This window comes from Rosa rugosa, chromosome 5 (assembly GCF_958449725.1).
Source record: "Rosa rugosa chromosome 5, drRosRugo1.1, whole genome shotgun sequence".
Taxonomy (NCBI): Eukaryota; Viridiplantae; Streptophyta; class Magnoliopsida; order Rosales; family Rosaceae; genus Rosa; species Rosa rugosa.
In genome coordinates, this window is record NC_084824.1 from 40,967,258 (window position 1) to 41,038,734 (window position 71,477).

Consider the following 71,477-nt stretch of genomic DNA (forward strand, 5'->3'; position numbering starts at 1 on the left):
CTGCTCCGGGGAGACTTGGGCAATCGTGGAGATTGGTTGAAGAGTTGTTCGTCCCTGTATCGCCTTTAGCCTCTATATATAGGCTGCTGCAGATTTACTTCCTAATAGGAATGAAATACTATATTTTAGGCCACAGTTATTGGCCTTGAATCAAATCAAAACTCTTAATAGTTTTGATATCTATCGTAAGCAATAAGAGATTGACTCTGTCATAGCAATCTTCTAGGCAAGGTTAATTACCTTTTGAAGTCCTGGACGTAATCTTCCTCTTCAGCGAACTGTAGGATATACACGTCGCGATCATTCTGGAGCTCAGTAGCACACTACTGTAAGCATGCAATCATGCATGTATAATAAGATCATGTATATATTCCTTGCAATTAAAGATGATTGCTTCCTTCCATACATTCCACGTCCAGCAATAATTGCATGGGACACCTTAATCGCTTGCATATATAAAACAATGGAGGACATCCTTACTGAATTGGTCTATGTCCACCGTCTTAATTGCCATATGAGTGTAGCTTGATAATTAACTTACATAGCCCAACGTCCAATATTCCTTCCTTAATTGGCCCCCCTGTAAGTAATTATATAAATGTATACAATCTCACGCCAACGTGTGCAGTACTCATAAGCAAACCAACCATTATTAATTATCAAATATTTGATAACTAATAATGATTCGATAAATACCGATATCTGCTTTTAGATTACTTGGCCTCCAAGTAGGCTTTATTTAGCCTCCAAACAATATATTCCGAGTTTATCGAAAATAAATCGCTTGGGCCACGGATATTGGCCCGGATTTCTTCGAGTCCCCCTTATCGGGAAAAAATGTGTTATTTTGGGTTCAAACAAACAGCTTCAAGACACCTAGTAGATTTAGTTGAGAAAGAAGTTGTTATGTATTTCAAACTTAATTTGTCTGTGATAGTACATCAATATCTTTGTGGGGATTAAACTTTTTATGATGCCGGTCGAATTGTATATTGTATAAGTGTATAACCAAGGATAGTATACCTTCTCATAATTATGGTGTCTATGACGCCGAAATCCAATAAATTTAATTTCAATCTTACATCATAGATGCTAAGAATCACCCACTCTTTGAGTTGTACCACCATTTCAAGCAAGCCTGGTTGTTGTCTAACACTACTCTACATACATAATGTATGACAAATGGGGATAATATTTTAAAGAAGAAGTGTGTGTCATGTTTAAGGATTCATGAAAGAGAGTCGTCAATTCCACTCAGCTAGACCAGCTTATTATATTGCTGTGGGTTTTGAGTTGTGCAAATGACATAATAGTTGAGTTCTGTACTTCCAAGTAATGTCATGGAGTTAATTCTGAATTTGTGAATGTAATGACTACAGGATTTTGCAGCCTTACAGTATAAATTCAAGGGTGTTTCCTCATAAATTTAATCCCAGAGGACTATATAGCAAGAATCAAGTTTTTACTAAGAAGTAAGAACAAAAGGAATCAAGTACCTGTGTTATATGACAAGCCAACAAACAGCACATTTTACTTGAACAATTGTACAGTTTCATAAAAAAATGCAATGCAGTAATCATTCTATACTGAACCAGATAGTTCACATTGTGACACTTTCAAGAAATTCCAACATCATTTGATGGAATGCGAGAGGGGATGCATACATACTCTCACTGTTCTATATAATTAATAGGGGAACAGGTCATGAGTCATGACTGCTGACCAGCACAGTTTGAGGAGTTGTACAATCAAAACCACATGTCTATTTTGCCTATAATATACATAATTGAGAGACGTGACATTTTGCAAGAAAATGAAAGAGAATCAGGAAAGTCGACTTACTTCAGCCTACTTAAGTAGACGCTATTTCAATCTCGTATTTTTTCATGATGGGAGTCTCACGAACAATGTTATATCCAGTTATTGTTTGAGAGGAATCCGTGTCGGAGGCACTAGTGCTATATGCTGCCATGATAGGATTGTCTGGCATCAAGTGCTGAAATGGATTAATTGAAGGTCTAGGAATCTCAAATTCTCCTTCCAACATTTTCACCACAACACTCATTAAGGGCCTCAACTCGGACCTATACTGAACACACCAGATAGCTACCTTTAACATTCTCTCTGCTGCCTCTCTATCTTTTTCCTCTATACCACACACTGCCATTAGTTCTCCTAGTTCACCAGCTTCAAACTTCTTCCATCCCCACCTTAGAAACCAGTCTTGGCTCTCTGGAAGATTAAGGTCATGGTTCCTTCTTCTACCTATGATCTCAAATAACAGCATTCCAAAGCTGTACACATCACATTTGTGGGTTATAGCAAACCGTAGCCAAAGTTCTGGTGCAGCATAACCCGGAGTTCCCCTCCCACCTGTCATTGTTATATGAGTATTGTCCCTGTTGATCAGCTTGGCCAAACCGAAGTCAGCAACTTTGGGGAGGAAATTCACATCCAAAAGAATATTTTCAGGTTTTATATCATAGTGGACTATTCGTTGCTGGCATTCTTCGTGCAAGTAAGCAATCCCTCTAGCCGTCCCAACCGCAATGTCATGAAGCTTTTCAAATCCTACAATCCTGTTTCCGTCGAAAAGAAACTTATCAAGCGAACCATTTGACATATACTCATAAACCAGTGCTCTAAGCTCTCTCTCAAAGCAGAAACCACGAAGACGAACCAAGTTGACATGATGAATCCTGCCAAGTGTACTAACTTCCGCCCTGAATTGCTCATCAATTGTCTTGTCCGAGGTATCCTTTAGAACCTTCACTGCCACAAGCGTTCCATTACTAAATATTCCTTTATAAACTGAACCAAACCCTCCTTTTCCCAACAAGTAGGTGAAGTTATCAGTTGCAATCCGAAGTTGTTGAGAAGTAAACCTGATGGGCTTCTCTCTTTCCATATCATTTAGAAAATTGTCCATTGTGAGTGTCGGAAATTTGGTCTGAGTGTAGATTGGATCATCTTCTCCCAACAAGTTGGTGAAGTTATCAGTTGCAATCCGAAGTTGTTGAGAAGTAAACCTGATGGGCTTCTCTCTTTCCATATCATTTAGAAAATTGTCCATTGTGAGTGTCGGAAATTTGGTCTGAGTGTAGATTGGATCATCAGAGCTGCTACCTTTCTGATTACGTTTCCTGCATGCTGCAACTAACATAGCAGTGTCCACAGAGACGACTACTGCAAAATGTAACAAAACAATGAAAACCTTGTATATCTTTTAAATAACGTACGATTAATTAACAAGCAACTATATATTAAAAGGCAGAAAGAGAAAAGGACAGCACACCTAACATAAATACAAAAACGACGGGGCCAGCGGCGGCAAGTCCAGTAACGGCAACGGCAACGCCAACGCCAACGACAGTGGCAACGGCAAGGCCAACGATAACGAGAGTATAAGTTCTCGACATTAATCAGGAGATAGATAACCAGTATAAATAGTATTCAACAAACTTGCAGATATACAAAGAGTTGCAGACTTTAGATTTAAGATTTAGATTACAGAAGACATGGATATGATGAAAAGCAAGGTATGAGGAGTACTATTAGAGAGCTAGATGAAGAGTGGACTATACGTTTATTTGACCACTGGAAAGTCAGGTTTTTTTTTTTATTTGTCAATCACACGGTGTCCTCAAAGGCTTCCTAGGCCCAGAGACTAATCCGTGTTCGGGAGATTTTGTCAGAACGCTTCCTCCCCCCTGGCCACCAAGAATATATTGGGATTTAACTCCAATAAGCGTCGGCGGGATTCGAACCCGGGTGTGGGGGTTCCACACCTGGAGGCTCTTACCAACTCGACCACCTGTGGTGGTTACTGGAAAGTCAGGTTAATTAGTCAAATACTTTTTGGTTACGATGATTCCACGAAAAGCGGCCAGCTATATTACAAACTAGAAGTCTCTAACTTATAATCTAAGTTAGAGCATTAAGACAAATATGTTAAGCGTCAGTTTCAAACTTTTATTAGCCATAAGGTGACTTGATTTGTTTTGTCAGGCCACTTTAGGGCTAAAAACATCAGCTTAATTTTATCCTATGCCCATTTTGCCCTCAGCATAAAATCTGATCAATCCCTCCCTCTCTCTCTCTCTCTCTCTCTCTGTCCGGCGATTCAGCATCAGATCCGAATCCCGAATCCCTCAAAATCATTCTCCAGCAAAGCCTTCAAGCTCTTAAACGACTAGGCAATCTCTTCCACCCACGGCGTCACATAGCCTCCCCAATCCTCCGGGATCAGATTAAACGTCGCCTCCCTCATCTTCCCCTTCAGCTCCTGCGACTTGAGCTGCTGGAACCGGCTCCTAAGCCGCTCAGGGCTCGTCGTCTAGTAGACCGCGATGGTCACCGACGGCGACAAAGGCGTCGAGGCGCGAAGCGAGGTAGAGGCAGTTCATTTGCTCGGCGTGCTTCCAGATTGCTTTGCACCGGTGTTTTGGGATGATTCGTCGTCGTCACGGTCTGATCTGGCCGTGGCAGATGGGTTAGATGATGCAGAGAGAGAGAAGGTGCCTATGAGATTGGCTTTGGTCTGCTGATTCGGTACCGTTTTGTTCTCAATGATTGATGCATAAAATTGGATCAGAATTTGGGTTTAATTTCTCTTTTTGTTTGGGTATTCATTTGATGCTCAATTTGTATATATTGGTATTCCGAATAGATCATTTTAGTAATGCATTCTGGTTTCGATCACTTGTATATCTTGAATTGATGATTGTGTAAGGATGAGCTAATGCCATTACAGAATTACAAATTGACACATTGAAGTTATTCTGGTGGTTTTAGTAATAGCTTTGGGTAGAAAGAAACTTGTTATGATAATACTTCTTGGTCTTCTCTATGTTAAATATATGCTCAGTGGATTTATTTGGTTGAAACCAAAGTGTTTTGATTCAAGCATTTTGATATTATAAATTTACTGTTTTTTGATGTTTGAGAGTAGTTTCTATATGGGAAAATTTCACAAACAGTACATCAAGTAAATGCCACTAATAATTTCCATACATAAAATTTCAAACCGAGCATTTTGGTACACGGACTCTCTAGCCCGACCCACTATATAAACACGACGTCAATGACGCCGTTAACTCTAATGTCATTATTCATTTTTCAAAGGGTAATTTAGTACTCTCACACTCCTGCTCATTTTTTTGGTTAAAAAAAAAAGAGAAACGATCTCCTCTGACTCTCTCCCTCTCCCTCCCCCCCCCCCCTCCTCGTCTCTCTCTCTCTCTATCTCTCTTCCCCCACGTACCCAAACCCAGAAAACCCGACCCCTGCGACCACCGCATCTCCTCCACCTTCCAAATCCTCACCCACCAAACTCAACCCCTCTTCTAATCCACCAAAACCCTAATTCTAATTCTAATCTAATTCTAATCTCAGCCCCATCTCCACCACCGATCACCACCACAATCCCTACGCCCATCTCTAGATACCCTTTCGGGTGCACAACCCCGACGTCGCCGGTGTAAAACCACCCATTCTGTTTCAGGTTTTTTTTCGTCGTTTCTGGATGCTCTCTTCCCACACTCTCATCACAACCTCTTAGGATTTTCTAGCAAATTGAGACTAGAGAGAGAAAGAACCGCAGAGACAAAGGTGAGGAGAGAAAAATTGGGTCTGAGAAGATGGGTGCCCATAGCGAGAGAGAGGGTTTGGGTTGGTCCCTCTTCTAGGAGAGGTTTCCGTTGATGAGAGTCTGAAATTACAGAGAGATGAGTGAGGAGAAAATAAGAGGAAGAAGAAGAAGAAGAAGGAGAAGAGAGAGCGATTGATGAGATGAGATGCCTTGTTGTTACCTTGTGCTGCTTTGGTTTGGTGAGAAATGTTATTGAACGCCGGGATTGGGATTAGATGGTTTCGGCGGAGAAGCTTGAGGATGGTAATGGTTGGAATTGCAGAGGTGATTGGGATTGGGATGGGAGAACTGAGGAGAGAGATGGGTGCCCATAGTGTGATTGAGAGAGAGAGATAGAGCTGGGTGCCTAGAGTAAGAAAGGAAAAGCCGGGTGCTCAGAGTGAAAACCTGAAGAGACCAAATTATCCCTCAAATTAAGCTGAAACTAACGGCGTCATTGACGTCGTGTCTACATAATGGGTTGAGCTCGAGAGTCTGTGTATCAAAATGCTCGGTTTGAAACTTTATGTATAGAAATTATTAGTGGTCTTTACTTGGTGTACTGTTTGCAAAATTTTCCCTTTCTATATTGGTTGGTAATAGCTTCCTCAGTCGTTGAGGGTAGCTTTGTTAATCTCTGAGAATAGCTTTCTCATTCGTTGGGAGCAAGGATTCAAATTTCGGTTTCGGTTTTGATTTCGGTACTTCAAATTTAAGGAAATTTCGGAGAAAGTTTCGATTTCGGTGGAAATTTCGGTTAAAATAAAGAAATCACATTAATTGCATTTATAAAATGATATTTTTGAATGAAACTTTTACATAGACTAAACTAATCTATAATAAACCTATTTACAATGTAACCTCTCTAAAATTATACATTATAATAGAATTGTGATATTTAATATGGACGAGTAATTAACTAGTATTGTAGTATGTTGCTAAACTAGTGTTTTTATCTATGTGTGATTATAAATGTGATGTATATTGATAATGTGAATGTGATTTACTTTTTTTTTTTTTATGGTTGGAATCCAGTGGGAGGCTTGGTCATCACCTCTTTTTCACTAACAATTTGAAAACGGGACGAAGCTCCCGGGGGGGGGGGGGGGGGGGGGACGTAATACCAAAACTTCGTAAATGAAAATAAACAAGTACAACAAAAAGAATATCAAAACTACTACAATGTGGTTCGATCTAGCTGGTTGAACATTTAGTATCATTCAATACTGCTCCCAAATTTCGACTTGATTTTTCTTTAAGTCTCAGGATCTAACTTAATTGTTCAAAAAATTATTTATTTTCTTTTTTATTTAATAGTTTATTTTACTATTTACCATACTGCCACTCAATTATTAAAAATTAACATAAGATCTAAGACTTTTACTGTCTTTTCACAATCAAAGTGGGTTCTCTTAAATATAATATAGAGATATAGATAAGTATTGGTTGGTTCACTAGGTTGGTTGTTGTTACATCTACATTAAAAAGGAGTATCAAAATGGGTTCTCTTAAATATAACTAGACTCCAAACACACCCTATGGGTGTGGACAATTACATGGGAAGTTATTCCACAGAATGTGGAAAAAATTGCTGCACATATTTTGTTTTTGATTTTTAATTTTTTTTTTGTTAAATTTCTTTTTTTTTTCTTTTATTTGTGAATTGACCATTTTGTCTCTCTCAAATATTTCAGTTCATATGTTTTTTATTATTTGAGGGATATTTTGGTAAAATTTTTCTGTTTTGACTGACAAACTCTCTTCTCTTTATAATAGTATAGATATAGATGAGTGTTGGTTTGTTGCTGTTACGTCTACATTAAAATGAAGTATGATGTTTTAATCATAGTTAATAATTTTTCGTATTATACGCAAATAAAACATGTTTTTACGTTTTTTTTGTTGATAAAATTGAGTAATTCAATGAACTATTTGATAAAATATCCGAATAATACAAGTACGTATTTTTCGCATACTATAAACAGGAATAAACGTCCTGTTTATTACTAACTATGGTTTTAATCAACTATATCATGTATCTAATCGAAAAACTATATCATGTATATAATCGAAAAAATCATATTAGTAATGTATTCAAATATCTTAATCTGTAGACTATTCAAAGAAAATGAGTGTAGCCTATTATTTTTAAGGAAGTCCATCGAAAGAAAATTCGCACACAATAGTCCACCATCTTAATTTGGACGTAAATAACTGGGCAATTGTAGAACAAATCCTCCACAAGATATTGATTAATTCTTGGTCAGAAAATGCTGATCGAGACACTTGGCAATAATACAATTTTAATTTTTACAATTAAGCTTCTTAACACACTCTCGTTCCACCATTTTTTCTGTATACTTTCCTCAGTGTTAGGGGCCGCACTTGTAATGCCGCAAGCAACCTTGTCCAGGGTCATTAGTTAAGCCTTTGGTTGGTTTGCTTGCGTGCTAGGGATGTTTTGGTAATTTACAAATTATGTAATTTATTTTATTTAGCAATTAGTCTCCTCGGCCTTTTTCATGTTTCCTCTTGCCAGGTTCATGTAAGGCCGATATGCTCTATAGGGAGGGGTTCCTAGTCGGCATAGTTTGGACTACAGAACTAGTATAGGTAAGCATATGTACTTTTGCCTCCCTTACCGTCTTACCATCAATAAAAGAGGAATTATTCAATCATCTGTGCCCCGTGAGATTGCTCTCTGATCTTTCCTTTCGATTATTCATTGTTCTTCGTGGTTGCCCCAACATTCATATAATTGTGTTCTTGCTTGTCACTAGCACTATTTTAATATCGTGTGGCTTTCATTGTTCCTTGCAAGGTACTCACTTGGCTGACTTGCTTGCTAGCAAGTGTCGCACGGTCCGCTTTGCGCATTGCAAAGTTCGGCCCGTGACAGTTGGTATCAGAGCCAACTCGGCGCAAGAAGCTCACTACGATGACAGGGAAGATGACAAACCAACAAAGATTCGATTGGTATGACCAACAACTCGGAGAACTTGCGGGAGTGCCTGATAGGTTGATTGATATCACTAATGTGTTGGACCGCGTCGACCTAGATGAGTTGGCGGCGCGGATGATAGAGGTGGATATCCTGAAGGACTGAGTTGTGGCCCTTGAAAAATGTAAAGCTCGAGGTAGCGGAAGGGAGAGAAATGAGGAAGAAGCTCCTGTTCCGAACGAGCAAATGGGGGCGATGAGTGATGCCCTTGACACACTCCAGGTGAAAGTGGACAATATGGCAGAAGATGTCCGAGCCACCATTGATGCTTTCAGAAACGAGCTGGTGGAGATGAATACCAAGCTCAACCTGACCATCCGTACGATGGGAAACCAACCTGTGACGGACTACAAGAAGGTAAAGATACCGGAACCTCAAGCTTTTGGAGGGGCGCGAGATGCCAAGGAGCTTGAGAATTACTTATTTGATATGGAGCAATACTTCCGAGCAGTGAAGCCAGACTCGAAAGAGGTGAAGGTGAACATGGCAACAATGTATTTGTCAGGAGATGCTAAACTATGGTGGAGGCTAGGACCAAGTATATTGACATACAAAGAGGGGTATGCACCATTGACACCTGGGAGGATCTTAAGAAGGAGCTCAAAGCTCAATTCTTCCCCGAGAATGTAGAGTACATTGCTAGGAGGCAACTAAGGGAGCTCAAGCACACCAACAACATCCGAGACTTTGTAAACAAGTTCTCGGTGCTCATGCTTGACATCCCGGACATGTCAGAGAAGGATCGGCTGTTTTATTTCTTGGAAGGCTTAAAGCCATGGGCGAGGACGGAACTTCAGCGGCAAAGGGTCCAAGATTTGGCCTCCAAACAGGCTGCTGCTGAAAGGTTGACGGACTACACATTCGAAGAGAACTCTACTAAGAAGACTCAGCCGTTTTCGAATGTGAATGTCAACAGAAATGTAAGGCCTGGACCGAGTAGAAGTGGGGGAGCGGAGTCCAAGTTTTCCAACTCAGGAGGAGGGGATAGGAGAGCAGTGAATGCGAGGGACACGGCAACGTCCAAGCCTGTTGCCTCGACAGGGATCTTCACCCCTCGACCCTTTAATCCCTCAGGCTATGCTCCAAAGCCACTAGCATGCTTCTTATGCAGAGGATCGCATAGAGTGAATGAGTGCCCTCATAAGACTGCCCTCTCTGCCCTACATGCTCATATTCACTCGAAAGAAATGGAGGATCAGCAAGAGCCAGAGGAGGAACCTGGTCACATGGGAGCTCTGAGATTCTTGGGTGCGATGGAGAAGCGACCACAATCACCTAAGAAGTCCCAGGCTAAAGGCTTGATGTTCATAGATGGTAGTGTTAATGGAAAGGTAGCCAAGAGCGTGATGGTTGACACAGGGGCCACTCACAACTTTGTGTCAGAACCTGAAGCACGGAGGTTGGGGCTGAAGTTGGACAAGGATGTTGGCCGCATGAAAGCTGTGAACTCTAAGGTCTCACCTACAACTGGACTATCTCGAGGGGTATCACTCAAGTTGGGTCACTGGCAAGGGAAGACCGACCTCGTAGTTGTCCAGATGGACGACTTTGATGTCATATTGGGGATGGAGTTCTTGTTGGCGAACAAAGCTATTCCCATTCCTAGTGCCCAACACTTACTTATTATGGGAGAAAGGCCGTGTGTGGTTCTGGCAAGAATCGAGCAACCAAGTGAACCCCGTCTCTTGTCCGCCCTCCAGTTCAAGAAAGGCGTGAAGCGTCATGAGCCTACCTATGTAGCAGTTCCCCTGATAAGGGATGAGACTAAAGGAGAAGTGATTCCGAAGGAGATTGAAGGGGTAATGGAGAGCTATGTAGATGTGTTGCCTCCTGAACTTCCCAAAGAATTACCTCCAAGGAGGAGTGTGGACCATGAGATCGAACTGCTTCCGGGGGCCAAACCACCTGCAAAGGCACCTTACAGAATGGCGCCCCCAGAACTGGTGGAACTTCGAAAGCAGCTCGAAGACCTGCTCAAGGCGGGATTCATTAGGCCATCTAAAGCCCCCTTTGGTGCGCCTGTGCTGTTTCAAAGGAAGCATGATGGAAGTTGGAGACTGTGTGTGGACTATCGGGCTCTCAACAAAGTCACGGTGCGCAACAAGTACCCGATCCCTCTGATTGAAGATCTGTTTGACCAACTCAGTGGTGCCAAGTATTTCACAAAGCTAGACCTCCGCTCGGGGTACTATCAAGTTCGCATTGCAGAAGGAGATGAACCCAAGACAACGTGCGTCACCCGTTATGCCGCCTTTGAGTTCCTGGTGATGCCGTTCGGGTTGACCAATGCGCCAGCCACATTCTGCACTTTGATGAACCAAGTCTTCCACGAGTACTTAGATAAGTTCATGGTAGTTTATCTGGATGACATAGTGGTGTACAGCTCTACCCTAGAAGAACACGTAGAGCACCTAAAGTTGGTGTTCCAACGGTTGCGGGACAATCAGTTGTATGTCAAGCGCGAAAAGTGCTCCTTCGCTCAAGTGACCATCAAGTTTCTAGGTCACATTATTGAAAGGGGTCAAATCAGGATGGATATGGAGAAAGTAGAAGCCATAAAGGAGTGGAGAAACCCCAAGAATGTGAAAGAGCTACGTTCTTTTCTTGGGCTGGCTAATTACTACCGACGTTTCATTGAGAACTACTCAAAGAAGACGACCCCCTTAACTGAACTCTTGAAGAAGGGAGTGACATGGGACTGGAGTAGTAATTGTGAGAAGGCCTTTCAAGATTTGAAGAAGGCCGTGATGGAAGATCCGGTCCTTGCCTTACCCGACCTGAACCAGCCATTTGAAGTCCAGACAGATGCTTCTGACTTCGCCTTAGGGGGAGTCTTGCTGCAACAGGGGCATCTTGTTTCGTATGAAAGTCATAAACTCTCGGCTCAGGAGAAGGAGTTGCTAGCCATAATTCACTGTTTGAGGACGTGGCGACACTATTTGCTGGGGTCAAAGTTCCTTGTGAAGACAGACAATTCAGCCGTCAGCCACTTTCTGACCCAGCCGAAGTTAACTCCAAAGCAAGCTCGATGGCAAGAGTTTCTCGCTGAGTTCGACTTCCATTTCGAACACAAGGCTGGGCACACAAACCAAGTTGCTGATGCTCTAAGTCGCAAGGCTGACCTTGCAACCCTCAAGGTGTTGGCCGCTTTGTCGAGCAGCATCATTGCCACAGACATCAAGCAACGTATCAAGGAGAGTCTGGAGAAGGATTCCATGGCGCAATCCCTCATGAAAATGGTGAAGGAAGGGAAGAGCCGTCAGTTTTGGATGGAGGATGGCATATTGATGGCCAAAGGAGGACGAGTGTTTGTTTCGCGAGCTGACGGACTGCGAAGAATGCTCATGAGGGAGTGTCACGACACCCTGTGGGCAGGTCACCCTGGATGGCAAAGGACCCACGCACTCCTCAAGCAGGGTTACTACTGGCCCCAGATGCGAGACGATGTCACGGAATACACCAAGACTCGCCTAACATGCCAGCAAGACAAGATTGAGCGCCAAAAGACTCCAGGGCTGTTGGAACCACTGTCTATTCCGACTCGCCCGTGGGAGAGTGTCTCCCTTGAATTTATTACTAACCTCCCGAAGGTGGGAGACTTATCAGGCATCCTGGTTGTGGTTGACAGGTTTTCAAAGTATGCCACCTTTGTGCCAACCCCAAAGTATTGTTCGGCGGAAGACACAGCAAGCCTCTTCTTCAAGCATGTTGTAAAGTATTGGGGTGTGCCTCAGAACATAGTCAGCGATCGAGACACTAGGTTCACGGGAACATTCTGGACTGAGCTATTCAAGTTGCTCGGGTCTGAGCTCAACATATCTTCAAGTTATCACCCACAGACTGATGGGCAAACAGAAAGGTTCAACGGGATGTTGGAGGAGTACTTGCGCCATTTCGTTCATGTCAACCAACAGAATTGGGCACAATTGATCGATGTTGCATAATTTTGTTTCAACTCGAAGAACAGCTCATCCACCAACAAGAGTGCTTTTGAAATTGTCACTGGCCAACAACCTCTCTTGCCTCATACTGTGCAAGAAGTCTACAAAGGGGCGAATCCGCGTGCTTTCAACTTCACAAAAGAGTGGAAGACTAATGCCGAGATCGCTCAAGCCTACCTAGAGAAAGCGGCGGGGAGAATGAAGAAGTGGGCAGATCAAGGCCGCAAGCCCAGGGAGTTTCAAGCAGGGGACATGGTCCTTGTCAAGCTGCTCCCGGAACAACTCAGGTTCCTGCGCTCTAGAGACAAGCGACTATTCAGGAAGTATGAAGGACCGCTCCCCATCATTTCTAAAGTGGGGAAGTGCTCCTACAAAGTCGATATTCCCGCCTGGATGAGAGTTCACCCTGTCTTCCATGTCAGCAACCTCAAGCCGCACCAGCCAGACTGTGAAGATCAAGCACGCAACCAGCCTGTTCGGGAGCACGTTGACATCAGACCACCAAAGACGAAAGAAGTGGAGGAGATCCTAGCAGAGAGAGTGATCCGAGTGTCAAGGCGCCCATGCCAGCAGTTCCTGGTCAAGTGGAAGGGTCTTGGAGATGAATAAACCAGTTGGGAGAATGCTGAAGTCCTGAAGAAGAAGTTCCAGCAGAAGATTGAAGACTTCAAGATCAAGGCAGTCGTCGAGAGCGCCGACAGCTTAAGTGGGGGAGGATGTTAGGGACCGCACTTGTAATGCCGCAAGCAACCTTGTCCAGGGTCATTAGTTAAGCCTTTGGTTGGTTTGCTTGCGTGCTAGGGATGTTTTGGTAATTTACAAATTATGTAATTTATTTTATTTAGCAATTAGTCTCCTCGGCCTTTTTCATGTTTCCTCTTGCCAGGTTCATGTAAGGCTGATATGCTCTATAGGGAGGGGTTCCTAGTCGGCATAGTTTGGACTACGGAACTAGTATAGGTAAGCACATGTACTTTTTCCTCCATTACCGTCTTACCATCAATAAAAGAGGAATTATTCAATCATCTGTGCCCCGTGAGATTGCTCTCTGATCTTTCCTTTCGATTATTCATTGTTCTTCGTGGTTGCCCCAACATTCATATAATTGTGTTCTTGCTTGTCACTAGCACTATTTTAATATCGTGTGGCTTTCATTGTTCCTTGCAAGGTACTCACTTGGCTGACTTGCTTGCTAGCAAGTGCCGCACGGTCCGCTTTGCGCATTGCAAAGTTCGGCCCGTGACACTCATCAAGTGGGGGACCGTTTTGGCTCTTATAAATGCAGCCGAGAGGCTTTATAGTCTTCACAAGCATTTCAAGTTCTTTCATTATTCTCAACTGTGCTGAAAGGTGAGTACTCTAATTTTCTCCAAATTTGGTTGGAGATAAATGATATAGATAAGTGTTGGTTGGTTGCAGTTACGTCTACATTAAACAGGAGTATGACGTAATACCAAAACCACATAAATGAAAATGAACAAGTACAACAAAAAATATAAAAGCTACTACAATGTGGTTCGATCTAGCTGGTTGAATTGTTTCCATTTAGTATCATACAATACTGCTCCTAATTAAATACATGAATTTTGGAAATGATTTTGGTACTTCATCACATGGGTATTGTATGTATGTTGATCTCTTTCCACATGCAATCCATATATCGGATATTGTGAAATTACTCAATATGGTGTTTCATTTTATGAAGCATACGACATTTGAGACGAAGCAAAAAAAGGAATTATGTTGTTGTTGGAGCATTCAACTTTGTAGCAGATAAAAGCAAAAAGGTTTTGGTTGTATTCAATTTTTTTTTGGACATTTTGTATTCAACTTGATTGCAAAAAAAAAATCAAAATTTCATATTTCTTCATGAACGTATGAAGTAAAAAAATCATTGTTGGTGATATACGAATTTCACATAAATTTTGGACAAAATTTCGGTGTAAATTTTTAAATATATTTTTTATGTGTAGATATTTCGGAAATTAAGAATTTCGCGGAAATGTACCGAAAATTTCGGGAAACTCCTGACGGAAATGATATAGCATATAGATTTCGTTTCGGTACTTCAAAATTACAAAAATTTCGATGGAAATTTCGGCAGTTTCGGAGAAATTTGAAACCTTGGTTGGGAGTAACTTTGTTTGTATTAAAAATAGCTTTCTCAGTATCTGTGAGTAGCTTTTGTTATGCTTGACAGTAGCTTTTAATGTTGGTGAGAGTAGCTTTGGTGAAATGAGAGTAACTTTTGTTGTTGGTTAGAGTAGTTTTTAGTGTTGGTTGCAAAATAGTATTTGTTGTTCAAGAGAGTAGCTTTTGTTATGTTTTATAGTAGGTTTTGGTCTTGGTGAGAGTAACTTTTGTTGTTGGTAAGAGTAACTTTTAGTGTTGGTCAGAATAGCTTTTGGTATTGGTGAGAGTAGCTTTTTGTTACTGGTGAGAGTAGCTTTCTGATGTTGGTAAAAGTAGTGTTTGTTATTTGTGAGAGTAGTTTTTGGTGCTGGTGATATTAGCTTTTGTGACCTCGCCAGAGGTATCAAGAAATCTCAACAGAGTACTTTTGTTGCTGGTGACAATAGCTTATGTGACCTCGCCGGAGGTCACCGAAAATCTCACCAAATTAGCATTTGTTGCTGGTGACAGTAGCATATGGTGTTGGTGACAGTAGTTTTTGTGGTCGCCAGAGGTCGCCGGAAATCTCACCAGAGTAGTTTTTGTTGTTGGTGACAGTAGTTTTTATGAAGTAGCCGGAGGTCGCCGAAGTAGTTTTAGTTACTGGTTACTGTAGTTTTTGTGACCTCGTTGAAGATCGCCGGAAATCTTGCCAGAGTAGCTTTAGTTGCTGGTTACAGTAGTTTTTGTGACCTAATTGGAGATTTCCGGAGTATATTTTGTTGCTAGTGACAGTAGTTTTTGTGGTCACCCGATTTGGTCGGAGACCTCGCTGGAGGGGGGGGGGGGGGGGAGAGAGAGAGACTTTACTCAAGTGGCATTTACGTAAATATGTTAATTTTTATATCCAAAATTTAACACAATTTTTAATAGTGGACTTATGAGGTTTGTGGCCCTATGGTAATAAAACATTCAAAAATGGCCTTAAATGTAATTTGCCAAAATAGATTAAATTTCCAGCAATCTTCCTTTAAAGTATCAGGAATTCTTTGATTTGTTTTTATCCTAGTTTGACTTCGTCAACTGACGCGTTTTCTAATTATTAATCAGCGGAAGACTAGAAAACCTTAGACTCAAAGTCTAAAAAAATCTGTTTTTTCCTTCTCTTATAAAATATAAATGCTTTAATATAGGAATATGTTAAGGTCCCCCAGATTGTAGTTGTGAAACGACATCGTTGCAAAAGAGAGAAGAAAAACAAAGAAAAACTAAGCAATGAAAACCTCAATATTCTTCAATGATGGTCTTGCAGTACATCTCAGTAGCTATTTAACATGGTCATAAAGTCTAATAAGCCCACAGTACAATAATGACCCATAAAACATGTAATAGTCTAGCCCATAAGACAAACGGATCCTAACAAAATATCAAATGATAGCCAAGGAAAATGCCTGAGACTACTTCTCATCAAAAGTGTACTTGCTCGTCCTAAAGTCTCATCATGTGGGTTGATAGTTGATACGGCATTTGAAGTAAATTTATTTCGAAGGAAATCTGATGACCTTACCTGTCTGAACTAGGAACTTGATGCTAGCTAGCTGTAAACTCTTGAAAAACCTTTTGTATTATTCAATCTATGGGACAAACTTACCCTTACAAGCTTGAAGACCAATTTAACTCCACAAAATATACTTTGGAATTAATTGAACCATTCAATCTTACAAAAAAACATGTTATCCTATCTATCTGCACACCGATTTTGTCTGTTGCAACAAATGCGACTCCCCACTGGTTTCTATGGTTCCAAGAACTGCCTGCCTAAAGATCAAGACAGACTAGCATCTCTTGATGACTTTGATTTAATGAAAGTCAAAAGGTCCCAAATAGTTGCTGAAAGCTACATTTTTAGGGCTATCTCAACTATGCAGTGACAAAAACATGCAATGAGCGACAACATAAACATGCAATTGCCAAGAGTACTAAAAAATGATCTCTCACAATTCCAAGTAGTGAATCATGGATTGCACAGAAAACACCATTACACCAGCAATACCAAGGTACGGAAACCACAACTCAAATCAACCGTGTAGCTGCTTAAGGAGTACTATAACAGAAGTTTGGCTGAAAACTAAAGATTAAATGGGATTTCGTTGCCCACAAACTGTTAGACATCCAAATTGAGCTGTTGCATGCAGAGATTTGCATTACTCAGAAGCTCAGATGTTGTTGTACTATATACAATATAGAAACAATAGACTCAAAAGAAGTCTGCAGCATGGCCGGGCATTGTATTGCAATTGCATGCGCAAGCAACAAAATATTTCTCAGTTCAAATGGAAAATATTTTCAGTATAACGTAAAATGGAATTTAAACATCATGTTACCTGTCCAGCAAGTATGTTATACAGTGCATTTTTCTAGGTATTTTTTTCCTTTTGCATCACCCTTCATGTAAAAGGGTTATGTCGTTGGTTTTAAATAACAGCACCAGCAGTCAATTAAGTAAGCTGCATTTTGAGATAAATCATAGAGAAACCTGCACTTCAGGCAATCTTCAGACCCCACACCTATTACATGTGGATTCTAACCAGCAGTTCATCATGTACAGAAAAGTGAGAGGAGTCAAATCTAGAAAGAAGAACATGCCCATGTTCAGCTACTCAACATCAAGAAGTTGCTTACAAAAATCAGCTTCAACATTTCACAGGAATTTGGCATATGCTGCTATTGTCAACTCCACTCAGCCAATATTCTTCTTTTATTTTAATTCATAGAGCAAAATGCAAAACTACTTTCCAATTGATATGCCAGTAACTAGTGATCAAAATTCTTTAGTTGACATCTCCAACTGCACATATCAGTCCTCATATAATTCAGCAGCCAATTGATGAAATGACAAATTATCTTGTAAAGTTGAAAACGGCTGTACACTAGCTATATAACAAAACAAATTGTTTTGGTCCAATAAAAACAGCAAAAACCATTTGAAAAGATGGTGTATGATCTTTTTATGTAATAGACATTGACTGGCTTTTCCATAAACTTAATCACAGGACTCTATGTAGCAAAAATCAATAAGCTTTATGATATGAAATACCAAAAGTAGCACACCTGGGCATTATCTGAACTATCTGTCATATATAAGTTATAATCAAATCCATGCCGTAAATAAAGCCATTGAGTAATCAGTAGTTACCAAAATTACTGGTACGGTGTAACAATAACATTCGGAATAGAGAGAATCTTAATTTATATAAAATGGGCTAGCTTCTCTGTTTCCATATCAGTCTAAAACTTGTCCATAGCTGTTTATCTTTCCCTGTTATTTTCTTGCTATCAAATCAGATGCTTAGCTTCAACCTTGCACAATTTTTTTTGAGAACCAGGCTTGTGAAATGCCTCAAAAATCTCTTTTGTGGTATTTCATCAAACAGCTTGCCCGCTTAGTTTCTTAAAGACAACGAAGAGAATTAAGGGGAGAGATGTACCTCAAAATTAGAGGAGAAACAAAAAGGTTGGAGTTAAGTGTCCCAGCTTTTCTGTTGGTCTTTCTTAGTAGCAAGGAAAAATGGGTCATGTGGTTTGGGGTGGGTTAACTTCAAGTGGCTTTCTTGCTCTGGAAGCATATAGGTACCCTTCCAAGTGGCTGCAACAGAATTTGGCACTGCACTTCCTCCTTAATCTTCTAACGGGGTCTCCAGTGTCTTTTCTTTTGCTTCTAATTTCTCTTCTCTTGTTTTGTTTGCTTTCTTTGGCTTTCCATTGGAACCTTGATGCCATGCATTATTTCTTAAACCCCATTAAAACCCTCGCATTGTATGTTATCTCTCTCTTTTTGTTTTTTTGTTTTTGTCTTTTTTCTTGTTTGTTCCTTACAATGCATGTACTCTTAAACGTAGATACCCCTAGGCCAACTCCCACTTACGCCAGCTAATGTTGCTGTGGGTTTGAACTTTGAACTTCTATCACAGAATCTAATGACCATAATACCGACGATTAATGACGAGTTATTCTCACAAATCCCTTGCAGTAATTATTAGATACATAGAATTTACATTGTGGCGTACTTTCTGGCTATTCCAATATTAGTACCATTTGAGAAATGTCATGGAACATATAAAATAGTAGACTGAATGTTTTACATAGCTACAGATTAGCATAGTTTGAGAAGCAGTACGTACATCAATAAACCTCTGCCTAACTGCCTGTACTTAATGTACATTATTGAAAGATTTGACATTTTGCAACAGAAAGAAAGAGAATGAGGGAGGCAGTTACTTCAGCATACTAGATGCTATTTCAATTTCGTATCTCCTCATGATAGGAGAACCACGCAAGAAGCTATGTCCAGTTATCTTTTGAGAGAAATCAGTGTCGAATGCACTAGTGCTATATGCGGGTAATGCGGCCACGATTGGAGTACCTGGCATCAAGTACTGAAATGGGTTAATTGAAGGCTTAGGAATTTCAAGTGCTCCTTCCAGCATTTTCACCACTACACTCATCAAAGGCCTCAACTCAGAGCTATACTGAACACACCATATAGCTACTTTTACCATTCTCTCTGCTGCCTCTTTATCTTTTTCATCTATACCACATACTACCATTAGTTCTTCTAGTTCACCAGCTTCAAACTTCTTCCATCCCAACATCGGAAACCAGTCTTGACTCTCCGGCAGATTCAGGTCTAGGTTCCTTCTTCTACCTATGATCTCAAATAATAGCATTCCAAAGCTGTACACATCACACTTGTGGGTTATAGGACACCGCAGGCAAACTTCTGGTGCAGCATAACCACGAGTTCCCCTCCACCCTGTCATTGTTATATGAGTCTTGTCTCTGTTGGACAGCTTGGCCAAACCAAAATCAGCTACTTTAGGAAGGAAGTTCACATCCAAAAGAATATTTTCAGGTTTTATATCGTAGTGGACTATCAGCTGCTGGCATTCTTCGTGCAAGTAAGCAATCCCTCTAGCTGTCCCAACTGCAATTTCATGAAGCTTTTCGAATCCTAAAATCTTGTTTCCATGGAAAAGAAACTTGTCAAGCGAACCATTTGGCATATACTCATAAACAAGTGCTCTGAGGTGTCTCTCAAAGCAGAAACCATGAAGACGAACCAAGTTGATATGATGAATCCTGCCAAGGGTACTAACTTCCGCCATGAATTGTTCTTCAATTCCCTTGTCCGAGGTACCATTTAGAACCTTCACTGCCACAAAGGTTCCGTTACTAAATATTCCTTTATAAACTGCACCAAACCCTCCTGAACCCAGCAAGTTGGTGAAGTTATCAGTTGCAATCTGAAGTTGTTGAGAAGTAAATCTGATGGGCTTCTCTGTTTCCATATCATTCAGAAATTTGTTCATTGTGAGAGTCAGAAAACTTGGGTTATCAGAGATCCTACTCTGATTCCTTCTTTTGCATTCTGCAACCAATATTATGATCTTCACAAAAAAGAGTACTGCAAAATACAACAACGAAAACCCATTAGCCACCTGAAAGTTATTTTAAAGTACAAGTTTTACAACTAACTAGTAACTATAAAAGGAAGGCAGAAAAATAAGAAAAAGAAAACACACCAACTCCTACAAGAATGGCTATTTGTCCGATGTTTGACTGTGCACTCGGGTAACTCAACATTATAGATTACAGCAGAATAAATAGTATTCAACAAACCTGCAGATATGAAAGAGTTTAAGAGATTAGATTACATGCAATGTAGACATGATATTCTCAAGAAGAGGAAGGAAAATGCATAAGGATTTTGTTTGAGAGCTGAATATATATAATGATTAGACATTCCATCCATTCTTAGACCAATGAGACTATTTTAATGCTATCATTTCCCTATCCCATGAATATCCTTGAATCAAATTAAGTGGATTTTCCATGATGATTCTGAAGAAACAAGGCCGGCTGTGAGACAGACAAAGAAGCAGGAAGCTTGATCTGTTTCTCCTAGTTTGACTTCTTAAGGAAAAGCAAACGATAACCAGCCTTCTCTGGCTAGCTAAGAATATTATAATCGGCCAGCAGAAACAAAAGCAAATTATACCCTTAATATATTTAGAGAAATCCTAATAGACGTACTTGTAGAGGTACAATTGAAAGGAACATGTACCTATGGACATGGGTCATTATGGGCCGGGTTAGGGCTAGCCCCACCCTAAATTTTAGGATTTAGGTCAGGTCGGGTCAGGTCTAGTCAAAATCAACAAAATTTAGGGCCGGAGCTTAAATATGCTAACCCTTACCCGCCTGAAAGGCCAAAGCCGCTAGGGCCGGGTCGGGCTTGTTAAAAAACGGAAGACTTTTATTGAATGTCTCACACTTTTTACAATCAGTCATTTACAAGAATATATAACGTCTAGTTGCTTGGTGAGCAAGACTAGATTAGGGCTGTCAATTCTGACACGACCCGATAACACGACTCGAAACCCGCACGAAATAAAGTGGGTTGAACCCGCACGATTAAAAGGCGGGTCAGTCATGGGTCAACCCGTCATGACCCATTTAATAAATGGGTCGGCCACGGGTCAACCTGCCAACACGAAGTGAACCCGTATAACCCGATTATGCTATACTTCTTCTTAAAATTTTGGGCGTTGGGAGTATTTGATCATAGAATTAGACAATTTGAAATATTTTGCTTTATAATTATTGGATTTAATTATTTATAAATATATATATATATATAATTATTTATATTCTTAGTCTTGTGGAGTTTTTAGTGAATTGTTTGCCTCAAAATCGTCTCAGCCAAAATTAGAGGCCGAGAGACTTGTGGTCCAATTGTCCTTCTTGATACGCAGGCGTGCCAACTCGCGGCCAATTGGCCAAGCGAGGTTTTGATAAGATTTGCGCTTGATCTGACTTCTTTCAAGTGACTGTGGGCCGAGGAAGGAACCGTCTCGGCCGTTGGGTTCTCTTGCCTTTGTTGCAAGGACTTTCGGCGTCTTCACCGATGTTGCTTCTAAAAAGATATTTTTGATATAGGTTGCAGAAAGTAAAGTGTGAAAAGTGAAAGAACAAGAATCTAAATGCAAATTAATTAAATTGCATAAAATTTAAAGAGACTGAAGAGTAAATTGCAGGAAAGATAAAGTGCGGAAGGTAAAGAAAGCGATAAAAATTAAAGTAGGCTAGAGAAAGAATGAAAAGATTGATATTGTAGAGAATTTGATGTATTGATCTTGAGTTGTGTTGGTCGGGGACCTTTTACAATGACCTAGGAGGGTCGTATTTATGCAGTCACATACATAAGGTTTAGGAAATAAATTACAATTAAATTAAATGAATTTCGATCTTAATGACCGAAATTAAGATATGCTCCATATTACTTCAATCCTTAACCGCACTATTACTACTTCCTTCTTACGGCGCCATTATATTGATTTGTTTTAATTTCTGCAATATTGTCTTCAATGCCTTCAAACTCAATAACATCTCGGCATTAATTATATCAAAGAATAATTATTGCCGTTATTTCCTTCCCTTCTCATTTCTTCTTCAAAAGTTAATATCTAATAAAATCTCATAAATATGAAATTTATCGAGTATCAACAAGAAAAGCACTATATTTTCCTTATCTATCGGCCAATTGATTTACGGGCCGGTTTACCAAAAATAGGTACAAACATAGCCCCCCCCCCAGTTCCTTGAGCCTCGGTTTGAGCCGAGTGGTTAAGGAACTAGTGAATAATGTCGGCCTCGTTGTCGAGTGAACTCTTGGGCAAGAGAAGAAAATTACTCTTGGCCTAACATCAAAAAAATTTTCCAGCCATAATCATAGAGAACCATGGCCTTTTATGGCTGCCGAATCACAAGACAGCTGCCGACAAACAATTCTTTCTCCTCTTGGTGGTATGCTTATAAATGTTTAGCTCCAAAACTTTCAAATTTACAAATGCTTGCTGCATGATAGCACTTTTGCAATTGAAAATTAAAATGAGATTCATACCTATATTGGCTACACGTCTCCATTCCACAATTAATAAGCCATCAAGGTCACCATTCACCTTTAAATATCGGCTCTAGTTTTGCAACAGCATGCTTACTGTTTTTGCAACCATGCATCACCAACTTCTCCTTTTTATAAAAGCTCTCGGCCACTTTACTTTCTTTTGGCCGTAAAAAATCGCTTGTATTTTTTTTTTTTTTTTGGAAACGAAGGCAAGAAAACAGAACGTAAAAATTATCGTAGCCAATTTGGAGGAGGCCAACGATGTTTTACTGCAAACTTGGAATTTCTTTTGTTTGTGGCCTTTGATTCAAGTAAATGGAGGCACTGTAACATTGAATTTGAATAACTTATAGCTTCTTGACCTTCAACCACTAAGTAGGCTGAACGTTGAAGCTCACCAAGTGTATTTAAATGACCCACTTCGGCTTTCATTTCAAACTTGGGCGATTTTGATTTTTCTAGGTCGGTTTTATCTCCGACAATCATGTCAAAGTGTACAAGTTCCTCACTTAAATAATCAACTTCTTGATGGTGCATTAGCCCTCCGAGTGGATCAAAGCTATGAATTCCGTCATCTTCATATGTCTCATAAATAGGCTCAATGTCGAAATTAAATTTGGGCTCACCATCTGGAGGAAAATCAACCTCCTTGTCAAAAATGGAACAATATTGAGGTTGCGTTTTGGGTGTTTGTAAATTCCATGCGGCGTGGCTATTGAAATCAACAAAACTTTTGCACGCAGCATAACTGTACCTCCCATTGACACCATATATTGAACTTGAGCCGTTTGAATTCGGCTCAGAGAAACTCATTGTGAATACGCCTAAAACATTAGTATCCCACCGGGCGTGCCAAAAGATGTTTGCCTCAAAATCGTCTCAGCCAAAATTAGAGGCCGAGAGACTTGTGGTCCAATTGTCCTTCTTGATACGCAGGCGTGCCAACTCGCGGCCAATTGGCCAAGCGAGGTTTTGATAAGATTTGCGCTTGATCTGACTTCTTTCAAGTGACTGTGGGCCGAGGAAGGAACCGTCTCGGCCGCTGGGTTCTCTTGCCTTTGTTGCAAGGACTTTCGGCGTCTTCACCGATGTTACTTCTAAAAAGATATTTTTGATATAGGTTGCAGAAAGTAAAGTGTGAAAAGTGAAAGAACAAGAATCTAAATGCAAATTAATTAAATTGCATAAAATTTAAAGAGACTGAAGAGTAAATTGCAGGAAAGATAAAGTGCGGAAGGTAAAGAAAGCGATAAAAATTAAAGTAGGCTAGAGAAAGAATGAAAAGATTGATATTGTAGAGAATTTGATGTATTGATCTTGAGTTGTGTTGGTCGGGGACCTTTTACAATGACCTAGGAGGGTCGTATTTATGCAGTCACATACATAAGGTTTAGGAAATAAATTACAATTAAATTAAATGAATTTCGATCTTAATGACCGAAATTAAGATATGCTCCATATTACTTCAATCCTTAACCGCACTATTACTACTTCCTTCTTACGGCGCCATTATATTGATTTGTTTTAATTTCTGCAATATTGTCTTCAATGCCTTCAAACTCAATAACATCTCGGCATTAATTATATCACAGAATAATTATTGCCGTTATTTCCTTCCCTTCTCATTTCTTCTCCAAAAGTTAATATCTAATAAAATCTCATAAATATGAAATTTATCGAGTATCAACAAGAAAAGCACTATATTTTCCTTATCTATCGGCCAATTGATTTACGGGCCGGTTTACCAAAAATAGGTACAAACATGAATTTAATAAATTTATGCATTTTTTAGTTAAATGGGTTGCATTGTTAACCCTTAAATGGGTCATTTTGTCTAACACGACACGACTTATTTGGTAAATGGGTTAAGCGGGTTGGAAATGGGTAACCCGTTTAATAAATAGGTTGGGTTTGGGTTTAAATTTTTGACACGATTATTAAATGGGTTGGGTTTGGGTTTGTATATTGCGACACGACAAATACCTTGACCCGACACGAACTCAACCCGACACAACCCATTGACAGCCCTAGACTAGATCTTACAGTCAAGGAATTAACATACAATTAAAGGAAACAGATAATATACAATTGAAAGGAAAGAACTGTGATTGTGGATCCTAATCAATATGCAAGATTCTGATCTCAATACTCCCCCTGAAGTTGGAGAGTGGATGTTGCAAACTCCCAAATTGCCCAAAATAGACTCAAATGAAGCTCTTCCCAAGGGCTTTGTAAAAATGTGATGAAGTAGGAGTGTAAGTTGTTTCAATGAGCCCCAATTTAATGTAATGTCGAACCACATGACAATCAAGATCAATGTGTTTAGTGCGCTCATGAAACACTGGGTTCGCTGCTATATGAAGAGCCAGTTGGTTATCACAATAAAGGATAGCAGGATTTGGATGATTCACACCAAGATCTTGCAAGATGAATTTTAACCAAGCAACTTCATAACTAACATCCGCCATGGCTCTATATTTTGTCTCCGCAGTTGAACGAGCAAGAACTTCTTGCTTCTTGCTTTTCCATGCAATTAAGGAATTACCAAGAAAGGTGCAATATCCAGTAACAGATCTCCTTGTAGTGGGACAAATAGCCCAATCTGAGTGGCCGAAGGCTTTCAAATTCAACTTGTTCTGAGCTGAAAGAGAAGACCTTGACCTAGTGAACTTTTGAGATAGCGTATCACCCGTAAGGCTACTTCTAGATGCGGCTTTCGTGTTTGATGCATAAACCGGCTAAGCATATGGACTGAAAACTTTATGTATGGTCTAGAGACTATTAAGTAGATAAGTCGTCCAACCAATCTTCTAAACCTTGTAGGATCCTTCAGTATTTCTCTTTCTGTTGGAATCAATTTTAGGTGTTGCTCCATAGGAAAATTGGTGGGTCTTGCACCAAGGAGTCCTGCATCATCTAATATAAGGCTGGGCTCGGTTCGGTACCGGAGCTTACGGGCCGATATCATGTACCGTACCAACTTATACTGGTATGCAAAAAACCATACCACTACCGGCCACAAAATCCGGTATACCGATTTAATCGGTCGGTTCGGTACGGTCGGGCTTGTAACCGAGTTTGACATTGGGCCGCAAACTAGTCACCAGTACATCACCGATCCCTTCTTCTGTTTTCTCCTTCTAAGAACTCTTCGACCCACATAGTTATGGATCTCTCCAGTCTCCATACCACACAGTGATGGAAGAGTGATTGTGGTGAAGGAAGAAGCAACCTCAGAACTGCAACCTCTGCTAAAATCAAACAAAAAATTCAAACCTTATTCATCTATAAAGCATGATTCTCCGAATTTCTAACAACACCTCATCTGTGTGTTCACCAAATTTCACAACTAACAAAACCCGAGATGCAAAGAAACAAAAGACCAAAACTTTACTCAACACCAACTAAACCCAAAACCAGATTTTTCCTCCCAGTAAAGAAAATCAACATAAGCAAGAAAAGAAACTTACTTGAAGTAAAAGAGAGATCCAGGGCCGAGTTTGAATCAGATTCCGGGAAGAGAGCAGAGTCTGAGAGAAGCACTTTACAGGTTGCTATTTTTCAAGAAGAAGAAGATAAGAAACAGAAGAGACGGGAAAGAAGAAGAAGAAGAAGAGAGACAGGAGACGGGGAAAGAAAGAAAAAGAAGTAAGAAGAAAGAAGAAAGAGAAGAGAGAAAAGAAAAAAAAAACTAAAAAGAAGAAGACAAGAAGAGAGACAGAAATAGACGGCAAAAGAAAGAAAAAGAAGAAAGAAGAAAGAGAAGAGAGAAGAAGCGTCCAGAAAGAAGAGAAGAATAAAAAATTAAAAAAATATGAGTATTATACATGAGTTCGGTACGGTACGGTATACCGTGTATATATGAAAATTAAAAGCATTACCGTATCGTGTATGTGGAGTCGGTACGGTTGTACCGTACCAAGACTTCGGTTACCGACAGTGTCGGTTACCAACTTCTTTGGTTCGGCTCGGATTCGGTTGGTTGGTTTGTCTCGGCTGAAAATGCCAGCCCTAATCTAATATATCCAAAGTGTATTTCCGTTGTGAAATAAAAATTCCTTGCTTTGAACGAGCCACCTCGATGCCCAAAAAATATTTGAGAAGGCCAAGATCTTTTTTTCGAAATCGGTCATGAAGAAAAGTTTAACTGTGACGACAATATCATCCATATAAATCAGCATAACTGTGAAGGAAGAGCCACAAGACCTGGTAAAAAGTGAATAGTCTGCCATTGATTGCTTGAAACCCCATCATGAAGAGCATGGGTAAACTTGGCAAACCAATTTCTCGAAGCTTGCTTCAAACCGTATAGAGATTTGTTTAGTCGACATACAAGATTCTCCCCTTGTCTACTAAACCCCGGTGGAGGAGACATGTAGACCTCTTCATGCAAGTCATCGTGAAGAAAAGCATTTTGAACGTCGAGTTGATGGAGAGGCCAATGGTCGGACTGAAGCAATAGCAAGGAAACAACGAAAAGTGACCAACTTTGCCGTTGGAGAAAAGGTTTCCTTGTAATCTAGGCCTTCTTTTTTGTTGTACCCTTTGGCCACAAGACGAGCCTTGTACCGTTCAATGAAAACGTCTGACTTATATTTGATTTTAAACGCCCATTTGCAACCAATTGGTTGTTTGCCTGCAGGTAAAGGAGTGAGGGTCTATGTATTATTCAACTCAAGGGCTTCTAACTCTTTATCCATAACCTCGCGCCATCTTGGGTCTGGTTGTACCTGCACAAAAGTAGTAGGTTCTACACTACTAGAAATGGATGCTACAAAAGAATGGTGACCAGAAGAGAGATTATGGTAGGAAAGAAAACTATGAAGAGGATATTTGGTACCTTTGCGTTGTTCATAGGTTGGAAGCGAAGAAGATGTTGGAGCAAGTGCAAGCGTCATGGTGTTGTAAACATGAAAATCGCGCAGCAAAACTGATGGCTAGCTGACGGGAACAATCTAAACGACGTGTGGGTAGAGGAGGCGGAGGTAAGCGGCTTTTTTAGGACGATGAACTATTTGAAGGTGAGGGGCTGGTTGGTGATGAAGAGGTTTGTAGTGGGGTATTTTGTGGGGAAGGGTTAGTTTGTGGTGAAATGGTGTTGGATGGGTCTAGAATTGGTTCTGGAGTTGAATTAATTGGTGGGGATGGACAACTTTGTGGAGGAGGTGGGGTATTGTTTGATCAACATGTTCGCTGGTGTGAGATTTGTGGCAAAACATAAACAACCAAAAACACGTAAATGTGAATAAGATGGTGGTTTGTGATTGCATTTCATATGGTGATTTACCAAATAAAAGAGATGTGGGTAACCGATTAATTAAATATGCTGCAGTAAGAATGCATTCTCCCCAAAATTCAAGAGGTAAGTGAGCGTGAAAATGAAGAGCACGTGCCACCTCGAGGAGATGACGATGTTTTCGCTCAACAACCCCATTTTGTTGGGGAGTATAAGCACAAGTATGTTAATAAATCACACCATTTGATGCAAAGAAATCTCTTAAAGAGTTTTAGTAAAACTCACCACTGTTATCCACACGCACATTCTGAATTTTTTGATTGAATTGATTGGCAACGAAAGCAAAAAAAGATTTAAGTAGACCTGCAGTTTCAGTATTAAAGCTCATCAAATAAATCCAAGTGCAACGGGTAAAGTCATCGACAATACTCAAAAAATAACGAGCTCCAGAATGTGTAGAGATTCTATAAGGACCCTAAATGTCACAATGTATTAACTCAAAAGGATGACTACTTGAAATAGAACTTAACTTAAATGGCAGTTTTGTTTGTCTAGCTAAGGGACAAATATCACACTACTTATTGGAATCAAAAGAAATATATGAAAAAATTTTAGATAAAATTTAAGTCTAGCAGCAGAAGGGTGTCGAAGTCGCAAGTGCCATAGATCTTGAGGAGAGGTGATGTGATGTATAATTGGATGAGAAGGTAAAGGTTTGGTTGCGGGCATGTCGCCTACCCCAGCCAATCATCTTCTTCGTTTCCAAGTCCTGTAAAATACAAAAGGTGGGGAAAAATATGGCACAATGGAGGGACTGAGTTAGTTAGGAACAGATAACAAATTGGTATTCAAAGAAGGTACATAAAGAACATCTTGGAGTTTTAAATTTGAATCTAAAGAAGCTGTTCCTACTAAATATATTTTTGCCTTTTGTCCATTAGGTAAATGAACATATGTAACTAGAGTGGATGAGGTATTAGTGAAAAGGTGTGGGGACTTGGTTATATGATATGTGGCACCACTATCAATTATCCAGGCATCAGACAATTTGGATGAAAGTCGAGACAATAGATAAGTAGAAAAAGGCAGACCTTCTGAGGGATTAATGCACTCGTTGTTCACTACACCCATAATTTGATCATGTTGCTCTGCCGTTAAGCCTAGTGCAATGGTTTGGAGCTGCTGTACTATAGGTGTTGTGGTTTGGACATTATGAGAACTAGGTTGTTGCTTGCTCCTTCGTGGTTGCTTGGGGGTCTGTGTAGGCTTGGAGCTTTCTCCTTCCTTGTGCAATCGATGTCCAGGTGGAAATCCAATGATCCAATAACATCTTTCATGGAATGACCTTCATTTTTACAGTTAGTGCAATACAATGATTCCCTCTTTCCCTTGTAGTTGTTCCTCATGTTCTCCTTTGATGAACCTGGTTGGTTTCTTGTTTTATTGATGGCTAACATAGCCATACTATCATTGGGGTGAGCAACTGTGAGTTCCCTCTGCTTTTCTTCTTGTGAAATCATAGAATATGCTTTCTTTACAGAGGGAAGAGGCTGCATCAACAGAATTTGTCCATGAGTCGCGGAATAGGACTCATTAAGTCCCATCAAGAATTGCATCAACTTTTGTCTTTCTTCACAAACTTTCAATGATTTCTTAGCTCCACAAGTACATGGTTCGATATCATTACTATATGATGCCAATTCATCCCAATAACTTTTCAACTTTGTATAATATGCTGCAAGAGGTAAATGGTCTTGTGTGTGCAAAGCAATGTTCCTTTGAATTTAAAAGATACGGGGTGCATTACTTTGTGAAAATCTATCTTTTAGATCATTCCATACCTCATGTGCAGTATCAGTGTTAATCACGTTGTTGGCAAGGTCCTCTCTAAGAGAGTTAAAGATCCATGATAGGATCATATCGTTCCATCTTTTCCAGGACTGGTATTCGGATGGCACCTTCAATGGTGAAGGCTTCTCAATTGTTCCATCAATGAAGCCAGTTTTGTTCTTTGCACTAAAAGCAATACTCATGGAACGGCTCCAAGTACCATAATTTTCTCCAATTAATGGTTTTGAAATCAAAATCATTCCTGGGTGATCGGAATAATCAATGTAATAAGAGCTTGAAGGATCATTTGTCCAGTCAAGGCTCTTGCTGGTCTCTGTGATCTCCTACTTCTTGGCTTCTACTTATTTTGAGATCGCCATAAGGTTGTCCAAAGCGCCAAGAGAGAAATAAACAATCAGGAACCCTAGGAGGGCTCTGATACCATGTCAAAAAGGGAAAGAGATAATAATCATAATATACAATTGAAAGGAAAGAACTCTGATTGTGGATCCTAATCAATATGCAAGATTCTGATCTCAATAGGGTCGGCCTTCCGAATAGGGCCGAAATGGGTCTTATTTTGTTTAACAAAAAGAAATACATTATTTTTATTTTATTTTCCTCAAAATATGGCTCAATAGTTATATAGGTAATATAAGACTCATTGTTTCATATTTAATACACACAAACACACATTTATACAGATATTGGAATTAACTTATAACATTTATAAATATTAGTTAAATATTCAATTAAGTATCTCTCTAAATCTCCCGAAATTAATTGTTTAACAAAGGAAACAAAAATTAAAGAAAATACAGCTTAGGAAATCAATTACAAAGAAAGAGATAAGTTGTATGTTAATTGGGTGGGGTTCGGCCCGGCCCGGGCTTCATTTGCATGGCTCAAAAGAGAAACATATTTAAAAAACAGAAAAAATAAAAAATTATTAGGGCTTAATTGGGTGGGGTTCGGCCCGGGCCGGGCTTCATTTGCATGGCTCAAACCCTACCCTATTTGAGAAAGGGTCGGGCTTGAGGCGGGCTTAGGGCCGAAGGGCCAAATGATGACCCCTATATGGACACATCACCAATGATCTATGGCCTAGTCCATCACAGGTAATTCCTAGAAAAGCTAAGGATATATCTTCAAAAACTGCAAACTTTTTAATTCATCACTATGGAAAATGACCGGGAATCCATGTCATCGTGCTATTTACTAAACCTAGCTCATCCTTTTTTCTTTCTTTTTTTAGTAGAAACAATATATTATTTATCAATGGTATCATTACAAAGAGACTTGTCATAGTGGCCCGTAAAAATAAGCCTCACACATAAACTTACACTTACATATGCATGTTCGCTCATACACACAGAAAACTTACAGAGCTCAGAGCAAAATAAAATCAGAATCCACATACCCCAATTTAACTGTGTAGTAATCATAACTATGTCAAAACAACTTAATGAGTTTCCCCATTAAGTTTAACTCGAACCTGCCACCAGGTAGCATATTCAGCCCCCTAATTGTTGATTATGTGCCTTTAGAAAATGAATGTTTCCCAACAGAAGGGGTCCATACAGTAAAATAAAAGAAAGCTATAACGGCTTTCCAACTATGTTGCCACCGAAGAATGAATACGATGATGCGTTTGTAGGTAAGTATTGAAAGCAATAAACAACTAAAAACTAAGCAAGCAAAACGAACTGATTAAATAAAAAATAAAAATAAAAAAAAGAACCATCAATCCGACCAAAGCCCAATGATTGGATCCTGGCCCAATATGAGTGAGGTCATCCAATCGAAGTCCGAGGCAGCCAGTGAGTCACCATCCTTATTGCACTGCCACTATCGTTGGGTAGGCGCAATAGTCGCACAACCACTAAAGCCACAGTCGAACCCGTCGCCACCTTTTTTCGCAGGATCTGATCTTTGTGTGGGAGATAGTGGTGTCATGCGAATACCAATCATCTCAAACAAGGTCACAGCCCCCGTTGACCCCAAGCCGCTTTCATCCCTTCCCTGCAAAAATTTTGATCTCCGCATCAGAGATCCATCCTCTTTTGATCTCTCCCCCTCCGCCAAGCCACCACCACATAACCATCGCTCACAGACCCAACCCATAAGGCAAATGATCCATCTTCGATCATGGTGCTGCCATCTCCCTCTTTTGGACCAAGCCCATCCAAATCAATCCAAGCCATTGAGCATATGACAAACATGAGTCATGACCGGTTACACTCGTCGCACGCCAATAAAGCCAGAGGTCCAACACTGGCATGGAGGCCCAGCCAGACGAGAAAGAACACAAAAGAGAAAGGGAGTAGATTTAGGTCGTTCGGCTACACTCGTCCCACGCCGATGACGCCAGAAGCCTGCACCACTGTATTTTTAAATCATGAATGATCATCTTTGAACAATGTGCTTAAATAAAAACCTTAAATACCTTGAAACAATTTATTAATGTGAATTATCATAATCACTAGCAATCCAAGAACTAGAGGCACAGATAGTGTTGGCCAGAAGGGTTTGGAAATATTATTGGGTTAGTTTTGTTATTGGTTGACAACTCAATATATAACTGATGAAGTTTAACATTGACCTCCGACATTTTGTACACTTCAGATTTACTTGAATACATGTATAGTAAAACCTCGTTAAATGATTGAGTCGATAAATTAATAATACCGAGTAAATAATAAATTTCTCTAGTCCCAACTCAGGCGAGTGTACTAAAATAATAACCTAGCTAAATGCATAAGAGCATCTTTAGCAATGCTAGCTATTTTTTAGTCAAATTTTAACCAAAATAGCTAAAAAATCATTTTAGCTAGCCACTTTAGAAATATGTATGCGTCAATGCTCTCTATTTTAGCTAGTTTTGAATTTATATTATTTTCTAAATAAAGCTTAAATAGTTTAAATGTATTCATAAATTACATAAAATAACTTAAAAGGAATGTTTTAAATTATACAGAGGCTCATCTCGCTCTCTATATTTAGGAGCGAGATAGCTCAAAGTTATAATAGAGAGCCACTTAGGATTCTGATGCAGCTGCTAAAATAGATAAAAAGCTAAACATGCTCTCCAAAATAGCTAATGAGCCAACATTGTAATTATAATTCCAACATTGTAAAGTTCATGAGTTCGATTCTCACTGACATCTGTAAGGGTGGGGTGGGCTAAGGGTTTTTTTTAAAAAAAAAAAGAAAAAAAAAAGCCAAAATAGAGAGTCTGCTAAAGATGCTCTAAGATAATAAATTTTATAGACATCATTTATGACCCAGAAAATATATAAATTAATAATTCATGAAATATATAAAATAAACATCATCTAAAAATATTAATAATCGACGAAATATATAAAAGAAAAGGTATATAGAAATTCATAATACATATTAAGAAACTTTTAACCATTTTCATTTTCTCAGTTTAGCTATTTCTAAAAATTAATATGCTTTTATAGTCCTTTGTCTTTTCCTTGTATGTAAACCGAATTAAACATCAGACTTAATTTTTTGGAATGCATGCATCATATTTGGTATATATATATTTTTTTTGTTCATTTTGTAATAAGTAGTTATTCAAGGTTATTTTTGCTTAAAATGCCTCTTTTAGAGAAACAATTGGTAGAGCACAACTATCATCTGAATCATGATCGTCTTTGTTAGACGTATTCATTACCTCTTCAATAATTTCTTCATCAGTAGGCGATTCTTTTTTTTTTTTTTTTTTTTTTTTAATAAATGACTAGTACGGCTACCCTCAAGCCTTGATTAATGAAACTATCAAATACAAGGGGGGACATTGAGCCTAAACCCCTGATTACAATAAGCATCTAGAGAACGTCCTCAAATGATATCAAGAGTCACTACCAAATAACAACCAGGCACCAACTAGCAAAGAGTCCTCTACTGGTTACTCTATTTGCTTTGACATAACGGAAAGATAAAGGCCTAGGCCGCAGGGGACTCGTATCCTTCCCTCTCATCCCAAGATAGCATATGCATCCACGCGCCAACCAACCACCATATCCATTGCCCCACCCTCGTTGTCATGCCTCCACCACCAGTGCGCCTTCATCGGTGTCAGACCAGCGGTAGGTCATCTTGTTCCCCACCTCATACCAGTCAAAAAAAGGTAGATCTGTATCAGGATTCAATGCAGTACGTCATACCTACACCGCCGACAACCATCCCTTGAAATCGCCCGAAGTAGGTGATTCTATCAATGTTGAAAATAATTAGAATAGATGTAAACTAATTAAACTAGACTAAGTTGTGTAATTTTGTATTTTTGTCTTTATAAGTGAGCTATTCAATTGAACTAGGAAAAACATAGATATCTTTCTAAATTAATAAATATTCATTTATTGATAAATTAATCGACGAGACCTGCTCCGGATTTCACCATGAAATTCAAAGTGGCCCTGCGGGGCCCATCTTATGAGAAATTATACCGAAAATTAGGTAGAATTACCCCTAAAAATGGACTATCTAAACCTGCAAATCAAACTCAAGACTTCTAATATTCAACCCAGCCCCAAATCTTTCGAAGCCTACCTGCTACCTATAATAACAATCAATCTCTAACTAATTTACATTGGGTCACAGCCCCTCAAATCTCAATCATAAAAATACATATTGTTTGGCTCCAAAACCGGTCTGGGAAGCAAACTGTCTCTTTTGAGTGCGCGAGCGTGCCAACACCTTGCGGTGTAGTCGTCGGGGTGTCCCTTGACCTGACTTCTTAATCAAACGTTGTGGACGAGGATGTCACGCCCCGAATTTTAAATACAATTAAAAATCCGAAACATGAATTAATACAACTCACATAAATACAACCTGAATTTTTTTCTCAAAACAACCACACCTCACATCGCTCGATATTACATAAACCAAATCTCAAATTTGTTTATTACAGCACACTCTCACCAAATTATATTGTAAGGCTCAAATGAGCATAACTCACCTCACAATTACAATTGCTGTAAAACTAAAACAAATTCTCTAACCCGCACGATCACCGTCCTGATTCTCCTGACCTGCAGGATTACCCGCTACACCGTTTGAATAGTGTACCGGGATTGCAACAATACAAACCCGGTAAGCTTTTTGCAAAGCTCGTATGAGTAAATGAAAGGATTGCACGATTTAAAGTAACACAATCAACTCAAGCACATTTTAATTTTGTTTTGCATAAGAATTGAAGTGTACAACATCACTTCAAGCATCAATCAACTCACATCTCATCATGACTACTCAATAATAAACAACTTCTTACTCAATATATACTCACAGGCTTATGATTTATTTATATAAATCATCCCATGCAGTATATTATACTTACAGGCTTATGATTAATTATATTAATCACCCCATTCAGTATATCATACTTACAGGCTTATGATTAATTATATTAATCACCCCATTCAGTATGTCATGTCATACCCAAGGGCATATGATAACTCGTTTATCCCCCAAGCAGTATGACGGCAGACAGACTAGAGCTCTAACTGTATCGTAAAGTGTCACCTGGGCCAAGGTTCACCTTACGAATGACTGCTTTTCTCAATTCACTCGACTCCTCATTTAATTCATCTCAACGACTCAACTATCGCACTTTACTCAATTACCCATTATCATAGACAACACAACATCTAAGATAAATCACATATTCCAAGGGTAATGCTCAAAATATAACTCAGTAAATCACACCATCCAATATATATTCCACGTAAATATATATATACGTAGTCACCCACACAAGAGTGACCACTAATACCAACTATAGTTCACATGCAATAAAATCTAGAAATTCATTTTTATAGTTTAAATACATTTTACTTACCTATGGACCGTAGTCGATCAAGTCCATATAATTTAAAACAAATATTTATTTTAGTAAAACAATTTCCACAATTTCTCAATTAAATAAAATCACCGAATTTCGGTTCGTGAATGAACCATGTGCGATTTACTCACCTCGATATTCCCGCTGCGTCTTCAATTCAACACAATACACACCGAAATCGTTCACCCAAGGGAGACCGTCAATCACCTAATCACACATGACCTTAACTTAGCCAATAGCTCAAAAACATACTCAAATGACAATCCAACGGTCGGATCGAAATTAAATGATGATCCAACGGTCGGATCCTCACGGATCGCCTTTAGGATCACCCCCCAAAAATCATCGCGAAGATCCAACGGTCAGATCTTCCTGAATCGTCCTTACTAACATCTTCACAAATTTATACAAAAATCCGACGGACGGATTCTCACGAATCGCCTCCCTAATCACCGTTTTGCATTTATACGAAGATCCAACGGTCGGATCTTCGCCCATGACCACACAAAGCCACTGGGACAGTCATAAGATCATCGTATCAAAACTACAAGTCCATCTGACGGTCCTAACTTCACATATCACAAATCTAACGATCGAAATCGATCGAAACTTAAAAATTCATAACTTCATCATACGATATCCAAAAATTATGAATTATATATGCAAACGATCGTATCGACACGTAGAACACAAAAATGGACAGAAACTGTCCTTGGGGTGTCCGGAGGTCGCCGGAAACCACCATCACAGTGGCGGCACCGCCACCCATCCAAAGTCAAAATTAGACAAAACTCCCAACATCAAAGTCCTTCAACTCAACTCCAATTTCACTTTTCATAACTACACCAAAGTCAGATTATAAGCCAAAAAGTAGAATTTTACCTCGCAAGTTTTGAAACCCGAAGAACCCTAGTTTCCCAATCTTCAAAATTCGATCACCCCGGATCAAATAGCTGCAAGCCTTCTTGGGGATAGCTTCTACTTCCTCTGGGCTAGAAAAGCCCTCAAAGAACTCGAGCTATAGTGGCCGGAGCTGGGAGAACCAAGGTGGCGAAGGAAGACGATTTCCAGCTCGGCTGTGCGGCTTCTCGGTCTTCTAGCGGCCACCACGATGGTTATCTCAAGTCGATGTCTTCTGGAAAGTTGTAGAAAACTTCACGGTGAGAAAAATTGCTTTTGGAATCAGGTCGATCGGAGGCCTGTAGAGGAAGATATGGCCAGACAAAGTAGAGCCCAGAAAAAGTGGGGAAGAGCGATTTCGTCTCCGACGATGCTCTCTTCTCGACCTTGTAGAGCCTCATACAGCTCGTATTTCACTTCGATTTCTTCTACAAACTCGTAAAGGGGGTCGAGACCAGAAAAACCCACTTTGTTTCACATCAATCGGTGGCCGGATGAGGAAGAACGAAGGTGACGAAGGGAGGGGGTCGCGGCTGGGCTCGGGAGAGAAATGGGGAGAAATTTCTGGAGTTCCAGAAATTCTGTCCTCATTTGCAATATTCGGATTTTTTTTCATATTTATAGAAAATCCCAATTTTCAAATATTCGTAACTTATTCATACGAACTCCGAATATTACGTTCCATATGTCCACGAACTCGTATCGACGCGCTCTACAACTTTCATGAAGGAAGTTTTCCCAATTTCCCAATGTATAAAAAGTCAACTCCTTTGACCCCCCTAAAACGTTCAATTTTCAAAATAAAATCGTTCGAACTAATTCCACACTCCTCTAAGCTTCGTACTCGTGTCCACGACCACGAAATCATTTCCAAAACGTCATCGGAAATTAACTTGAATTTTTCGGGTATTACAATCCACCCTCCTTAAAGAAATTTCGTCCCGAAATTTAAGCGCAAGTTAATTGCTCTCGATTACGGTTAACCTAACCATCGAATCTCCATCCTTTCCAAAGCTGTAGTAATCTACAAAGCCACAGCCCTTTGTATAAAAATACATTCCTAAGGCCACAAATTCTTTCATCACAAAAGTAAACTCACACAAAATCACCACATGGATCCTCACATAGATCTTCACATAGATCATCTCATAGATCATCACATAGATCTTCACATAGATCATCATCCTGTACTGGCATACAAGCACAGTAAACATTCTCACAAAGCGTTTCGCTACTCAATTAGCATCACGGTAAATCTCTATAGTAAAACTTAAGCATGCACTATTCTACACAACAATAGAGATACATCACTCAAAACAAATCATCCCCAAAAGCATGCCAATAAAATCTGACACCCAGTGATGATGACTTGGGCTTGCTCAATCCTTGGGCTAAGCATCAGGACTGGCCAATTGGGCCGAAGAAACCGAACCATCCACATTTTGAACCGGCCCGAACCAATTTGGGTTTAACATTTGGGCCTACCATTTGGCCGAACAATTGGGCTTAACTATTTGGGCCTACAAATCGGCCGAACAATTGGGCTTACTATTTGGGCCTACTATTCGGCCCACAACTTTTTAGCTCGGCTACGGTATGAAATTGTACATACCGTATATACGTATACATACCGTACAGACCGTATATACGTATACATACCATACAACTGTATATACTTATGCATACCGTACAGACCGTATATACTTATGTATACCGTACATACCGTATATACGTCCGTATATCAAGCATATACGAGATCCAAAAATATTTGTAAGAGGTAAGGTTCGAACTCCCGACCTCGAACACGAAGGTTTTGCTCCCAACCACTGAAGCAAGAGCTGCCTTCATTAATATATGCTCACGTGTTATATTTATTATGTCATAAGTGACATAAATAAAATAACGGGGAAGACAAGGTTCGAAACCTCAACCTGCCGCACGAAACCTTTGTCCCCCAACCACTGGAGCACAAGCTGTGCTTAATATAATGTGTACAAATGTTATACTTATTATGTCATAAGCGAACATAATAAAAATAAACGAGAGGCAAGGTTCGAACCTCTGACCTCTTGTACAAGAGCCTTGCTCTTCAACCACTAGAGCACCAGCTGCTCTCGTTACTATCCATGCAACTTCTTTCATTTATTCTATCATAAGCGATAGAATAACAACAAACTGTCGGTACACTCCACGTGCCACGACACGTCTCTTCCGTGATTTACGGAAAGCAAATCACTTTCTGCTAAAGCTGTCTGCCACAGCGTCTCGAGGTTCGGCCTGTCCCCTTACACGCTCAACACGCGCCAACAGCTTTTCCGGGTTTCGGGGCGACTTTAATCCAACGCGTAGAATGAATCACAGGAATCGTCCATCCAACGGTGGAGATCTGCTCACCTCGCTCTATAAATAGGTGCATTCTGGAGAAAAACTGTTCACACCAAAGAAAAGAAATTTTCCCCAGCCATTCTCTCTCAAACTCTTCAGCCTTCCTCTCGAAACTCAAATCCTTTCTTCATCAATTTCAATCCTTCTCCTCCCGATCTTCTCTTCCATCTGGTAGATTCAATCTCTTCTTTTCTCTGAACTTTCAGATCTCCAACCCACCATCATCATCCTTAATCCCTTTAACAACAACTCCTTCAAACACCCGACAACTTTACTCTTCGATCTTCACATCCCCTCAACCCATCACCATGGAACCACGAACTCTGCAACTGATGGAGCTACAAACCCAGCAACAAATCGAGGATGGAGGAAACAACCAAGCAGCCGGGAGTAGTGCCAACACAGATTTCTGGCGAAGCCGTGCCAGGTGGGTTCCTACTCCAGATCAAATAAGGATCCTCAGGGATCTTTACTACGACAAGGGAGTTAAGACCCCAACTACAGAGCAGATTCACGAGATCTGTCTCCAGCTGCAACAGTATGGACAAGTTGAGGGCAAGAACATTTATTTTTGGTTCCAGAATGTCAGGGCTCGAGAGAAGCAGATGAAGAGGTGCAGTCAGGCTGCTCAAGTGCCCATGGGAACTAGTTCTCCTGGTACTGGTGGATCCATTGATCTCAATTTTGGGTCCACTGGTTCTACTGGTGCTGGTGGATCCATCGACATCAATTTTGGGCCAGCTGGTGGATCCATTGACATCAATTTTGGGTCCACTAGTTCTACTGGTGCTGGTGGATCCATTGATCTCAATTTTGGTTCCACTGCTTCTACTGGTAATGAAGGATTTATTTACTTAAATTTTGTTTCATAATCTTCCTCACCCTTCAATACTAATACCAGTACAACTCTTTTGGCACAACAGGAGGACAATCTTCCATGGAACAACGAGGAGGAGTTCGCCAGGAGTTTGAAACTCTTCCTCTGTTCCCCGTGCACGGCGAGGACGTCTATGGTAACCCGAAGACTACTTCCGAGGAAGGTAGCGCATATGATTACTATTTCGGTGGCGCAGGCGGTTACAACCGTGGATCTCCAGTTTCTCTTGAGCTCAGCCTCAACCCATCCGGAGCTACTGATTAGGCTTAGTATAGCGTAGTTCCAATTTCCTTTTTGTAATATTAAATCAATAAGATGGTGTGCATGTTCTCTTTTCTTTTTGTTTAACCAACAACAACACCAAGGATCGAACCTTGGTCACCCAATACTATTTTCAAAACCATAAACAACTCTACTGCACACATCTTTCATAATGATGCAATAAAAACAATCACTCAAAAAGAATCCAACAATCAATTAAGTCGCATCGAGGTCTAGCTAGTATCCTCTGAGTCAAACCAAACACAAACAATTTCATCGATAGGATTAGGGATTTATAAAGCTAAACACATCCTGAGTTAGCTAGGAAAAACCCACGTCTTTAGAGTTACTCTTACAAATCTTATAAAATCTCAACCATTTCCTCTATTAATTGCTCCATTAAACTTACCACAATTCATACCCTATGAATTTACGATTTAGAAACCGAATCAAACTCCATATCGCATAGTAATTCACTTGAACCACTATGGATACCCAACAATGTCACTACAATCAATACCCAAAATTGCACTTAACCATTTCTCCTAAAATCCATCACCACAGAAACACACCCTCATCTAATAACATTTACAGAGAGTTGACTCTAAATCTCCCCATTATTTACCGACCAAGATCAAACTCCATTTCAGAACTTTAAGTGTCCCGCCTACTTAAACTTAAAACACAAACAACCTCAAATTCACTTCAGTCCAACTCCATACTACGATCCAAAACTTAAGAAAACTAGTTCACAAAATCAATTTCCTTCACTTAAATAAAACTATGTCCACAAGTCATAGTCAGGTCAACAGACCAAGGTGTCCAAACGGAGAATTTCCAATCCAGTTGTCTTTGTGAAACGCAAAATATCAATCAAAATGATGCTCGCAACATCAACCACGTATACAAAACATGTTCCTCGGATCTCGATTTAAATTTAGAAATACTAAAACTACCACTAGTCCCACTTCAAATAGCCCTTAAGATTTTAGGTACTCGGAGAGAACTCAAATATATAGTCGTTCGTCTCAATCACTCAAACACAAGATCAAACTCCGTTCTCGCACCTCAAACTCTGCTCAACAACTTACAAGCACATGGAAGAATTAACCACAATAATTTCTTCCCTAACCGCAACACTACTCACAACTCCACATGAGTCTAGAATCTATTCAGATGCATCTGTATGTCCAACTTAAGAAGGCAAAATTACTATCAATTAATACTCGTATCCACATCAGATACGAGCATAGGTCCACACCATACCTTCAACCAAACACTTCTACATACAAAAGGAAACTCATTTCCATAAACAATCCTCACTGACTCATCAGAGTTAAATCCGGAGGTTTCCATTCCTCAAAGATTACAACCTGCGGAAACTAAACTTATTCTAATACGAACTTAGAAGACAACTCTACCGTCCTACTGACATACATGCTGTCTAGACCCCATACTAAGACATACCCAATGATTATACCAGTACCGAAGAGTATACGATGGGGATCCGCTGCAGACGGGCCATCACTCGGGGAGTACTGATTATCACCAAATATGTACCTTACGCTCTGATACCAAACTGTCACGCCCCGAATTTTAAATACAATTAAAAATCCGAAACATGAATTAATACAACTCACATAAATACAACCTGAATTTTTTTCTCAAAACAACCACACCTCACATCGCTCGATATTACATAAACCAAATCTCAAATTTGTTTATTACAGCACACTCTCACCAAATTATATTGTAAGGCTCAAATGAGCATAACTCACCTCACAATTACAATTGCTGTAAAACTAAAACAAATTCTCTAACCCGCACGATCACCGTCCTGATTCTCCTGACCTGCAGGATTACCCGCTACACCGTTTGAATAGTGTACCGGGATTGCAACAATACAAACCCGGTAAGCTTTTTGCAAAGCTCGTATGAGTAAATGAAAGGATTGCACGATTTAAAGTAACACAATCAACTCAAGCACATTTTAATTTTGTTTTGCATAAGAATTGAAGTGTACAACATCACTTCAAGCATCAATCAACTCACATCTCATCATGACTACTCAATAATAAACAACTTCTTACTCAATATATACTCACAGGCTTATGATTTATTTATATAAATCATCCCATGCAGTATATTATACTTACAGGCTTATGATTAATTATATTAATCACCCCATTCAGTATATCATACTTACAGGCTTATGATTAATTATATTAATCACCCCATTCAGTATGTCATGTCATACCCAAGGGCATATGATAACTCGTTTATCCCCCAAGCAGTATGACGGCAGACAGACTAGAGCTCTAACTGTATCGTAAAGTGTCACCTGGGCCAAGGTTCACCTTACGAATGACTGCTTTTCTCAATTCACTCGACTCCTCATTTAATTCATCTCAACGACTCAACTATCGCACTTTACTCAATTACCCATTATCATAGACAACACAACATCTAAGATAAATCACATATTCCAAGGGTAATGCTCAAAATATAACTCAGTAAATCACACCATCCAATATATATTCCACGTAAATATATATATACGTAGTCACCCACACAAGAGTGACCACTAATACCAACTATAGTTCACATGCAATAAAATCTAGAAATTCATTTTTATAGTTTAAATACATTTTACTTACCTATGGACCGTAGTCGATCAAGTCCATATAATTTAAAACAAATATTTATTTTAGTAAAACAATTTCCACAATTTCTCAATTAAATAAAATCACCGAATTTCGGTTCGTGAATGAACCATGTGCGATTTACTCACCTCGATATTCCCGCTGCGTCTTCAATTCAACACAATACACACCGAAATCGTTCACCCAAGGGAGACCGTCAATCACCTAATCACACATGACCTTAACTTAGCCAATAGCTCAAAAACATACTCAAACGACAATCCAACGGTCGGATCGAAATTAAATGATGATCCAACGGTCGGATCCTCACGGATCGCCTTTAGGATCACCCCCCAAAAATCATCGCGAAGATCCAACGGTCAGATCTTCCTGAATCGTCCTTACTAACATCTTCACAAATTTATACAAAAATCCGACGGACGGATTCTCACGAATCGCCTCCCTAATCACCGTTTTGCATTTATACGAAGATCCAACGGTCGGATCTTCGCCCATGACCACACAAAGCCACTGGGACAGTCATAAGATCATCGTATCAAAACTACAAGTCCATCTGACGGTCCTAACTTCACATATCACAAATCTAACGATCGAAATCGATCGAAACTTAAAAATTCATAACTTCATCATACGATATCCAAAAATTATGAATTATATATGCAAACGATCGTATCGACACGTAGAACACAAAAATGGACAGAAACTGTCCTTGGGGTGTCCGGAGGTCGCCGGAAACCACCATCACAGTGGCGGCACCGCCACCCATCCAAAGTCAAAATTAGACAAAACTCCCAACATCAAAGTCCTTCAACTCAACTCCAATTTCACTTTTCATAACTACACCAAAGTCAGATTATAAGCCAAAAAGTAGAATTTTACCTCGCAAGTTTTGAAACCCGAAGAACCCTAGTTTCCCAATCTTCAAAATTCGATCACCCCGGATCAAATAGCTGCAAGCCTTCTTGGGGATAGCTTCTACTTCCTCTGGGCTAGAAAAGCCCTCAAAGAACTCGAGCTATAGTGGCCGGAGCTGGGAGAACCAAGGTGGCGAAGGAAGACGATTTCCAGCTCGGCTGTGCGGCTTCTCGGTCTTCTAGCGGCCACCACGATGGTTATCTCAAGTCGATGTCTTCTGGAAAGTTGTAGAAAACTTCACGGTGAGAAAAATTGCTTTTGGAATCAGGTCGATCGGAGGCCTGTAGAGGAAGATATGGCCAGACAAAGTAGAGCCCAGAAAAAGTGGGGAAGAGCGATTTCGTCTCCGACGATGCTCTCTTCTCGACCTTGTAGAGCCTCATACAGCTCGTATTTCACTTCGATTTCTTCTACAAACTCGTAAAGGGGGTCGAGACCAGAAAAACCCACTTTGTTTCACATCAATCGGTGGCCGGATGAGGAAGAACGAAGGTGACGAAGGGAGGGAGTCGCGGCTGGGCTCGGGAGAGAAATGGGGAGAAATTTCTGGAGTTCCAGAAATTCTGTCCTCATTTGCAATATTCGGATTTTTTTTCATATTTATAGAAAATCCCAATTTTCAAATATTCGTAACTTATTCATACGAACTCCGAATATTACGTTCCATATGTCCACGAACTCGTATCGACGCGCTCTACAACTTTCATGAAGGAAGTTTTCCCAATTTCCCAATGTATAAAAAGTCAACTCCTTTGACCCCCCTAAAACGTTCAGTTTTCAAAATAAAATCGTTCGAACTAATTCCACACTCCTCTAAGCTTCGTACTCGTGTCCACGACCACGAAATCATTTCCAAAACGTCATCGGAAATTAACTTGAATTTTTCGGGTATTACAGAGGAGAGCACCAACCTCGTCACTAGGTTCTTTTCTACGCCTTTCAAAAAAGGACTTCTTGCCTTACGGATAAGGACTTGTGGTGTGATCTCTTGCGTCACCGAGTCGATACTTAACGTTGTAGGTTAAGCAGAGCAATCACCGGGAAGTAAGAGAAAGCACAGGTTTTGCTAAAGCGTGACTTTAGCTTCGTAGGGTTGCGAGGGCGTTACCTTTGCTTCGCTGGTTTCAACTAGGTTGAAGGTAGGTTTGCTCCGGAGAGACTTTGATAATCTGAAAGATTAGTTGATCAAAGAGTTGTGTGTTTCGTTGTCCCTTGAAACCTGGTATTTATAACTAGGGTTTCGACGGTTCCTTGCCATAGAAGGATTATTGATTGAAGATTTATAATCGATCTCTGCTACTCGAATCCTATAAGGGCTCGTTTTGCTTATGGATTCCGGAATGGGCGAAGCTATAACCCAAACCCAAGTAGACTTATTTTTGGGCCGCTGGTATCGGCCCGCTATGCTCAACCCTCTCAAAGGATATTGCCAAAAATACTTTTGGGCTCAAACACATATCATAACACACAATCATTGTATACATATCTCTAATTCACAATCATAACGGTCACCAGTTCACCTCAATGGTCATTAGGCTCAAGATAGAAATGGTCACACACTTATCAACCACAAGGATCTCTTATCATAACATACGATCATAACATACATATCTCAACTCAACCATCATGACAACCACCAGTCCATCCCCTCTCTCCTGGTGCCTCAACATCACCTACGGCCACCAATCCATCCCCTCTCTTCTGGTGCCTCGACAACAACAGTTGCCGCCAGTACATCTCCTCTCTTTTGGTGCCACATCCTCAATAATGGCGACCAGTACATCCCATCTCTCTTGGTGTAACAAACTGAGACCACTAGTCCATCCCGTCTCTCCTAGTGTCTCCAACAACACATCACATTTAATCAAATACTAACAAACTCACAAACATAAAATACCCCAATCATTTATTATATTATTCATAGTCACCCAATACCGAAAATCCATAATCATAACCAAAATTCAATCCAAAGCATTTATTTCAATCACAACCAAGCACAAATACGATATTATCATCAGAAAGCCATAAATCACATATAAAACAAAAATCTGAACTATTTATTGGAAATCATAATTAACACTCAAATCCAACACTCTTGTCGGAAATAAAATAACATTCAACTAAGTCATAATTCATAAATCAAAATAATCAACTAATATTCAATTTCCGAAACCCTTTATTAATAATTTGTCGGGGATCCAAAATCCCATCGGAATCAACTCAAACTTCAAGGCCCCGTTTGGTTGGTAGGAATGTCAAAATAGGAAAATGATTTATTTTCCTTTCCAGACCGATATGGAATGGAATAGGTTTTGGTATTTCCATGTGGGTGTTTGGAACATTACTGAAAATTAAATTATGAAATTTATTTTTCATTCCTATTGTAGTGTTTGGTAAGTCACAAGAATGAAATATAAAATTATAATTTTCAATAACACCCTTTTACTAATTAAAGTACAAATATGACATTAACTTATAAGGAATGTTTGCGAGAGAAAATAAATTTTTTAGAGGGATAATTTATGTAATTTTGCCTTTGATGGTGGGAATGGAATTAGAATACCATCCCTTACTAGGTAATTCAATTCAGGCTTTATGAGGGAGTCAATTTCCAGTCAAATCTCATTTTTTATTTCCTTTCCAATCTCTAATTACAACCAAACGACACCTCTACATGGAAAATGAAATTAATTCCCATTCCATACCATGATTTCCTGCCATCCAAACGAGGCCCAAGGGTTTACCCAACTTAATTATTCTAACGTCCTAATGAAATATTACAACAATCTAACGGTCGGATTAATATGAATTTGCACATGAATTCCTGAAACTTCAGAAATTCCTATTGATCCCAAAGTTCAACGTGAACTTACCAAATTGTATCCACACGCTCGTAATATTAAGCTCTAACCACCATCTCAACCCCCGATTCAGATAGCGAGACCTATGCCAAAATGATCAATGCAGCAAGCCCAACAACTCTTTCAACTACAAAGTCATATTTTGAACGAAAGTGCCGGATTTAATTACCTTGGAAATTTCGGGAATCCATAATTCCAAAACCTCGATTCATCCTCTTCACTGCAAATCGATCAACGTCGTTTGGAGGGATTGATCAGCGTTGAACAAGCTTCAAAACCTTGGTGGTTTCGTCGCAGAGGTGGCAAGAGGAGGACATTCGGCCGGGTCAATTTTCACGGGTCCGAACGAGTTTCTAGGCCTTAAATCTTGGTATAAACTACAAATCAATCCAAATGAAGATGATGGATCGATGGAGGAAGGAGAGGCGCTCCTTTTCTTACCTATAGCGAGTCCAGCGACAGCTGAACGGCAGAGAACCTGCCGGGTTTCGGTCCCGGGTCGAGTTAGCCCGATCAGCTGTCTCTCTCTCTCTCACATAAGGTATATGGCTTGAGAAAAAGGAAGGGTCCCCCTCCCCCACGCTAGGGTTCCCTCCTTATATAGTTATGATTGTAAAATTTCACTATATATTGCCCCTATAATAAGTCTCTGAAAACTCCAACGAAATAATTCAACTTTCGTAGACCGTATATCATACGAACTCCAATTTTGACGTGCTGCATATCCACGGACTCGGTTTAACGTGCTCTACATCTTTCATGAAGAAAGTTTTCTCAAAAAATGAACCGAAGAAAAGTCAACTTTGGAGTTCCCCCTAAATGTTTGAAAAGAAAGTAAAAGTAAAAATTTTGATCGGTTACCGTCCAAATGTCCAGTAAACCGATAAATCTAGGTATGAGACTTAACATTAATAAATTATCCATTTATTGATAATATAATAATCTCTTTAAAATAATAATTTTTTGTACTCCCGACAATTTCATTTATAGGGGTTTTACTGTACTCTTAAACGTAGATACCCTTTGGCCAACTCCCACTTAGACCAGCTAATGTTGTTGCGGGTTTGAACATCTGTCATCGAATTTAACGATGATAATACCTAACGATTTAGAAAATGTAATGACGAGTTAATCTCACAAATCCCTTGCAGTAATTATTAGATGCATAGAATTTACATTGCGGCACTTCCTAGTTCCTAGAAATTCCAATATTGGGTCATGGAACATAAAAATAGCAATTTGAATGTTTTACATACCAATGATAACTACTGATTAGCATAGTTTGAGGAGCTGTACATCAAAAAAGTGAAAAACATGTGCCTGTGTACGTAACGTACATGATTGAAAGATATGACATTTTGCAAGAGGGAAAGAAAGAAAATGAGGAAGGCAGTTACTTCAGCTTGCTTCACTAGATGGATGCTATTTCAATCTCGTATTTCTTCATGATAGGAGTACCACGCAAGAAGCTATATCCAGTTATCGTTTGAGAGGAATCAGTGTCGAACGCACTAGTGCTATATGCTACCATGATAGGAGTGCCTGGCATCAAGTGCTGAAATGGGTTAATTGAAGGTTCAGGAATTTCAAGTGCTCCTTCCAGCATTTTCACCACCACACTCATCAAAGGCCTCAACTCATGCCTATACTGAACACACCATATAGCTACTTTTACCATTCTCTCTGCTATCTCTTTATCTTTCTCCTCTATGCCACAAACTAGTATTAGCTCTCCCAGTTGTCCAGCTTCAAACTTCTTCCATACCCACCTCGGAAACCAGTCTTGACTCTCCGGAAGATTCAGGTCTAGGTTCCTTCTTCTACCTATGATCTCAAATAATAGCATACCAAAGCTGTACACATCACACTTGTGGGTTATAGGAAACCGCAGCCAAACTTCTGGTGCAGCATAACCAGGAGTTCCCCTCCCCCCTGTCATTGTTATATGACTGTTGTCTCTGTTGGACAGCTTCGCCAAACCAAAATCAGCTACTTTAGGAAAGAAGTTCACATCCAAAAGAATATTTTCAGGCTTTATGTCGTAGTGGACTATTCGCTGCTGGCATTCTTCGTGCAAGTAAGCAATCCCTCTAGCTGTCCCAACCGCAATGTCATGAAGCTTTTCGAATCCTACAATCCTGTTTCCATGGAACAGAAACTTGTCAAGTGAACCATTTGGCATATACTCATAAACAAGTGCTCTGAGGTGTCTCTCAAAGCAGAAACCATGAAGACGAACCAAGTTGAAATGATGAATCCTGCCAAGGGTACTAACTTCCGCCATGAATTGTTCTTCAATTCTCTTGTCAGAGGTACCATTTAGAACCTTGACTGCCACAAGGGTTCCATTACTAAATATTCCTTTATAAACTGCACCAAACCCTCCTGATCCCAGCAAGTTGGTGAAGTTATCAGTTGCAATCCGAAGTTGTTGAGAAGTAAATCTGATGGGCTTCTCTCTTTCCATGTCATTCAGAAATTTGTCCATTGTGAGAGTGAGAAAACTTGGTTTATTATCAGAAATCCTACTCTGATTCCTTTTTCTGCATACTGCAACCAATAATGTGATCTTCACAAAAACGACTACTGCAAAATACAAGAAAACAATGAAAACCCATTAGCATCCTAAAAGTTATTTTCAAGTATAACTAACCAGTAACTAATAAACCAAGAAGAAAAATAAGAAAAGGAAAACACACCGAATCCCACAAAAATGGCAACTAATTGTCCACTGCTTGGCGGTGTACTCGAGTAACTCCACATTTAACAGGAGATAGAGTACAGCAGAATAAATAGTATTCTACAAACTTGCAGACATGTATGTGTGTAAGAAATTACATTACACGCGAAATGGACATTATATTTTCAAGAAGAGGAAGGACAATGCATAAGAAATTCCATCCATCCTTGAATTTGACCAATAAGACTACTCTAATGGTATTATGGTATCCTTTCCTTATCCCATGAATATTCTTGAAGCAGTGTGGACTTCCCACGATGTCTCAGAAGAAACATGGCCGGCTGTAAGAAAAACATATGTCACAAAGTTACAGGAAGCCTTGATCCGTTCTTGATCTGATTACTCCTATTTTGACTTCTTTAGCCAGCCTGCTCTAAGAATATTATAATTGTCCAGCAGAAACAAAAGCAAATTAGACCAGAGAAATTCTGCCCTTAATATATTCGTTATATAAACATTTATGTGTAAGCCAAAGCATACAATTTTTTCATGGAACAGGTACATATGGAGACATTGCAAATGATGCATGGCCTAGTCCATGACAGGTAATCAGGTATATTCCAAGGAAAGCTCAGGATGGATTATGGAAACTGGCTTGGAATCCTTGTCATGGCGCTATTTTTTTTTTTTTTTTTTTTTTTAAGGAGTTTGGAACCTAACCTAATTTAGAGGCTCAGCTCCACGCCCAAATATTAATAATAAAATAAGGATAATTGTACACCGAGGGGAGCATATAACACCTCGAGTACTAGTACAAGAATTCTCATAGAGTATATCTTGGATAATCACAAGTCCCTCCTCTAACCAATACTCATCTTTAAAAAAAATACTCATCTAAAAAACATAAACTGGCAAGGTGTGCCAATCTATGTCATCGCACTATTTACTACACTTTTTGGCTCATCCTAAAGCTTCTTACCACATTTTAAAAATCTTCTGTCATCTAATTACAGCAAACCAAAAAGTTGGCTTCTATCTTGGTTTCTGATTGCAACTATAGGAAACAAGTTTACATCTTGTTTTATTCGCATTTTCACTATATCTGCATATTTGGTTCTGCAAACGTAATCTCAAACGAAAACAGACGATATTGAAATGATACTTGATGACAACGAACAAGAACTTCAAACGAAAGTATCATCTACCCCCATAGAGTCCCTTATCCAACACCGCCTGTAGGGATTCGGATTCAGATCACATTGGGACCAAACACGAGCCTAACCATTTAGCCATTCCACTATCAGTGCCTGTCTAATGCAAAAAATGCAACTCCATGATTGATCTATTGGGTGACTACTGACTAGTATGGTTTAAAATACAGCACCCTGCGCTCTACCCTCACAAAGGTGAACCATTATTTTGACTCTCCGTCTATGAACACAAGAATAGCCCTAATTTACAGTTGGTAAAATATAGATTTATTGCTGCTGTGATTATATTTGTGCCAGAATGAGAAACAAGACTGCATGCCAACAAGAAAAAATGATAATCTCTTGAAATCATAAGTTGCAAACAATGGCTTCAACAGAAAATACAAATACACCAACAAGCTGAAGGTACAAAATCAATAAACTGAAATACATCAGCTAACTGCTTAAGGAGTGAAAAAAACACAAGTTTGGCTGAAAACTAGAGATTTAAATGATATTACATGGCTTAGAAACTGTTAGACAACCAAACTTAGCCGTTTCAGTAGGTAGAGAATTGCATTAACCAGAGCCCCAGATGCTGGTTGTACTCTACACATACTCAACTGCATTTCTGCGACTCCATATATACTATAAATATTGTATACTCAGAATAAGAGTTCACGAGCTCTCTCTTGCAGTCAATTCTGCAAATTTACGTAAACTTCCCAATTAAAGAGCAGAAAAATATCTTTGATATAACATGAAATGGAATTTTAAAAAAGAAAAAGAAAAAAAAGCATCACGTTACCTGTCAAGAAAGGATGTTATACACTCTGCATTTTGCTAGATACCTCTTGTGCTTTAGCATTGCCCTTTTCCTGCAAGCAGGTAAAGATCAAACAATTAGTTAGGTTTAACAGCAACGAAGATCAAGTAAGCTAAAAACGTTATCATGCTATTCAAGTTAACATTTATCATCCCACTGGGAAGGAACATAGATGCACTATCCATGAACTTGAAGGTCCCACATCAATCAAGCATTTGTATGTAGTGTTTCATAACATTGGAAAGTCTGTGTGGGATCACCACCTAATTTTAGAAAAATAAATTACACTAATCTACCATTGGGCTAGGGAAGAACTATTTATTTCAGATATTAGGTCGATGAGTGCTCCAAATAAGGGTTTCAGTGAGGCTTTCAATCAAGAAGTGTCCGGTATGGTTCTGACATCAGAGAAAGGCCGTGGAAAAATCCAGGAAAAAATAATCAAAGATGGATTATATACCACTAGCAACAGGGCCACTTTCAAAATAACATAACTTTTGCTACATTGAACTTAAGTGCACAAGGATAAAGAGAAAATGAGGGAGATGGAGAACAAAAAACAGAGATGGCAGATATTTGTCTAACAAAGTCTCTACTGCAACATTTTCTTTGTTTTTTGAAAAGAAACAGATTTTATTAAAAAGAATATGAATACAGACACAATGGACAAGGAGTCCACAAAACAAAGATGCAGCTAAATCTCAGAAGAAAAGCAACGTACTCCAAAGATCCCTCGGGAAACTCCAAAAGAGAAATTAAAAGTACTCCTAAACTGCTGCTGCTATCCAATCCCTTATAATACAAGAGAAACTACAATGTTTAAACATCTCAGAAACCAAAGCCCAAACAACTGCCCAAAATCATACTCTCTCCCAAAGATCCTCAACCTACCCCTTGATAGACATTAAAATTTCTTTTATTTCTTTCCATCACAACACCCAACAAACTGCAAGGACACCTCTCTCCCAAAGATCCTCAACCTACCCCTTGATAGACATTAAAATTTCTTTTATTCTTTCCATCACAACACCCAACAAACTGCAAGGACACCGCACCCCAACAACACTTTGTTTTCCAAAACCAAGACAGTTATGTGTAAACAGAGCAGAAATCTGTGCTGTCGATTCCCAAGTCACCCCAGCATCCCAATATAACTTCTGCCAAAAATGGGAGTCATCTCACATTGATACGATTTGCATTCTCTCCATTCAGTTTGAATAAGAGACACCAGTGATGCTATAAAATAACCAACATGCATAAACAGAAGTTGAAACCTAAATGACCAGAAGTCATGAGGCTTTTCCTTCCATTGTCCAATATCATGAGACAGAATGGCTCATTCAGCACTACTTTAGCTCTCATATGATATAGCTATGAATCTTAATATTTCAGATATTTTATATTGGGGTTATCCTTATATAGACAAGAAAGAAGATAGGCTGTTCTTGTAACATACCTTCTGATTTGGTGTTAATTTTACCTTATGATACTCAAATCTGTAAAGTCAGAACTAAATTCTTGGATACATGAATGTTGGTTATCTTTAGCTCAAATACTCTTGGTCAGTCACTACAGAAGTCTTTACCATGGAAAGGGGAATGATTGTCTTTAGCAAAATTCAATGTCCTTTCTTTGCTTATCACCCTTATTGCTGCACCCCTTTTAGTATAAGTTGGACCATACTTCAAGGATTTGTGAGTTTCAGTAGGTCAACACTACTATGGCATCCAGAATGCCATTCATACACCAAACTCCAGTAATTGACATATGCCACTGTAAACTTGTAACAGGCCCAGATCCTGGTTCCACATGTGTTCAGCAACTGTTATGTCTTTTAAGTTTTAACACAATAGAAAGAATTTAAACATAACCATTCCTTGGCCAGAGGTCTGAAAAGTAGCCTTCAATAGCAAAAGGTGTATTTGATGGTATGCAATAGGTCTTCGAAAGACGATACGTGTGTTTGTATGAGAATGCATAATGAAACAAAAGAAATAGTAGAACCAATCTGAATTCCTTATCTAGCATACGCAGACTTTGTCATATCTACAGCTAAATTAACAACACACAGCTGCTAAACATTCCAACATAAAAAGTGAACTGAAAAGTAAGTAACTACAAGGAACAGAAGCAATCAACGGCTTACCAATCCCTTGCTTTCATAATAATCATCAAGTGCCCACTGATACTTTGACTGGTTCAACCCAAACCAGCGCGCCAAGTGATCATCCAAACTCGAATGTGCTGCAAAACAAGCAAACAACAACACTAGCTCACTCACTATGTCACTAGCCAATGAAATATCAATGAAGCCATCCCCTAAAACACCAGACCCAAGATTTTACAGGATCTGGAGAAACCACAAACATGGTTTACAAAATCAATATGTTACCGAACTCTGTTCTCTCTTTTTTTTTTTAACTTTTTCACAACAAAATTTAATCCGGGTTTTCTTTATTTCCAGACCAATCCCTTTTCATGTACTTTCCCAAACATAGCTTAACAAAAAAGCAAAAGCCACGAAAAGCATGCATTACCATTCTGAACTTTAGTGACAGCATTCTTGAAGAACCCAGCAACAGAGCCATCGCCGGCGACCGGCTTCACAAACTGCTGAGGCGGCGGCTGAACCGGAGGCAGGACAACTTTCTTGGGAGAATCAAAGATGGGCTGTTGCTGTTGCTGCTGTTGTTGTTGTTCTTCTGGTGGTTTTGGAGTGGAGGGTGGAGTCATGAACACAGTGTAAGGCCCAATCTTGCCGATCTTTGGAGGGGGAGTGGAGTCTCGGTTGATAGCCATCTGGGTGTGTTTGATTTGGAGCAGAAACAAGAGGAAAGTGGTTGGTGGGATCTCTGTGGATTTTGAGTTTCTGGGTTTGGAAGAGAAGAAGAAGAAAGTGGAGTGGATGGGAAGTGAGAGAGTGGAGTACAGATAGAAGAAGTGAAGTACTGTGGACTGCACGAAATCCAATTGGTCAGATCTTTGTCTTTCACTGTTTCCGACTACTACTCCTTGTTGGGATTTTAATGTAAATTTTAATTAATTATATAATAGGAAAGGTAGGCCTGGGCATAAGTCGGGGCGGGTCGGTTTGAGGCCCAAACCGACTCCGACCCGATTCTATCGGTTTGGCCCATTTTCAAACCGACAACCGAAAGTTCTTGGGTTAGGCCGAAAATTCGGTTGGGCCGAATTTTCGGTTCGGCCCGGTTCGGTTGTGGACTGCACCGATTCAGTGTTGGCCCATTTTTCTGGACCATTTTCAAGGCCCATTATTCATCAAAGATTTTACCTGATAAATTCTAAGCATTTTCAACAATTCTAAGCAATCAAACATCCAAACAGGAAACAATTTAAACTTCAAAAGATCAAGACGGACTTGTATCTCACTCCATCAGTCCATCACCACTACTTAGTTACATTCCAAACTCCAAAGTCCCAAACTTGAAACAGAACAAAGTTCGATTTCATCATCACTACTTAAGTACTTATTTACATGCCAAAGTCCCATCAGCAAGTGTCTTTTTAAGCAAATAAAATATAAACAAAAGGAGAGTGCAGCTCCTAAACTTCACCCATCATTGATGACTCCATGCCATGTCTCCCACTCTCCATCAGAGAGTTTCAGCAGGAAGGTCATCTATAGCACATGATACACCTGAATCTACAAGATTTCCCAAATCAGACAGTCATAATTCAACATTTGAATGAACTTCATGTCAACATGCAAAGTCAAGAAATCAAAGAAACTAAAAGTTACACAAACTAACATAAAAATGTACCTGCTTCCATCTTTTCCAATTCAGAGTACTGCTCCATTTCATCCCTAGTAGGCTCTTTGAACAACGGCTTACTTGTAGCCCTCAACCAGTCATTTGAACAAACAAGGGCCTCAACCATTTTAGGGGTCAAACTTGACCTAAATGGATCCACAATCCGCTTTCCAAGACTGAATGCGCTTTCGGAAGCTACTGTTGATGCAGGTACAGCCAAAACATCTCTCGCAATCTGCGATAGAATTGGAAATCTTGCAGCATTTTCTTTCCACCATTCTAACAGCTGAAAGCTTTGATTTGCAGGGTCTTCGGATGGCTCTAGCAGGTATTTATCAACCTCATTCTTGATCTCGACAACATCCTTTTGCTGCCTAAGCTTCATGAACTCAATCATGCTTGCTGCATGGCTGTCCTCTTCCACAGTACTTGCATCTGCAGCGTCAAACCTAGGCTGAGTTGAAGAGAAAGATGCTTGTGCTGCCTCCGGATCATTTTCTGCATACTCAAGGAAGAGCTGCAGAAACATGCTCTTCACTTCATTCACCATCACAGTCACCATGGAAATGTCTTGCTGCAGTTTTGGAAAAAAATATTCCAAGTACAACAACTTGTACCTAAAAACAAAAAATTGAAAATCAAAATTGCAGCAATGTTCCAGAATGTGCAGAAAACAGAAATTAAGGTGCAACTTTTTAATACAAAGCAGAAGTACCTTGGATCCAAAACAACAGCTACCAAAAGTATCTTGTTCAACTCCTCAAGCCTCCCCCAATATTTGTCGAACTTTTTCTTCATTGAATTCCCGATGCTCGCCATCAATGCATCATCACCTTGTCAAAACAGAAATCATGCAATGTTATATTTAGAAAAAAAGAAAACTGACAAGTAAAAAAAAAAACAGAATTTGTGCAATGATATTTACCTTTAGTACACTTGTCCAACTCTCCAATGATGGTGCACATCCAAAGCAATGGTTGGTTTGCAGTCACAACTTGTGTCCCACTAAACTTAAGTGTTGCCTCGTAAAATATCTTCAAGAACTTGACCAGCCTCGCAGCTTTCTCCCAATCAAGACCAATTGGAGGTCCAGCTCTCTTCTTCCCACCAACCCTCTCATTGAAATAGGATTCAAACTGTGAATCATCATCCTCCATCCTAAGAAAAGCTTTCCGATACTTGATTGCTATGTCTAGCATGAAATAAGTCGAGTTCCATCTAGTGCACACATCTAAAGGCACTATCCCCCCCTTATGGTCAATTTTTTCTTGGGCAGCACACTTTCGAAACTTCTCTAGCCTAGCTGGACTTGACCTAATGTACTTTACGCAGTTTCTAATCCCCTCAATTGAAGAATCCAGCTCATCCATCCCATCCTTAACTATTAAGTTAAGGATGTGGCAGCAGCACCTCAAATGTAGAAACTGCCCACTCAAGACCAACTCTTTCCAATTTCCGATCTTTTCTCTCATGTAATCTAAAGCCACTTGATTAGGAGAAGCATTATCCACCACAATACAGAAAATTTTCTCTATTCCCCACCCAATTAAACAAGTCTCCACTAGCTGCCCTATTGTTTTGCCCCTATGGTTTGGTATCACACAGAAATTAAGGATTCTTTTGTGCAGAACCCATTCATCATCAATGAAGTGGGCTGTGAGAACCATATAGTTGATATTTTGGACCGAAGTCCAAGTATCAGTGGTTAGGGACACTCTCTGACCATAAGTGGCTAAAATATTTTTGATCCTAGTCTTCTCCGACAAATACAGATCCCATATATCCCTAGCTATTGTCCTGCGGGACAATAGCTTAAACTGTGGCTGCACACTCTTCATGAAATCAATGAATCCCTGCCCCTCAACAAAGCTAAAGGGCAGTTCATCCCTAATTATCATCCTAGCACAAGCTACCCTAGCAACTTCCGGATCAAAAACCCTTGCAACTAGCTTCCCCCCATTATCTACCGAATCAAAAACTAGGTTTTTCTGTTTTTTTGCAGGTATATAAAGGGGACACTTCTTACACTGATAAAGCATGTGAGTTCTCATCGAACTCGTGCCATTTGACTTTGTGTGGCAGTAGTATGTCTGCGGACAGTAGTTGCATTTTGCCCTCGGCTTCACCAACTTTGAACCGTCAGGATTGAGCAACTGCGTGAAATGCTCCCACGCCACGCTCTTGTTCTTCCTCTTTGCAGCAGACTGAACTAGTGGCTCTGGAGCAGGGGTGGCAACACTAGAAGGTGGAACCGTGGCACTGGATGCAGGGGTTGCAACATTGGTTCCAATGCTGCTTCCAGTGATCTCAGTCCCGGCTCCTTGATTTGGAATCGACGATTCATCCATCAGCTATCCTGCATCATGAACCCGGAGTCTTAAACTCACATCACAAATCAGTTTATCACCCACATCACAAATCAGTTTATCGTAGAATCACAAATTAACCAAACAAGTATCACCCAATCACAGATCACAAAACCGTTTAACAAAAGCCCTAATTCAAAACTTTAAAACACAAATTACAAACCCACAAACAGTGAAACTTCAAACCCTAATCCCAAAACGGCAACATATTAACAATCAAAATATGAACACACACACACACAATACTGACAATAGTGTTCGAGAACCCTACATCAGAAAATCAAGACACAAAAAATTTAAGTGAAACTTCAAACCCTAATCCCAAAACAGCAACATCTAGTGAATCAAAATATGAACACACACACACACACAATACTGATCGGAGATCCCTACATCAGAAAATCAAGACACAAAATCAAAAAATTTAAATGAAAAGAGAGGGGCCGAGGGGCCGACCCGATCTGGAAGAGAGGGAGAGTGAACGGCGAGAGCGTGAGGTTTTGGGCTTTTAGAGAAGAAGAGGTGATCGATGAAGGGCGGCCTCTGATCGCTGGAAATCTGGAATGAGAGCGGCGAAGGGTGAGTATTTGAGATTTTGAGAAACTGAGAGAGAGAGAGAGAGAGACTGAGAGAGAGAGAGTGAGGCGGAAATGAAATGAGGTCGCTCGATTAGGTGTCTAGGGTTTTCTAAGGTCGAGTGATCTGGTGTGGTGTAGTCCACTCAGCCCTTGTGTTCCACCAGTCATCTGAAGACATGTATAAAAAAATATATATAAAAATAATTTAAATATATTTATTTAAATATCGGTTCGGTTCGGTTTAAACCGGTCGGTCCAAGATTTAAAACCGAGCCCGACCCGGTTCACACCCGGTTCGGTCCGGTTCTGTCAAATTTCGGTCACAAAGTCATCGGTTCGGTTACCGAACCGGAAAAACCGGCCCGGTTCGGTCGGTTTTCAGCCTCATTTCGGTTTTTTGTCCACCCCTAAGGAAAGGTTCGTTGGAATGGTGCTGTTATCTACATTCTACACTTTGTGACAAAACTCCGTGTATTTAGGGTCACACAACATTTGTAATTTTTTTTTGCCTTTTTCTCGAATAAGGTATTTATAGAGTTACGTGATATACAATGAGCAAAGTGTTCAAGTAAATTTCTAGGGTGGACGACTTCAAGGGCTAAGAAACTGGCGATTTTGATTAAGTCTTTTCATTTTCCAAGAGATGTAGGCAATTTTCCATATTATTTTTGTAGTAGATGCCAATGGTTTAGTCTTTCTTCAAAGTAGGCTCACCCAAAGTAAATGTGATGTTCAGGAATGTTTTGAGATTAGTGGTACTTAAGCGAGCCTTGCTCCACCGACATCTATCTACTCACCTGGTCACATTTGCGTTAGAGTTACAGAAATGAGTTAGACGACTGCCATTGTTTTGCATTAGCTAGTTTATTGGATTAGATTTTCTTTGGCTAAAGAAACAATGATGTAATTCTGTTTGGCTTATTAATAAAAGTTGAGTTCTTTTCTTTATGACTCCTTTTTAATTATGAGCTTTTATTTTAGGAATGGATTCTGGAGAACTACAATGTCTTGCGGATAGTGCGACTATGCACACCATTCTACGACATAGACAATTATTCTTAGAGATGTTGCCTACATATTCCTCTGTGACTACAATGGCTGGGCCATTAGGTTTAGTTCAAGGACATGGAATGACCCAATTCCTATTGTCAACAGATTCCATGCGGAAACGCATATGAGAACGGAAAAGAGTTCCTTTGCATTACCTCTAATGATTACGGACGGAAGCGCATCTTAGAGAAGATTATGTGTCAATCTAGTGGACTTTATGTCACTACAATTTGACCAATTGAATCCAATAACGTGATAAGAGAAGATCTCTTGGATTCTGACACATATTGGCTTTGGCATGACCGACTAGGACATCTTGGTCGTGATATGATGATCCGTATACTAAAGACTTCACACGAACATCCTTTCTTTAGAGCGAGACGAAGCAAGAATCAAAGGTTGATTCTCAGACTTAGTGTGACCGCCGCCACCATATCTGGCGCCGCCGGTGTCCATCGCCACCATAGGGCTGCGAATGTCCCATGTGACAATGCCATAAATGGCGCCAACCATGGCCATGATGCCATGGATGTTCATCCCCATGGCCAAGACGCCATGGATGCCACTTTCCATTGTTCCAACGCCATGATGGGTGATGTAGTCACACATTTTGCTTCTAATAGCGCTATAGACGCTCAGGCCCAACCAAAATCCTCATTGGTTGCTTCTAAGGCCCCTCGCTCATTTTGCAAAGCCTATTCCTTAGGGAAATTATGACCGAGACCTCCTACGTAAAGAATCCCAAAATACTCATTCCGTTCTTACAGAGAATCCAAAGGGATATCTGTGGACCGATTCAACCATCATGCGGACCCTTTAAATATTTTATGGTATTGGTTGATGCGTCGACACGCTGGTCACATGTAGCGCTATTGTCCACTCGAAATGCTACTTATGCTAAACTCCTCGCCCAGATTATACGTCCATTGGCTCACTACCTTGACCATCCAATTAAGTCAATTCGACTTGTTAATGCTGGGGAGTTTACATTGAAAATGTTTGATGACTATTGCATGTCACTGGGAATTGATGTCGAGCATCGAGTTCCCCATGTTCATACCCAAAATGGTCTCGCGGAAGCCGCTATCAAACAACTACAGATGATAGCACGGACATTGGTTATGCGCACCAATCTCCCTGTTTCCGCTTGGGGATATGTAATACTGCACGCAACGACGCTAATTCGTCTACGACCCACTGCCACCCAACCTTATTCTGCGTTACAGCTAGTGACTGGTACGAGCCTGATATCTCACACTTACGCATCTTTGGGTGTGCCATTTATGTGCCTATTACGCCGCCACAGTGTACTAAGATGGGTCCACAACGGCGAATGGCCATCTATGTTGGATATGAATCTCCAACCATTGTCCGCTACCTGGAACCCTTGACAGACGATCTCTTTACCGCTAGATTTGCGGATTGTCACTTTGATGAGACAGTCTTCCCGTCATTAGGGGGAGATAAGAACACATCTGTTCAACAGGAACGACAGGAATTGTCGTGGTCTGTCCCCACTATGTCTCATCTCGATCCCTGTACCGCACAGTCCAAACTTGAAGTGCGACGAATTATCGAGCTTCAGAACGTAGCAGACACTCTGCCTGATGCGTTTCTGATGTTGCTAAAGTGACAAGATCACATATACCTGCTGCAAACGTGCCTGCAAGGATTGACGTCCCAAATACTGGACGTAATGTTGCTCCTGAGGTACCAGGAGATGGCGCCACTGTCAATATTGGCAGAGATGTGGCGCCTATGGCCTCGGGTCCCGCGAGGAAGCGTGGTAGACCAATTGGTTCGAAGGATACTCGCCCTAAAAAGAGAGCGAATGAGGCACAAACAAATCATTTGATCATCGATACTCAAAATCCGTCCCATGAGAATGTTCCGGATTATGGTTATGTCCAAGAAACATCATTGGGGGACGCCTCAATGTCAGGACCTATCCCTGAGAACGTAGAGATCTCTGTAAATTACACTAGTGTACATGGGACGTGGGAAAGAAACTCCATCATCATTGATGATGTATTCGCGTATTCAGTAGCGCGTGAGATTATTAAAACCGATGACATCGAACCACGCTCCGTTGATGAATGCCAACATAGAGCTGATTGGTCAAAATGGAAAGATGCGATCCAGGCAGAACTTAATTCTCTAGCGAAAAGAAAGGTATTTGGAAAGGTTGTGCCAATACCACCCAACACCAAACCAGTTAGTCATAAATGGGTATTCGTTAGAAAGCGTAATGAGAGAAACGAGATTGTAAGGTACAAAGCTCGCGTTGTGGCGCAAGGCTTCTCACAACGCCCTGGAATCGACTACGAGGAGACCTATTCTCCCAAAATGGATGACATTACGTTCCTCTACCTTGTTAGTTTGGTAGTTTCTGAAAAACTAAACATGCAGCTTATGGATGTGGTTACTGTGTATCTATATGGGGATCTAGATACAGAGATATACATGAAGTTTCCTGATGGACTTCAGTTACCCAAATCAAGTGGCTCTAAACCACAGAGCGCGTTTGCCATAAGGTTGAAACGCTCACTATATGGATTAAAACAATCCGGACAGATGTGGTATAACCGTCTAAGTGACTACTTGATTGGGAAGGGATATGTTAACAATGAATTATGCCCATGTGTGTTCATAAAAAGAACAAGTTCCGGATTTGCAATAGTAGCGGTTTATGTCAATGACATGAACATAATTGGCACCCTTAAAGAGTTAAGGGAAACCGCTGAACACTTGAAATCCGAGTTTGAGATGAAAGATCTTGGGAAAACACGATTTTGCCTCGGTTTGGAACTTGAGCACCGTGAAAGTGGTATCCTGATTCATCAATCAGCTTATACCCAAAAGATGCTTAGGCGTTTTAATACTGATAAAATTAAGCCTTCAAGCACCCCAATGGTCATTCGTAGTCTTGATCCAAAGAATGATCCATTACGACCAAAAGAGGACGACGAAGATGTGCTAGAGGCATAAGTGCCCTACCTAAGTGCAATAGGCGCATTATTGTACTTAGCACAATGCACAAGACCGGACATCTCATTTGTCGTGAACTTATTAGCTAGATATACCTCTTCACCAACACAACGCCATTGGACTGGTGTTAAAGATATTTTTTGATACCTAAGTGGTACGATTGATATGGGCTTGTTCTATCCCTATAGAGAGACGATGGATTCGGACCCATCATATGTCTAGAACGCCACCAACAGTGGTCTGCGTTCCCTCTCCTCATCCCAAAACGACATAAGTGTTTTGGAAGGTTTTGCTGATGCTGAGTATCTCTCTGACCAGCATAAAGGTCGTTCCCAAACTGGTTATGTATTCACCATGGGTAAGACTGCGATATCTTGGAGGTCTACTAAACAGACCTTGGTCGCTACTTCTTCGAATCATGCAGAGATTATTGCTCTTCACAAAGCGGTTCAAGAATGTATATGGCTTCGATCCATAGTTACGCATGTTCGAAGTAATTGTGGTCTGAAGTCTACCACAGATGAGCCAACGAGCATTTATGAGGATAATGCTGCTTGCATTGAAAAAATGAAGCAAGGCTACATCAAAGGCGACAACACCAAGCACATATCGCCCAAATTCTTCTACAATCAGCAACACCAGAAGCTCCTCAAGATCAAAGTAAATCAAGTACGATCTGAGGACAATGTGGCAGACTTATTTACTAAGTCATTGCCCAAATCCACGTTCAAGAAACATGTGGCAAGCATTGGCTTGCGGAAGTTATCTGAACTCCCATGATCGTAGTCGTCAGCGGGAGATGTCTACGTGTTGGTCTCGAAACGTGAAGGGTGTGTTGTACTCTTTTTCTCCTTCGACCGAGATTATTTTTGTCCCACAGGGTTTTTGTTACACTGCAAGGTTTTTAACGACGCAACGAGAGGAGCACCACGTTTGGGTGACACAAGGGGGAGTGTTCAAGTAAATCTCTATTGTGTGTCTTGCCCAAACTCTAGGGTATTTGATCTAGTGGTAATAGGGTTTCAATTAGAAATAATCTCGGAGAATGCTCAGAGATATCCATTCAATGTATTTTACCTTTCCTTGTACAATTCAGATTTTATGCATTGTAATCCTCTATATAAAGTGGCCCCTCTTATAAATGAGAATACGTACACAGCAATTTTCTCTCAATTCCCGTTTCTCTAAAACACAAAGTAAATTCATGGTAATCTAGATTTTCAGTTAACTTACAACTGACTAGCTATTTTAACAGAAGATAACAAATGATTAAGGGAGAATTTTAAGAACTGTACACGAACTATTGTCCATTGAGAATTAAGGTTATTTTACTTTCAAAACTATCCCATTAGTAAATGACTTTACAAACCAGATACACTTTTAGTACATGTCGTCAATAACAACGTTAATTCTATTTTTTTTTTTCATTTTTCATTTTTCAAATGTTAAATTAGTATTTTTGTTCTCCCTCTCTCTCTGATGCCGCTTCGTCCCCAACGTCTTTCCTCTAACCTTTTGTCTCCTCTCTCCCTCTCCCATTTTGCTCTCTCAAATTCATCGTCATTCATTGGTGGCTATTAATCAAGGTTTATTTCTGTATTTCGCTCTCTCAGACCACTATCTTTACAATTCTAGTAAACCTAAATAAATTAAAAGAATTTTGAACTGTAAATCCCTAATCGAGATACATGAACATGAAATTCACCGGCGATGCCTTGTCGTTGTCTCTCTGATCGGCAGGGGCACATCATTCTCGCTGCTTGAGCACGGCTTGGTATTGGTCCAGTATCAAAGTCTGTGTCGGCTTCTGAGTTAGGAGTTGATTTGTTCGAATCCAGTATCGGAGTCCACGTCAAATGGTTTGAATCCAAATATAGCTTCTTCTATCCGGCATCGAAGATTGTATTGATTTCGATCTTCGAGAGGAGATTGGTGGCTTTCTCGAAGCATGATAAAGCGAGGTTGAATTTTCGGAGCTCTCGCCCTTTGACTCCAGTCTTGAGGTAGAAGGAGGCGGACTTGATCGTCTGGGGAGGAAAGCCGGAAATTTCACTAGCAACGCAGAGTTGGTCGACGACAATGTAGCAGAACTTGGCTAGCTCTTCTGCTTTGGAGGAAAGGAGGGAGCGGGGGTGGTGGTGTTGGAGAGATCGGAACTTGGTTTGCTTGATTGAGGATTTGATCTAGGGGGGAAGGAAGGAGAGAGAGAGAGAGAGAGTCAAAGAGAGATACCTTTTTTTTTTTCTCATCATCCTTGAAAAGACGAATTTGCCCTTAAAATATGACAAAAATCATACAAACTAACGGAGTAGACGATGGAATGTATCTAAATTGGATCGGGTTTTCAACCTCAGGTACTAATGTGATAGTTTTGAAAGTATGTTCACCTTAATTCTCAGTGACCTATATCATGTACTGTTCTTAAAAATTTCCCTTTGATAAATATTGAGATAGATTACCAATCCAACAAAATACCCAAAATGAAAGTTGAATTTTAACTTTTGCTAAATTTTCTAGCTATATTTAGGTACAGATGAGAGACATGTTAACTAGTGAAGTCATAAAACAAAAACAAAAAAACAAAAAACCCGAGAGAGAGACAGAGAGGATGAGAGCTCTACTAGGGTTTCTTCGCGGGGTTTTGTGGTATTTTTTGGCATTGTTCTCCTTCATGGATAGGAACTTGGTTCCTATTTCTCTTCCTTGTTGTCTACATTGGGGTGACAACATTATAATTTTGCAATTTCCTTGCCACAATGAGATCAGGGCCGGAAATTGGACCTTGGTCCTTGGCGATGCTTGGGGATTTCCGTGTACCTACAAAGCTATTGTCAATGGCAGGTTTGGTGGTTCGGGAGTTTTTGGGCCTACAAGGAAGCACAGGCTTGGAGGCGCTCTCCTGAATGTGTTAAATATCCAGACCAAATTCAAAGAATGTTCATGAATGATCTATTGGTTCTAGAATAATGTATTCTAGCTAGTTTCCCACAAGGAATTTATGAGGGGTCAAACATCTCTTGGTTCTAGAGTTTGAAGTGCTTAGACCAAGATGAATGTGGAAGATTCATGAAGGAGCATTAATTGAAGGTGGTTGAATGGAGCATTAATGAAGTCATCTAGAGGGTTCCTTCTTGGTGTATATAAGGAGAGGTCATTTGCCCATTCCAATTAAGTCTCATCCGATCCAATCCAATCTCATCTTCATCCAAGTTGAGAGTGAAGAGTGTCCACTCCAAGTTGAGAGTGTTGTAGTTGTTAGGTAGCAAAACAAGTGTGAGAGAGAGAGTTTCCTTCAAGTAGTATTCTTGAAGTTGTGTATCTCTTGTACCCACCTTATCATAGTGGAAGTTCTTGTTGTTGCTGCCCCGTGGACGTAGGCACCTTGCCGAACCACGTTATATCCGGTGTTCTCTTTCTTTTACCCCTTTATTTCTTTGCATATTATCCTTTTGTGGTTGGGGTTATTATTTTCATTCTATTAATTTTCCCAACAGTGGTATCAAAGCCCTTGGTTCGTGGGGGGCGTTAGAATGGAAGGTTCAAGGAGTACCATGATCCGACTCAACCACTCTAATTGGATTACATGGAAGCCGAGAATGGAGGATATTCTCTATTGCAAAGATTTACATGAGCCAATCGAAGGAGAGGAGGCCAAGCCGGAAGAGACCTCGGATGCGAATTGGACGAAGATGAACCGCAAAGCCATTGGTCATATCCGCGAATGGGTGGATGATAGTGTATTCCACCATGTGTCCAATGAAACCAACGCACATGAATTGTGGTTGAAGTTGGAGTCCTTGTTTGAGAAGAAGACCGCTGCCAAGAAAGCATTTCTAATCAAGGAGCTTGTAAACATGAAGTACAAAGATGGTGTTAGAGTAACCGAGCACCTCAACAACTTCCAAAGTACAATCAATCAATTGGCCACGATGGACATGAAGATTGATGACGAGTTGCAAGCCTTGTTGCTATTGGGATCGTTGCCGGACAATTGGGAAACCTTCGTTGTAACTGCAAGTAATTCCGCTTCAAATGGTGTATTGTCTATGGATAATGTTAAGAGTAACATGTTGAATGAAGAAACTAGAAGAAAATCTTCAAGCTCCGACAATACCCAAGTCTTTGTGGCGGAGAATAGAGGAAGAAGCAAAAGTAGAGGTCCCAAAGGCCATGGAAGGAGTGTAAGCAGATCGAGGACAAGATTCAATGGAAAGTGTCATCATTGTGGTATTTTTGGCCACATGAAGAAGAATTTCAACAAGTTGAAGAAGGATCCAAAGGAGGGTCGAGATGGCAATACTCATCAACCCAAGGATGACACGAAAAACACTGCAGCTTCCGTGTCTCATGATAAGTGTGAGTTCCGTTGTCTTGAAGGTGAATGTCTACATGCTGATGATTGTCCCGGTGTTGCATGGGTCGTTGATTCCGGAGCCTCTTTCCATGCCACTCCACACTTGGAGTACTTCACTACATACAAAGGTGGTGACTTTGGGATTGTGAAGATGGGCAACGATGGCTACTCCAAGATTTCAGGAATTGGAGATATTTGTTTTGAGACCGATTTGGGCAACAAGCTTATGTTGAAAGATGTTAGACATGTTCCAGGTCTACGTCTCAATTTGATGTCAACCAGTGTGCTTGATTGAGAAGGGTTTCATCATCATGGAGGTGATCAAAAATGGAGGCTTACCAAGGGATCACTAGTGGTTGCTAGAGGGAAGATGTGTTGCACCCTCTACAAGACATATGGCAAGATATGCAAAGGAGAGCTGAATGTTGTGGATGATTTTTCTCCAAATCTATGGCACAAGCGGCTAGGCCATATGAGTGAGAAGGGATTGCAAGTTTTGGCAAAGAAGTCTCTAATTCCCTTTGCCAAAGGTACCTCACTTGACCCTTGTGATTATTGTTTATTTGGTAAGCAACATAAAGTTAGTTTAACAAGAACATTTACAAGGAAAGAAAATGTATTAGACCTAGTACACTCAGATGTATGTGGCCCCATGGAAGTTGAATCACTAGGTCATAATAAATATTTTGTCACTTATATTGATGATGCTTCACGAAAGGTTTGGGTTTATTTATTGAAATCAAAAGACCAGGTGTTCCAAACTTTTAAGGAGTTCCATGCCATGGTGGAGAGGGAGATAGGAAGAACCCTCAAAAGTATCCGTAGTGACAATGGCGGAGAGTACACTTCGAACTAGTTCAGAGATTATTGTTCGAAGCATGGCATCAAACACAAGAAGACAATTCCTGGCACCCCACAACATAATGGTGTAGCAGAGAGGGTGAACCGCACCATTCTAGAAAAAGTGAGAAGCATGCTGAAGACGGCCAACCTGGCAAAAGAGTTTTGGGGTGAAGCAGTGACAACCGCATGTTACCTTATCAACTGAACACCATGTGTACCGTTGGGCTTGGAGACTCCCGAAGGCGTGTGGACCGGTAAAAGTGCTTCATATTCCCACTTGAGGGTGTTTGGGTGCAAAGCATTTGTACATGTACCAAAGGAGCAAAGATCAAAGCTAGATGAAAATTCCATGCCATGCATCTTTCTTGGGTATGGCAATGAAGAGATGGGCTACCGGTTGTGGAATCCAAAGACCAAGAAGTTATTTAGAAGCAGAGATGTGGTGTTCCATGAAGGTCAAACCATTGCGGATTTTGACAAAAAGGAAGTAGAACATGCAGACCGCCTCACCTACGATTCATCACCGCTTCTACAAGAACCTAGTGACAAAACTCAAGATATGGTAAATGAAGATGTTCCTGATATGGCGGAAGCAGAAGCAGAAGCAGCAGAACCTGAAGATAATGATCAGGAGGATCATGATCATGGGGAGCCTAATCAGGGGGAGCAGCTAGAAAATGCCCAAGTACCAGTTCGAAGATCCAACAGAGTGCCAAAGCCAAGTACCAAGTATCCTTCTTCACAATATATTTTGGTCACTAGTGATAGAGATGATCCATATTCCAAATACATTCTATTGACCAATGATGGGGAGCCTGAATGTTTTGAGGAGGCAAAAACTCATGCAGACAGTGATAAGTGGATGTTGGCGATGAAGTCTGAAATGGAGTCCTTATTGAAGAATGGCACCTATGAGTTGGTGGAGCTTCCTAAAGGCAGAAAAGCACTCAAAAATAAATGGGTGTTTAAGTTGAAGAGAGATGAGAATGAACAGTTAACAAAGTTCAAGGCTCGCTTGGTTGTGAAAGGTTTTGGGCAGAAGGAAGGAGTAAATTTTGACTAGATCTTCTCACCAGTTGTCAAGATGACTTCTATCAGAGTTATTTTGGGCATGGCTGCTAGCATGGATCTTGAGGTGGAGCAATTAGATGTGAAAACGGCATTTCTTCATGGTGATTTGGAAGAAGAAATATACATGGAGCAACCAACAGGTTTTGAGGTTGAGGGAAAAGAGCACATAGTTTGCAAGTTGAAGAAAAGTTTATATGGGCTTAAGCAAGCGCCGAGGCAATGGTACAAGAAATTTGACTCATTCATGGTGGGTCATGAGTACAAGAGAACTGATGCAGATCCATGTGTTTATATCCAGCGGTTTACTGGAGGTAATTTCATAATTTTGTTGCTCTATGTTGATGATATGTTGATTGTGGGCCAAGATGTTTCTATGATTCGCAAGTTGAAAGCAAATTTATCAAAGTCATTTGACATGAAAGACTTAGGGCCAGCTAAGCAGATTTTGGGCATGGAGATTGCTCGTGACAGGAAAGCGAAGAAATTATGGCTGTCACAAGAGAGGTATGTTGAACGGGTGCTTGAAAGGTTCAACATGAAAGAAGCTAAACCAGTAAGCTTACCTCTAGGAAATCATTTCAAGTTAAGCAGAAGTTTATGCCCAACTACACAAGTGGAGAAAGACAAGATGGCAGGTATCCCTTATTCATCAGCTGTTAGTAGTCTTATGTATGCCATGGTATGCACCCGCCCTGATATTGCACATGCAGTTGGTGTTGTTAGTAGATATCTTTCTAATCCTGGCAGAGAGCATTGGGAAGCTGTCAAATGGATACTCAAATATTTGAGGGGCACCTCAAAGTTGTGTTTGTGTTTTGGTGGTTCAGGACCAGTCTTGGAAGGTTTCACAGATGCAGATTTGGCAGGAGACCTTGATAATAGAAAGTCCACTTCTGGATACTAATTTACATTTTCTGGGGGAGCTGTGTCATGGCAGTCCAAGTTACAGAAGTGTGTTGCCTTATCCACCACAGAATCTGAGTATATAGCAACAAATGAAGCTGGCAAGGAAATGATATGGCTGCAAAGGTTCGTTCAAGAATTGGGTGTGAAGCAAGAAAATTATGTGGTGCATTGTGATAGTCAGAGTGCTATTCACTTGAGCAAAAATTCAATGTATCACCCTCGCACTAAGCACATTGATCATCGTTATCATTGGATTCGAGATGTAGTGTCAAAGAAGTTTTTCCAATTGAGGAAAATTCACACCAACAAAAATATTTCTGATATGTTGACTAAAGTGGTTCCACAGCAGAAGTTGGAGTATTGCAGCAAGTCCGTTGGGATGGACTTCAAGTAGAAGTCTTACTTCGCATTTCCGCGGATTGGTCTGGAGGGGGAGATTGTTAAATATCCAGACAAAATTCAAAGAATGTTCATGAATGATTTATTGGTTCTAGAATAATGTATTCTAGTTTCCCACAAGGAATTTATGAGGGGTCAAACATCTCTTGGTTCTAGAGTTTGAAGTGCTTGGACCAAGATGAATGTGGAAGATTCATGAAGGAGCATTAATTGAAGGTGGTTGAATGGAGCATTAATGAAGTCATCTAGAGGGTTCCTCCTTGGTGTATATAAGGAGAGGTCATTTGCCCATTCCAATTAAGTCTCATCCGATCCAATCCAATCTCATCTTCATCCAAGTTGAGAGTGAAGAGTGTCCACTCCAAGTTGAGAGTATTGTAGTTGTTAGGTAGCAAAACAAGTGTGAGAGAGAGAGTTTCCTTCAAGTAGTATTCTTGAAGTTGTGTATCTCTTGTACCCACCTTATCATAGTGGAAGTTCTTGTTGTTGCTGCCCCGTGGACGTAGGCACCTTGCCGAACCACGTTATATCCGGTGTTCTCTTTCTTTTACCCCTTTATTTCTTTGGATATTATCCTTTTGTGGTTGGGGTTATTATTTCTATTCTATTAATTTTCCCAACAGAATGGTGATTGTCGGGTTGTACTGTGGTGATCGGGGTCGGCGTTCAGGATTTGACTTTTGGCAGTGGCTAGGATTCCAGCAACGATTTGGTCGGCGATAGTCTAAGAAATTTGGGTAGTGAGGTTGTCAGTGGCAGCGGCATCTTGGTAATTGTTGATGGGTTGCGTGGGCTGCGGGGGGACAACTTCCATGGTGGCACCCTACCCTCTGAGTTACAACGGCGCCATGAGTTGTGGCCCTGGTGGCTGTAAGGTGGCTAGTGCGAGGTGCATTAGGTTTTGGAGGTTTGGGCAAGATTTGGGCTTGCCTCTAAAATTTGGCCTGGGGCTTCTTACCTTTGGGAGTCCCTATTTTTCTTAATCTATTCTAGGGTTTTGGATCTTGGGTTAGGCCCTCTCTTCTCAGCTTTGGCAAGAAGCCGTCCAAGGTCGACCACATTGAGAGCGGGAAGGTACTACCTTGAGTTGAGAGTAACGATTCCTCTTCTAAATCATTGTAAGCACTCGACTGAGGTAGATTTTGCCATCCGACAGTACTAGTCACAAGCATCTGATGCACCATATGCAAGCATTCACAAGAAAAGTTCATCTTCTAATGGGGGAGTAATCCTACCTTTTTAGCATAGAGGTATCCCCTTGAGTAGAGAGCAATTATAGCAGGACCGCTCACCTACAGGACAACAATTAAGGGACAAAACGGGACAAAATGATAACAGCCAAGCGATTTTAAATGAATGGATCAAACGGGTACAATAGCATAACCATTAAAAACCTTCTTTTTTTTTTTTACCAATTACCCAATCCTGTCTCTTTGGCCACAGAGCCTCAATCAACCAAAGACTCACGCCTGAGTTTCTTCTCCTTCTTTCTCCCTCATCTGAATCCATCATATGCCATCTGAGATCGAACACCGTTTGCAAGTTTAGAATCAAGAATGGAATTCGAATCAATAGAGGAATCTCTCTTTGGTCTCATATATAAGAGGTCAGGAGTTCGAGCCCCATCAAGGGTGGGAATGGGGTGGGGTTTTAAAAAAAAAAAAAAAAAAAAGAGTTTCTACAAATGAAAGCGGTGATTGATCAAAGTCGGAGAGAATTTCTGCATTGAAGGCAGAGATTGATCGAAGTCAAAGAGAGTCCTTTATGTAGATACATACTTTGCAGGTGCAAAAAGGCAGAAAGTATTGAAGGCGTTTGTTGTCTTCGCATCGATGATCTGTAAAACCATAGTTACATGCTCACAACATATGCACAACAATCATAATAGGATTAAGGCTTACCTTCAGCAATCACTGTCATGGATTCCATCTTATGCAGCTGCTAAACACGATCACTGAATATGGTCTTCTGTTACTTACCAACTTGCTTCTCAATGGACAGAACAATATGCAATAGTCGTGG

At 40.2% G+C, this 71,477-nt stretch overlaps 5 protein-coding genes and 2 long non-coding RNA genes across 7 annotated transcripts; 1 reads left to right on the plus strand and 6 right to left on the minus strand.

The window, feature by feature from the left end:
- Positions 1-1,607: 1,607 nt before the first annotated feature.
- On the minus strand, positions 1,608-3,500 carry LOC133712536 (G-type lectin S-receptor-like serine/threonine-protein kinase SD2-5). Its single transcript, XM_062138632.1, has 2 exons — positions 3,296-3,500; positions 1,608-3,186 (listed from the first exon to the last, which is right to left on the minus strand). The coding sequence occupies exons 1-2, from the start codon at positions 3,417-3,419 to the stop codon at positions 1,853-1,855; spliced, it is 1,458 nt and encodes a 485-aa protein (XP_061994616.1). The 5' UTR covers positions 3,420-3,500; the 3' UTR covers positions 1,608-1,852.
- Positions 3,501-18,730: 15,230 nt separating this feature from the next.
- Positions 18,731-20,616, minus strand: LOC133712001 (G-type lectin S-receptor-like serine/threonine-protein kinase At1g34300). The gene is made up of 2 exons (XM_062138076.1): positions 20,266-20,616; positions 18,731-20,147 (listed from the first exon to the last, which is right to left on the minus strand). The coding sequence occupies exons 1-2, from the start codon at positions 20,324-20,326 to the stop codon at positions 18,958-18,960; spliced, it is 1,251 nt and encodes a 416-aa protein (XP_061994060.1). The 5' UTR covers positions 20,327-20,616; the 3' UTR covers positions 18,731-18,957.
- Positions 20,617-35,415: 14,799 nt separating this feature from the next.
- On the minus strand, positions 35,416-37,170 carry LOC133713047 (uncharacterized). The gene is made up of 2 exons (XR_009847729.1): positions 36,452-37,170; positions 35,416-35,776 (listed from the first exon to the last, which is right to left on the minus strand). It is a non-coding gene; the product is annotated as an uncharacterized LOC133713047 (long non-coding RNA).
- A 2,254-nt stretch (positions 37,171-39,424) lies between these two features.
- Positions 39,425-40,596, plus strand: LOC133708418 (uncharacterized). Its single transcript, XM_062133879.1, has 2 exons — positions 39,425-39,688; positions 39,778-40,596. Exons 1-2 carry the CDS (start codon positions 39,460-39,462, stop codon positions 39,993-39,995), a joined length of 447 nt encoding a protein of 148 aa, XP_061989863.1. The 5' UTR covers positions 39,425-39,459; the 3' UTR covers positions 39,996-40,596.
- A 1,902-nt stretch (positions 40,597-42,498) lies between these two features.
- On the minus strand, positions 42,499-44,451 carry LOC133712935 (uncharacterized). The gene is made up of 2 exons (XR_009847667.1): positions 43,535-44,451; positions 42,499-42,859 (listed from the first exon to the last, which is right to left on the minus strand). It is a non-coding gene; the product is annotated as an uncharacterized LOC133712935 (long non-coding RNA).
- A 3,256-nt stretch (positions 44,452-47,707) lies between these two features.
- On the minus strand, positions 47,708-49,345 carry LOC133712629 (rust resistance kinase Lr10-like). The gene is made up of 2 exons (XM_062138736.1): positions 49,131-49,345; positions 47,708-49,017 (listed from the first exon to the last, which is right to left on the minus strand). Exons 1-2 carry the CDS (start codon positions 49,192-49,194, stop codon positions 47,843-47,845), a joined length of 1,239 nt encoding a protein of 412 aa, XP_061994720.1. The 5' UTR covers positions 49,195-49,345; the 3' UTR covers positions 47,708-47,842.
- Positions 49,346-50,638: 1,293 nt separating this feature from the next.
- LOC133713001 (uncharacterized) lies at positions 50,639-54,103 on the minus strand. The gene is made up of 4 exons (XM_062139126.1): positions 53,665-54,103; positions 53,274-53,371; positions 51,110-51,179; positions 50,639-51,005 (listed from the first exon to the last, which is right to left on the minus strand). The coding sequence occupies exons 1-3, from the start codon at positions 53,924-53,926 to the stop codon at positions 51,126-51,128; spliced, it is 414 nt and encodes a 137-aa protein (XP_061995110.1). The 5' UTR covers positions 53,927-54,103; the 3' UTR covers positions 50,639-51,005; positions 51,110-51,125.
- Between the last annotated feature and the right edge of the window lie 17,374 nt (positions 54,104-71,477).

What these genes read in the sequence shown, in the direction of transcription:
- LOC133712536 (XM_062138632.1), bottom strand. Translation starts at nt 3,419, where the DNA reads ATGTCGAGAACTTATACTCTCGTTATCGTTGGCCTTGCCGTTGCCACT. An exon ending in CGTTTTTGTATTTATGTTAG is followed by an intron (nt 3,187 to 3,295) that starts GTGTGCTGTCCT and finishes TACATTTTGCAG; the next exon opens with TAGTCGTCTCTGTGGACACT.
- LOC133713001 (XM_062139126.1), bottom strand. Translation starts at nt 53,926, where the DNA reads ATGGCTATCAACCGAGACTCCACTCCCCCTCCAAAGATCGGCAAGATT. An exon ending in TGTCACTAAAGTTCAGAATG is followed by an intron (nt 53,372 to 53,664) that starts GTAATGCATGCT and finishes CTTGTTTTGCAG; the next exon opens with CACATTCGAGTTTGGATGAT. An exon ending in ATTATGAAAGCAAGGGATTG is followed by an intron (nt 51,180 to 53,273) that starts GTAAGCCGTTGA and finishes ACCTGCTTGCAG; the next exon opens with GAAAAGGGCAATGCTAAAGC.
- LOC133712001 (XM_062138076.1), bottom strand. Translation starts at nt 20,326, where the DNA reads ATGTTGAGTTACCCGAGTGCACAGTCAAACATCGGACAAATAGCCATT. An exon ending in AGCCATTCTTGTAGGAGTTG is followed by an intron (nt 20,148 to 20,265) that starts GTGTGTTTTCTT and finishes TGTATTTTGCAG; the next exon opens with TACTCTTTTTTGTGAAGATC.
- LOC133712629 (XM_062138736.1), bottom strand. Translation starts at nt 49,194, where the DNA reads ATGTGGAGTTACTCGAGTACACCGCCAAGCAGTGGACAATTAGTTGCC. An exon ending in TGCCATTTTTGTGGGATTCG is followed by an intron (nt 49,018 to 49,130) that starts GTGTGTTTTCCT and finishes TGTATTTTGCAG; the next exon opens with TAGTCGTTTTTGTGAAGATC.
- LOC133708418 (XM_062133879.1), top strand. Translation starts at nt 39,460, where the DNA reads ATGAAGAGGTGCAGTCAGGCTGCTCAAGTGCCCATGGGAACTAGTTCT. An exon ending in TGGTTCCACTGCTTCTACTG is followed by an intron (nt 39,689 to 39,777) that starts GTAATGAAGGAT and finishes TTGGCACAACAG; the next exon opens with GAGGACAATCTTCCATGGAA.